Consider the following 57070-nt stretch of genomic DNA (forward strand, 5'->3'; position numbering starts at 1 on the left):
AAAACTCGTCATCGAGTTTGGGATTGTGAATTCATTCCCATAAGTTATGATCATCTTCTCGCAGTTCTTGTTTTCTGATTCATGTAGCTTCGCTCAGGGTTGGTTCTTCCAACGAGTAAGATATTGTCCATAGGTGCCTCGACGAGTAGAGGTTGAACGTTTGTCTAGGATTTCCAATGAATTAGTATATGCATGAGGGACATTAGTAGTTTCGGGACTTTGTGGCTGTGGGAACTAACTCAGGTTCGCCATGGAACAAATATAGATCAGAGATGTTGAAAATGGGACTTATTTCCATTCCCTCTGGCAGTTCAATTTTCTTCAACTTGTTGTCTGTGGGGAACCTTTTTTTTTTAAATAAGCCATCACCAAGTCACCTTCTTGGAACTCCACATGATGCCTATGTGCATCAGCAGCTCTTTTGTTGTTGTTGTAGGCCCTCTCAAGTCGGACTTGACTTTTGCATGGATTTCTTTGATATGGTCAGCAAGTTCCTCAGCCTCCATGCTATTCCTACCAAAATGAGGAACAGACACTTGATCCAAGATATGATTGGGGTTTCGACCATAAACCACTATCACCTAATTTTCGATTTGTCCTTGAACTTTTTAATTGGAAAATTAAGGACTTCACTAATTTTTTTGGCCGATTTGCCCCTGCTGTTAATTTTTCATTCATCCCATCCAATTTTTTGTTAAATGGAAGCATGTGCACAACATGTGAGGGTAGTTTGGTCGCTTCACTCTTTAAAATAATTGAAAACCTTAGATTTCTAAAATATAAACCTATGCAAATATTTGTGATTATATAACTTTTGTGTCTAAAAGTCTAGCGAAGTGATGCTTTTGTCCACAAAGGAGAATCACATGGTGTACACGTGATAAAAGTTAACGTTAATTTGGATAAAATCTATGAAAAACTAACGGTAGGGGGAAATTGACCAAAAAAAATAGTTTAAGTCCTTAATTTTCCAATTAAAAAGTTCATGGGGAAATCGAAAGTCAAGTGATAGTTCATGAGACAAATTGGCAATTTAGCCTATTATGATTAACCCAGTGTGAGACTTAACCCACTCACACATGCCTTTAATGTAGATAATATTCTTGTTACAAAAAATGATTATTTGTGTTAGAGAAATTTTATTTGGACCCAACTATCCTATCTCTACCCCCAACTAAAAAATTTTCTCTACTAAACTTTCAAGTTTGCCCTTAAATAAATAAGAATAAGAAAATAAAAGAAAATAAACATTGGTGTTTTTATCTCTACACCCAATAACTCAAAAAAATGGCACACATCTCCACTCCACCATTATTTCCCTCGAAACACACCCAAATGACAACAAAATATGCTCCTAAGTTCATCAACAAGTAAGCTTGCTAAAAACCCGTGTTGCATGAAACCCTAAGCAGCCCTCATTTATAATTTCAGCAGAGAAAACTTCTTACCAATTCGTTGGGCATGAAACAAATTCCTGCAATATGAGAAAAAAGCTTCCATGTCAGTGTCTATTTAAAAGAGATAGCAACAAGAGTTTCTAGCAAGCTGACTTGTTAGTTTTAATAATTTATGCAAGTAGTCAACTCCTAGATAATGGTTCAAACAAGCAAACATATCAGCCGAAAACTTATGTTGAAATTATAAATGAGGGCTGATAAGGGTTTCTAGCAAGCTGACTCGTTGATGAACTCGAGAGAATATTTTGCTGTTATTTGGGTGGGTTTTGCCGGAAATAATGGAGGAGTGCACCGGTGTGCCAATTTTGGAGTTATGGTGTGCACCGGTGTGCTAATTTTGGAGTTATGTGGTGTACAGATAAAAACACCAATGTTTATTTTATTTTATTTTCTTATTCTTATTTATTTAAGGGTAAATTTGGAAGTTTGGTAGATAAAACTTGGTAGTTGGATGTAGATATAAGATAACTGGGTTCAAATAAAATTTCCCTTTGTTTTACGCGATATGGCCTAATTATCTCCTCGTAACAGTTAGAATTTAAAATGAAAAATTTATAATATTTTATGGATACGGATACCGGCCCGGCCCGCTTGGCCCATGAAACAAACTCCAAAGCTGAAGCCTCGCTCATTCTTTCTCTGCGGTTATAAAAATTCAAAATTCAACCTCTTACTTTGTTTGTTTTAATTTTTATGATTTTTAATTTTCTAAATTTTTGCTTTCTGTTTGCTTTGGATCTCAATATCTCATTGCTTACATGTTGGTTAGGGAATTTAACATGTAATTCACAAATAGACAGAGGCAGGGGATTTAAACATGGGAGTTTTAACGAAAAGTCTACGGTACTATTCACTTTAACGAAAAATCATATTTTTACACTAAAAAAGTCAATCATAATACTATTCACTTTATCCTTTATTTTGTCCTTATCGTTAAAACTTAAAGTTTTCAAACCATTTTTATTAGTTTTTCTTTTAAACATATATTCCCAGAATCCTAATTTGGGTTTTTTTTTACTTTATTTTTTATTACTGTTCGTATGTTTTATACTTTATGGGATAACAAGATTTATTATTGGGTGTGGACAATTTAAATTCAGCCTCAGTAAGATCGATCTTTTGTGTTCACTTTGGATTATGCAGCTTATTGTGTCTTATGCGCGCTTAAAGTTAGCTTTCGTTCATCAGTTTGGACTCCATAGTAATCCAAATGAGCTCCGGGCTATGGTTTTCTTGTCATAAACGTTTTGGGATATATCTGGAATCCTACCCCAGTAGTTTGATGATCACGCCCCCAAATTGTTTTTAACTAAAATTGTTAGCATGCGAGTTTGATGTCTATTGTAATTGCCTCAGTTTTGAGATTTAAGGGTTAGCATCTAATTCTGTCATGTCTTTGTGGTGGGATTGAATCGCTTGGAACAGTTTTTTGTTTCCATTTATATTCTCGTTTTGTTTCTGTAAGCCAGCCTTTGTCTTATCTCGCAGGAACTAAACTTTAATTTGTAAACTTTTAGTTGGGACGGCTTGTGGAATTCTTGAACCAGAATTATGGCTTGTTTTAGTTATTATATTTCCCGTTATCAGCACGCTCTTGATGTTGCGCTAACAAGAGAATTTATTCTTCAATCAGGAGAGTATTATGTTTTAATCATTGTTTTTATGATTAATTTAGTATTTTATTAAATTGATCTACATGTTATTGATTCAATTTAATTTTTCTATGTTGAACGTGATACAACACATTGGAGATGCAATTTCGGCTTTTCGAGAAGGATCTTCTACAAATTCAAAGGTTTTTGTTGTTTCTGCCAATCGGGTACGCTTAAAATAAAGTAAGATATTTGAAACAACCATGAAGCATGAAAAAATATATATACATTACGCAATTTTTGCTATGTGGAATTTGTGAGTCAAAGAATCGAAAGAAATTAGAAGCAATTAGGGTTTTTCAAACCCTAAGATTGTCGGAAAAAAAAAACAATAAAAACTTTTGGGAAAATTTTTGCGGCTAAGCCCAGCCTCGAAACACACCAAGCCTGAAGCTTGGGTATGCGACTAGACTGTTTTTTTTTAGGCTTAAATTGGACCAAGCCTGCTGCTTGGGTCCACTGATGCATGGGCTACGAGCCCTCTGTCCGTTCCAGAAGCCAGCAAACTTGCTAGACTTCTCGTGCCTTGGCCCATCGCCAGTAGCCTTTGCGTTACTAGGCCTTCCTCTAGCTCGGCCCGCTTTCAACTGCAAGCTTGCAGCTTGCTTTGTAAACTAGGCTGCACAACAGCCTTTCCCAAGCCCAATAGCCTTTCCCAAGCACATCATTCTGCACAACAGCCTTTCCCAAGCACAACAGCCTTTCCCGTTTTCTGGTTTCCTCCAGATTATAAGACTGACTCAAGAATTTGAGGGTTAAAACAAGTCTATCAAATTAAGAGTTCGTTCGACCTTGATGATATGGGATACTTTTGCCTTTTGAAGAAGTAATAGATGAATCGGCACATGTCCTGTTGCGCTTGTCTCCATATGCTTCATAGTATCCTTTTCACTTACCCTATCTGTTCCTTAGGCATTTATGGTATCTTCTCTAGAAGCACAAGATGTTGAAGATGAGTACTCGAGAGCAATGCTAGGTAAATAATCAGACAAGGGGTTCCAGGTAGTCAGTTCCTGATTGGAAAATTGATTCCAAGTGCTGACTGATTGCTCTATTTCTCATTGTCTTGCAGGTAAGAGCAATGGTAAATGAAAAGCCAGGGAAAAAGCATGATATGAGATACTCTTGCTTTCAACCCTGATGATATGAGATACTCTTGCTTTGGCGTGACTTGTTTGTAGATGTATTATCGGGGGGAAGGAAGCTGAGTATTTCGAAAGACTTCGTTGGGAGTGCCCTCTCGAATGTGAGGAAGAGTTGAGCATTTTTTGCAGGTCTGCCTGGCTGTGGAGGATGGAGGTTGACATATATAGGAATTTCCCTAACAACAAGTAGTAATGCTATTCATTTACCTTTCTCGGTCATAACAATGTAGTGGGAGTTGCAAGCTTTACATGTTTTAACTTTGTCAGAGCACTTTGAAAAAGTGGATTGTGGTATCCGGAAAGTTGATGTTGCGTGTGAAGATTGCAAACAAGTTTTATCCAAGGAAATCTAGCTCTTGAAGCTCGGAGAGTGGTGCCTCTTCGATTTTCGAGCAAGAAGATATGTTAAAGATCTGGCTCTCGAAATTCAGAGAGCGTTGCCTCTTCGATTTTTGAACAAGCAATCCTGTTGAGAGTCTAACTTCCGAGATTCGGAGAGCGGTGCCTCTTCGATTTTTGAGCAAGTAATCATGTTGGGGGATCTGGCTATCAAGATTCGAATAGTGGTACCTCTTCAATTTTTGAGCAAGCAATCGTGTTGGGGGATCTGGCTCTCGAGATTCGGAAAGCGGTGCCTCTTCGATTTTTGAGCAAGCAATCCTGTTGGGAATGTTTTCTCGGATGTGAGTAAAGGTTGGGCATTTTTGCCAGTCTGCTTTGCCACGGAGCATGGAGGTAGGGACTTTACAGTTATCAAGTAGTGGTGTTGTTCCTTTACCCTTGTGGGTAATAGTAAGGTAGCTAGACCTTCAAATTTTATGTGTTTAAACTTTGTCAGAGATCTTTGGCAAAGTTATCTGTGGTACCTGAGGAGCTAATGTTGCGTGTGGAGATTGTCGACAAATCTTACCCAAGAAAATCTGCTTCTCAAAATCCGAAGAGTGGTGCCTCTTCGATTTTTGAACAAATGGCCTTGTTGCCCTTTCTTTTATAGGGGCACCAATTGTGTTCAAGAAGTACGTTCAGAGAGTTACTGCTTGTAGGAATTCCTCCCTTATTTTTGTATTTCTGAGATTTACTGTTCCTCATTTTTTCTTCATTATTTTTGAAAATGTCTGGCCCATCCGACTGTCATTTAGACTTGAATGTGGTGGAAGAGGTAGCCATGTCTCCTCAAGACAACATATGGCGCTTATCCTTCTTATCCCTTACTGGTCTCCTTACCATTGGAGACTCTATGATGAAGAATGATATGACTGCTGCGGTGGTGGCCATGAACCTTTTCACTCCCAGAGATAACAAACTACTTTCCAAACGGTCCGATGAGTTGGCTGTTAAGGATTCTCTAGCTCTCAATGTTCAGTGTGCGGGTTCTATGTCTAATATGGCCCAACGCCTATTTGCTCGAACCTGCCAAATTGAATCATTGGCGGCTGAAGTGGTAAGTCTCAAACAGGAGATCAGAGGGCTCAAGCACGAGAATAAACAGTTGCACAGGCTCGCACATAGCTATGCTAGAAACATGAAGAGAAAGCTTGACCAGTTGCAGGAATCCGAGAGTCAGATTTTAAGTGATCATCAAAGGTTTGTGAGTTTGTGAGAAAGACATTTATTGCATTCGTCTTCTGGGGCTGTACCACGTACTGAAGCTCCAAATGATCAACCTCTGATGTCTCTTCTTTCTGGGGCTCTGCTCAGTACTGAGGCACTAAATGATCACCCTTCGATACCTCCTATTTCTGGGGCTTTGCCAAGTGCTGAGACTTCTCATGAGCAACCTTTGTGAAAGCCCCTTCTTGTTTGTTTGTTTTGATTCATGTGTATGCACGTATCTGTAATTTATTGGAGATATCAATAAATAAGTTTTACTTCATTCAGCGTATTGTGTTAAATACACTAAGGCATCCTTCACTAAGTTCTTTGAATTTTTTCTTTTGTAGAAACTTGTATGTTGAAGCTTTATGAGTGAAGCATGTAGGTTGAGGTAGTGCTCCCTTAATTTCTCGAGTGAGAAAAACTTCTCGGTTGGAGACTTGAAAGATCAAAGTCACTGAGTAGTCGTGAAACTTCCAAGTACCGAGGTGTAGTAGCATATGGTAGGAGTCCGCTAAGTCTCCGGTCGAGGGAGTTGACGAAGGAGGTGTCTTGCTAGTAGCTAAGTTTCCAAAGTAACAAACTTCACTATTTTCCTTTCTAAGTGGTAGCCCAAACTTCTCATTCATGTATATTTGTAATGAAAGTTGTTAGGCCCAAAGAAGGGGAGGCCTAGGCTTTTTTTTTTCGAATTTTTTTTTTTAATTTTCAAATTTTCAAAAGTATTTCTCTCTCTTTTTTTTTTTTTTTTTGGTATCATGAATTGATTTTGCTTCACACTATCTTGATCAAGATTGTGTGAAGCTTTTGGCATTTGTAGTTGCCCTCCATTTGTTGAAGCTTTGTTGGTGAAGCTTTGTAGTGAAGCTTGGTGGGTGAAGCTTTGTAGGTAAAGCTTGGTAGGTGAAGCTTTGTAGGTGAAGCTTTTTAGGTGAAGCTTTATAAGTGAAGCTTTTGTGTTGAAACTTTTTAGGTGAAGCTTTGAGGTTGAAGTTTTGTGTTAAAGTTTTTTAGGTGAAGCTTTGAGGTTGAAGCTTTTGTTGGTGAAGCTTTAAGGTTGAAGCTTTATTGGGTACCATGAATTGATTTTGCTTCACACTATCTTGATCAAGAGTGTGAAGCTTTTGGCATTTGTAGTTGCCCTCCATTTGTTGAAACTTTTGTTGGTGAAGCTTTGTGGTGAAGCTTTGTAGGTGAAGCTTTTGTGTTGAAACTTTTTAGGTGAAGCTTTGAAGTTGAAGTTTTGTTGGGTACCATAAATTGATTTTGCTTCACACTATCTTGATCAAGAGTGTGAAGTTTTTGGAATTTGTAGTTGCCCTCCATTTGTTGGAGTTTTTGTTGGTGAAGCTTTGTAATGAAGCTTGGTAGGTGAAGCTTTTGTGTTGAAGCTTTTTAGGTGAAGCTTTGAGGTTGAAGCTTTGTAGGTGAAGCTTTAAGGTTGAAGTTTTGTTGATAAAACTTTTGTGTTGAAGCTTTTTAGGTGAAACTTTGAGGTTGAAGTTTTGTAGGTGAAGCTTTTGTTCATGAAGCTTTGAGGTTGAAGCTTTGTTGGGTATCATGAATTGATTTTGCTTCACACTATCTTGATCAAGAGTGTGTGAAACTTTTAGCATTTGTAGTTGCCCTCCATTTGTTGAAGCTTTTGTTGGTGAAGCTTTGATATTGAAGCTTTGTAGTGAAGCTTGGTAGGTGAAGCTTTGTAGTGAAGCTTGGTAGGTGAACCTTTTGTGTTGAAGCTTTGTAGGTGAAGCTTTGAGGTTGAAGCTTTATTGGGTACCGTAAATTGATTTTGCTTCACATTATCTTGATAAAGAATGTGTGAAGCTTTTGGCACTTGTAGTTGCCCTCCATTTGTTGAAGCTTTTGTTGGTGAAGCTTTGTAGGTGAAGCTTTGTTTTGTTGGGTACCATGAATTGATTTTGCTTCACACTATCTTGATCAAGAGTGTGTGAAGCTTTTGACATTTGTAGTTGCCTTCCATTTGTTGAAGCTTTTGTTGGTGAAGCTTTGAGATTGAAGCTTTGTAGTGAAGCTTGGTAGGTGAAGCTCTTGTGTTAAAGTTTTTTAGGTGAAGCTTTGAGGTTGAAGCTTTGTAGGTGAAGCTTTTGTGTTAAAGCTTTATAGGTGAAGCTTTTTTGTTGAAGCTTTTTAGGTGAAGCTTTGAGTTTGAAGCTTTGTAAGTGAAGTTTTGAGGTTGAAGCTTTGTTGGGTTCCATAAATTGATTTTGCTTTACACTATCTTGATCAAGAGTGTGTGAAGCTTTTGGCATATGTAGTTGTCCTCCATTTGTTGAAGCTTTTGTTGGCACTATAAATTGATTTTGCTTCACACTATCTTGATCAAGAGTGTGTGAAGCTTTTGAGAATTGTGGTTGAACTCCTTTGATAAAGCTTTGTTGGCACCATAAATTGATTTTGCTTCACACTATCTTGATCAAGAGTGTGTGAAGCTTTTGAGAATTGTAGTTGCCCTCCATTTGTTGAAGTTGTTGAATTTCCTAATTTCCTTTTTTTTTTGGGAAAACTGGAAATTTGAAAATGTGAGAGAGACAACATATACAAATTTTGTTTCCACACTGTTGAGCACGAGATTGTGATGCAAGCCACACCTTGTAGTATTCGAAGGTTTGGATGTACCATATAAATTGAATTTGCTTCGAACTGTCTTAATTAAGAGTGTGTGAAGCTTTCTACGAGTTGTAGTGTTTGCATTGTTACAGAGAAGAAATGTCTAGAGCAGATGCAAGAGGGTTGAAGAGCTTGATCTTCGTATACCATGCACTGAACTTGCAATAAGACTTTGTTGGTGACTATAACTCTTGTTAGGCATAAGTGCTCCCCTAGTTGAATTGTAAAGATTGAGGGTTTTTTATTATTTGTGAATGCTAGGAGTTCACATGTACAAGTTGTACCACTCGTCTTCTAGTTGGTGGAATGAATAGTGAGTTGCTTTTATCACTTGGTTAGTGGTACGAAGGTAAGTTCCTTCATCACCGTTCATCACATTTCATAACCTGGTTGGTGGCACGAAGATGAGTTCTTTCTTCACCCGGTTAGTGATAAGAGTGGCAAGTTGCCAAATAATATTAGAGTACGGGTTGTACATTTCATCACCTGGTTGGTGGCATGAAGGAGAGTACAGGTTGTACATTTCATCACCTGGTTGGTGGCATAAAGATGAGTTCCTTATTCAACTAGTTGGTGATAAGAGTGGCAAGTTGCCAAATAATATTAAAGTACGAGATGTACATTTCATCACCTGGTTGGTGGCATGAAGATGAGTTTCTTCTTCACCTGGTTGGTGATAAGAGTGGCAAGTTGCCAAATAATATTAGAGTACGAGTTGTACATTTCATCACCTGGTCGGTGGCATGAAGGAGAGTACATGTTGTACATTTCATCACCTGGTTGGTGGCATGAAGGAGAGTACGGGTTGTACATTTCATCACCTGGGTTGTGACACGAAGGTGAGTTCCTTCATCACCTAGTTGGTGAGAATAAGGGCAAGGTGCCGAGACACATTGTAATAAGTGTCGAATGACACAAAGTATGTTAAACCCTTTCGAAACACAGTTGGCTTATGTATGAATGTGTTGGAATGTATGATATTTATGTATGAATGTATTGGAATGTATGATGTTTATGTATGAATGTATTGGAATGTATGATGTTTATGTTGATTGATATGAGTGATGCTTATGAATGTTTTACTATGCATGAAGGAATCCATGCTTTCGATATGTGAACCATGTTGGTTGTAACACTTAGTATCACTTACTTTGTATCAAAGTACGCATGTTGGAGCTCTGAGTTGGAGTATAGAGGTAGGTCAGCGTAGATCAAGTGTTCCAATGCTAGGAATGCAAAAGACTCAGAAGAAGTTGTCTGAATTCTCTCTTCTTTAAATATTTGCCGAATGGCTTGTGTGACAAAAGATTTCAAGCGGTTGAGGGTTAAAACATTTGTAATGTGTATGCCTTCTTATAATAGCATTTCCTTCAGTACCTAGTCTTCCACTTTGAAAGGGTGAGGCTTGGCCCCATAGTCATAATAGTCGACGGTACGTTCACCCCTGGTTGTCTTGATACAAACTTTTATCCCTCTTGTTGTAATGAGCTTGCTGAGAGTAAAATCCTTCCTCTTACCAAGAGACGAATACGTTTGGTGACTTAACGAGTAGCTAAATGAGGCAGGAGAGGATGCAATAGGTGTTTGAATGGCCAAGATCTCCTCACTTGGTAGAAATGAGTAACTAAATGAGGCAGGAGATGATGTAATGGGTGTCTGAATGGCCAAGATCTCCTCACTTGGTAGAACTTGACTTCCATTTCCCACTTGTTGATAGGGGTTAACCATATGGGGATTCCCTTGGTATGTCCTTACCTCGGCAAATGCATGATTGTAAGCTTGCATCATTACCTCAAAGTAAGTCTTCCAAGTGTTAGCATTCATCATGTACTTGAAGAAGCATTCATGCATGCCTACCGTGAAGGCCTTGAGTGCTGTTTTATCATCTACCTCAGCACAAAGAGAGTACTCATAGCAGAAGTGACCGGCATATTCACGTAATGACTCATTTGATTTCTGACGAATAGTGTATATCTCATCAGCGGAGTGTACACGATCAACTTGGAAGATGTGTTGAGCCACGAAAAGTCTCCTTAGCTCAGCGAAGGAATCCACAGTATTAGGTCGAATACGACAATACCAATTAAGAGCTCCACTAGAGAGAGTTGGGGGGAATATGAGAAATCATTCCTCATCATTGTGTCTTCGGTATGCCATGTCTATTCAAAGAGGTATATATGCTCAATCAGATTTTCCCTCCCAGTATAAGATTGCAAGCCTATCTTTTGTTTCGTTTCTCCTTGTAGAGGGGTGCTAAGGATTATCTTTGTAAGAGAGCCGGGCCTTGGTTGATCTTATCCAGGGATTTGGGCATGACGCTCAGCCTTTAGCATGTTCATCTCTTCGAGGAGATGCAGGATAAAAGGGTCATGAGTGAAGTCAGGCATCATTAGAACTCTCATTCGCAAGTTTTCCTCATCCCTTGGAAATATGGAAGTTTAGTCAAAGGCATGTGGCTTTTTCTTAGATTCACCGTACTGGCTTTCGAGATGTGTCGTTTGGAAGTCCCCCGAGTCTCCTTCACCTTCTTGTCCCTCCAAAGCATGTGGTTCCTTTCTTGGATTAGGCGTTGGCCTACGTTGTGGTAGAGGACCGAGCTCTTCAATGACTCTTGGGTCTTTGACCCTTGAGCCTATGTGGATAAAATTTTCTCGACGCTGTCTTAGGAAGTCTCGACGGTCACGATAAACGGCTCTTGATCTTTCCATTCCTTCTGCAAGAACGTGCCTTCCTCCAGTTCTCATACTTCGGGTCGAAGCAGCTGGGTTGAGAGAAGTCTCATGTTAATCGACATTTCAATGAGTAGCTTGCTCCTCGTTAGGAATACCCATGTCGAAGGCAAGTGCCCCTCGGTGTTGAGGGGCACCCAGTTGATAGTTGACTTCCACGGGGGTGATGAACTCGTGTGTTTGAGTATGCCTAGCCTCATGGAGCTTCTCATACTGCTCCTGGATGACCTTGTTCTTCATTGCTATTTTGTTGTTCTGAGCCTCAAACTCTTCGACTTTAGCTTGAATAATGAATTTCTTTCGCTGCCTTACACTAGGCGCGATGAGGGTGTCGTTTTGTGTGTTATGACTTTCTTTGCATGGTCAAAAGAGAGTGTACGAATGGTGGAAACCAGCTTGACAAAGCTGAAGAGAGTATAAATAAGTGTGTTTCCCACATACAGCGCCAAATGTTGATGCACAAAATCAGCGAGGACTTTGGTACAACAGAAAGTATTAAGTTTGTGACTTTCGCTAGATTGTTCTGGTCACTAGTGTGGATAAGTATGTAAATGGATAGAGACAGGGAAGCAAACACAAGATGTACGTGGTTCACCTAGATTGGCTACATCCATGGAGTAGAGGAGTTCTCATTAATTGTGAAGGGTTTACACAAGTACATAGGTTCAAGCTCTCCTTTAGTAAGTACTAGTGAATGATTTAGTACAAATGACATTAGGAAATATTGTGAGAGAATGATCTCCTTTTATAGAAGAGAGTTTCTAGCTTTGTTCTGACTTTGACACGTGTCGTGCTGTGATTGGCCTCTGATGTTGACACGTGTCGCGCTATGATTGACCTCTGATGTCAACACGTGTCACACTGTGATTGGCCTTCTGGTTGGAGGAAACTCTTGTGGATCCTTGACGGTATAACGTTGACCGGTGCTCATTAGTTTCGGGATTGATCAAGTATGGTACAAACACACCTTATTGTGCCTTTATTTATAGTAGTAGGGAAGGTTAGTTCCTTATCCTTTTAGGATTAGAACTCTTAATACGTAATCAACTCCTAATAGGGATATAAGAGATATTCCAAGATCTACTAGGATTTACACAATCACATCCCTAATCTAATAGGACTGTAACCCTCATCTTTGAGTGTGTAAATACTCAAGTAAATGGCGCATCAGGTCTTCAACGATGAAGTAAGTACAGTTGATGAAGTCGTCGACACAATGAGCAAATGCGAGTCTCAAATCAACGGAAGAATGCATAAAATAAAATAAAAAAACTCACAAAACCTCGCTATGGTAAAACCCAAGATAAGAGAAAAACTCATAGACAAAGGAGAAAAGTGAAAAGTTGCATTAAGTCAAAACTATACGTCTTTTGGACGCAAGTAGAAGAGCTCACAATGGTATGATCAGCCCAGGATGGGCGCCTCATTAAAACCTAGTTAGCTAGCAAAAACCCAGAGGGAAAAATGCTCCTAATCGTAGAGAAAAAGAGTACATTAAGATCAAGTGAGTATACTTCTGGATACTCCTCTGAGTTTGACATAACTTCCAAATGAGAACAACAAGCATTGCATATGATAGTTAGGCATATCAATTCCTCGGACAATCTTCTGGAAGGCTGACTTCGGCAGTGACGTTGTGTAGAGGATGACAAGGTTGTCTGGGAAACCACATAAAAGCTTAAACTTCGGGTCATTAGGCTCGCCAAAAAGGCTTAGCTGCCATGAAAAGAAAGAGATAGATGCAACACTTGTCAATATTTATGTAGAGACAGATGATCTAGCATCTGTTTTCCATTCCAAAGATTGACAAGACCAACACAAGAAGTAGAACAAGATAGCACATAGACTTTTTTTTTTTTTTCAATCGAGCAACGGAAAGTACCTCAACAACCGCCCGAAGCAACCACTGGCATTGGTCATCAGAAATGCCATGACCCATTACACTTGCATGAAAATTTGAATGATAAAAAACCATAGAACCTTCGTTTGGATATCTCACGGCAACCTTGTCACACTCACTAGGACATAACTCATAGAAATATTACATGTTATTAGCTAGTTACAATAATTATGTATTAGATAGCGAGAAAATTATTATTATTCTAGGCATTGAAGCCCCAACAACAAGCACAAGCAGCGTACAAAACTAAATTACAAGGGCGCCGTTTATATTTACTCCTTGTGCCAGATAAAGCAGAGTAAGTGGACTGGGGGTACTGCAAATTAAGAAGAAAAAACATAAATGACTATAAAAAAAGATTGAAAGACTGTTTCAAATCTGATCAAACAAATCATCTCATAGATTGACATATTATTTAAACAATTGAATTCCTAGCGTAATTACTCACCAGTGGAAATGGAACTCGAACGTGAACGGGAACTAGAAGAACTAAAACGAGCCATAATTCTGGTTCGAGAATTCCACAAGCATTTTAAATTTAAAATTGATCACTGGAGATGCTAACCCTTAAATCTCAAAACTGATCACTGGAGATCATTGTACAATGTACAGTGATCAACCGGTTCATTGTACAATGTACTATTTATGTAACAAATCATAATGTAACGAAGGCAGCCATTATGGACGCTATTCATGTAACAAAACTGAGATCGGACATCTTCGACACTAGCAAAAAACATAAATCATAATGTAATAAAGGCAGCCATTATAGACGTTATTCAGGCATGCGTTGATACTCATAACCGTGTTCACTTATCCATATTATATTTGAATATGAATGAGGATAAATGGTTGATACTCATAACTGTGTTCACTTATCCATTAAATTTTAAAAGGATGAAACTTTTAAGGCTAAACTGCCAATTTGCCCCCAAAACTATCACTTGACTTTCGATTTCCTCCCTGAACTTTTTAATTGGAAAATTAAGGACTTAAACTTTTTTTTTTGCCTATTTCCCCCCTACCGTTAATTTTTCATAGATTTCATCCAAAATAATGTTAACTCTTATCACGTGTATACCACGTGACTCTCTTTTGTGGACAAATAACGTTACTTCGCTAGACTTTCAGACACAAAAGCTATAGAATCACACATATTTGCATATGTTTATATTTTAAAAATCTAAAGTTTTCAATTATTTTAAAGAATGAAACGACCGAACTATTCTCACATGTTGTGCACATGCTTCTATCGAAAGCCAAGTGATAGTTCAGGAGGCAAATTAGCAGTTTAGCCTATTATGATTAACCGAGTGGGAGACTTAACCCACTCACACATGCCTTTAATGTAGATAATATCCTTGTTACAAAAAACGATTATTTGTGCTATGCGATATTGCCTAATTATCTCCTCGTAACTGTTAGAATTTAAAATGAAAAATTTATAATATTTTATGGATACCGATACCGGCCCGGCCCGCTTGGCCCATGAAACAGAGTACTATCTTTAAAATCCGAGGAACCTTTTCCCCTTTCACCTTAGAGCAGCTCCAGCGGGAGCTCCTGCTCGAGGGACAGGCTCTGGAACAGGGCTTGATTGCCCGAGGGAGGAAGTCCAGCGTTGGCTGGCGAGGGAGCCCGAGCACCCCCGAGCGCCAGGCCCGTCGATTCTCGCCGGCCCGAGAGCCTGAGGTGGGTCTGACGTTAGCTGACGTCAGAAGCCTGTTTTAATGTTTTTTTTTTCTGTCGAGCCTCGAACTCCTCCAACATCTCGCCGATCTCGTCCACTATCCCATCCTCTCCAGCTCCAGCGGTGGTCACGGTGGAGGAGGAGAAGGAGCTGACGGAAGATTCGGAGCATGCGATTTCGGCACCAAAATTGTGATCTGATGATGCATGCAAGAGAATGAGAGAGATTAAAGAGAGAGAGAGGTTTCAGAAATGAGGGGGGTTGCGTCGTAGAGAGAGAGAGAGAGAGAGAGAGAGAGAGAGAGAGAGAGAGAGAGAGAAAGGAGAGACAGAGGGCTAGGAAACATGAAGAGTGTTCTGGAAAAAAATGAGAGAATGGTTGTCGGTTGAGTTTGGAAAAATGAAATGGAAAAGGAATAGGAAAAAAGAAAAAGGAAAACAATTAAAAATGATTTTGTATTATTTTATAAATAAAAAAAATACTAATATTTTATTGCCAATTGCCCCGGCTATTCAGTGCAGGGGTGGAGATGCAAAAGACAATTGCCAGGAGAATGCACTATTTATTAAGGGCGATTACTGTTCATTGGGTGGATTAAATAGTGAATAGCCTGGGGGGAGGGCTCCTACACTGGAGTTGCTCTTAGGGTTTGTGTTCAATGTCCGCGGAAAACTCCAAAGCCGAAGCCTCGCTCATTCTTTCTCTGCGGGTATGAAAATTCAAAATTCAACCTCTTACTTTGTTTGTTTTAATTGTTATGATTTTTTTTTTCTAAATTTTTTCTTTCTGTTTGCTTTGGATCTCAATATCTCAATGCTTACCCGTTGGTTAGGGAGTTTAACATGTAATTCACAAATACACAGAGGCAGGGGATTTTAAAAATATATTCCCAGAACCCTAATTTGGGGTTGTTTTTATTTTTATTTTTTACCGTTCGTATGTTTCATACTTTATGGGATAACAAGATTTATTATTGGGCGTGGACAATTTAAATTCAGCCTCAGTAAGATCGATCTTTTGTATTCACTTTGGATTATGCAGCTTGTTGTGTCTTATGCTCGCTTAAAGTTAGCTTTCGTTCATCGGTTTGGACTCCATAGTAATCCAATTGAGCCGCGGGCTATGGTTTTCTTGCCATACACGTTTTGGGATATATCTGGAATCCTACACCAGTAGTTTGATGATCACGCCGAGTACCCCAAATTGTTTTTAACTAAAATTGTTAGCATGCGATGCGAGTTTGATATCTATTGTAATTGCCGGTCCTTGCGATCAGTTTTGAGATTTAAGGGTTAGCATCTAATTCTGTAAGGGTTAGCATCTAATTATGTCATGTCTTTGTCGCGTGATTGAATCGTTTGGAACAGTTTTCTTTTTCCATTTATATTCTCGTTTTGTTTCAGTATGTAAGCCTTTGTCTTATCTCGCAGGAACTAAACTTTAATTTGTAAACTTTTAGTTGGGACGGCTTGTCGAATTCTCGAACCAAAATTATGGCTCGTTATTATACTTCCCGTTCACGTTGGGGTCCACGTAGGGGTTCATGTTCGAGTTCCATTTCCACTGGTGAGTAATTACGCTGATATTTCGATTGTTTAAATAATATGTCAATCTGGGAGATGATTTGTTTGATTAGAATGAAACAGCCTTTCAATCTTTTTTTTATAGTCATTTATGCTTTTTCTTCTTAATTTGCAGTACCCCAATCCACTTACTCTGCTTTATCTGGCAAAAGGAGTAAGTATAAACGGCGCCATTGTAATTTAGTTTTGTACGCTGCTTGTGCTTTTTGGGGCTTCAATGCCTAGAATAATAATAATTTTCTCGCTATCTAACACGTAATTATTGTAACTAGCTAATAACATGTAATATTTCTATGAGTTAGGTCCTAGTGCCTGTGACGAGGTTGCGGTGAGATATCCAAACGGAGGTTCTACGGTCTTTTATCATTCAAATTTTCGTCCAAGTGCAATTGGTCGTGGCATTTCTGATGACCAATGCCAGTGGTTGCTTCGGGCGGTTGTTGAGGTACTTTCAGTTGCTCGATTGAAAAAAAAAAAAAAAAAGTCTATGTGCTATCTTGTTCTGCTTCTTGTGTTGGTCTTGTCAATCTTTGGAATGGAAAACAGATGCTAGATCATCTGTTTCTACATAAATATTAACAAGTGTTGCATCTATCTCTCTCTTTTGATGGCAGCTAAGCCTTTTTGGCGGGCCTGATGACCCGGAGTTTAAGCTTTTCCGAGGTAGCCTATGGAAAGAGTGTGGCATTGAGGTGGATGTTGAGAATGGTTCGTCCAAGAATGATTCGACTTGCGCTAGTTCGGCTCAGGATTGAATAAAGATGAAGAATAAATGTGTGATTTTGGACCTTGGTGCCGACTAGTGCGTGTAGTTAGCTTTGTTTATAAAAGTAGTAAATCCACATGCAAAAAGGACCAATTTGCTTTGGATTAAGGTTATGTTGGGAGCTATCTATGAACTTTACTCATATGATCTGATATCAGCTATTCCTCATTTTTAAGTCTCCTATAATTTAACTTGAAAATATCATTTATTCTTCAAGTCGTATTTCATTTCTTGAGTATTATCATATATATTTATGAAACAATGAGCATTAGGAGAAGAATGCATTACCTGCGCAAAATCAACTTTGGTAAAAATCTCAACTTTTTGCTTTAAGGAAAACAGGCATTTGGCCTTGGTTGTTTATTTATGAGCCATTTTTGGGTGGTCGTACACACATTTGGCTCACTAATGGATAATGGCGTTGAGAAGGAAAAGAGGGGTGTATGATGAGCAATTGAGCCAACTGAATTTGCAGCTGGAATCCACTCCTATTCAAAGTTTGGAGCCTGACTAGACCCGGCATTTTGGATCCGATCTGTTAACCTGATCCAATCCGTTAATATTAGTATTTAAGTGGATGCTTAACAGGTCGGGTCGTTAATAGGTGAACCCGTTAAATAACGGGTCACTTTGGGTCAACATGTTAGCATCCGTTAGTTGATGATGTTTTAGTAATTTCAGTAAAGTCTTAACAACAAAAAATAAACTCTGTGCAAATAATAATAATAATAATAATAATTGTTAACGGGTGAAATGGATGATCTGTTAACTTAACGGGTCGGGTTCAGGTGACCTGTTAACTTAACGGGTCGGATTGAACTCAACCCAAACCTAATAAATCCGACCCGTTTACAGGTCTAAGCCTGACAAATTGTTGCAAGCTTTTAAGGCAAAGTTTTACCAAGTTTTACAAAGTTCTAACTTCAGGAACTTCCTTTTTCTTTCTTGTTTAACTTTTTGTGAAATTATTTCCTTTAAAACAGCCAAGTTACATGTGCATCTATCTCACAACAATTTGGTTTGGAGCAACAAGCGCCTGTAAATCATGTGTCTTGGATTATCTAATAAATCATTAAAGCTTAATTACAGATGCAACAACGGCAAAGTAAACCTTAATTACATCCGAGGCAAAGTAAACCGTAAGTCATCTAAATGTATCAAAACAAATTAACAGTTTATCATGAATATGATATTTGGTACCTACACCGTTGATTTATTCATATATTTGGATGACTACATGATTCCTCATTCGAATAAATTTTTTGCATGGATGATCTTCAAATAAAGGTTGCAAGATTAAACAGTTCCAATTATGAAATTTACTGGTTGAAGATATTATTACATTTGCAAGTTGGGATTCACTGTATCCCTGTTCAAAGCAAACATTCCATTTTTGAGATATATTTTGAATTTCTACTACTCTGATTTATATGATTATGTTCTTATCACTTCCAAGTTTGTACTAGTTGTTTGACATGATAAGCAGTGCAGTTATTTCGGCATTAGATCCACTTATATAGGTTGGCATTCGGTCATTTATCTGAACATCGACCACAAGATGCTTGGCAAAGTTGAGTTGCAAACACTAACCTTCCTAGAAATAAAAGTTAGTGCATGTGCATAGCTCGCATCCAGCTTGCCAGTTGTCTCAGACTCATCTCGCAGCATTGAATAGATATCACCGACAGGATCCCCCGGCCAGATTCTGGCGATCATCTGAGTACAAAGAGAACTTCGACATATGCATCAGCCTTAATGCCTCATCCACATCAGATTGAGCCACAGTTTCAGAATGTCGGAGTCTTGCCTGTAAGCAAAAGAAGTTAGTTTGTCTGTTGAGCAACCCATCCAACAAACCCAGAAAATCTCTTTTATCTATAATACCCAAAAATAGTATATGGCATTTGTTAAAACTAGATTTCCATGCAAGATATTTCTTCCTCTACTTATGGATGGCATTTCTTGAGCAAACCATCAAATGGGTAAAATGTGGCACGAACAACATACTCATACATAATTTACCCCTTTACAATTCCAACCTACACTACTACAAAAGGACCTTATAGTGTCAGTGGATGGTGTCGGTTTAATCTAATATAGTAGCGAATAAGATAGTTGCGACACTAACTAAACATGACGTCGGATTTACTGTCGCTTATAACCGTCATAAAATACTGGTGTCGCTTTTAAACCGACATACACATACATTGTAATATTTTAAATACTGGTGTCGCTTTTAAGCGACATAAAGTATGAGTGTAGGGACAAACGATTGGAAGAGCTTTTTCAGTCAGTGTTGGTGTCGGTTTTAACCGACGCAAAAGTTTCCTTATTCTGACGCCACATCCAAGTGCACTGACATGTCAGGCTCACGTCGGTTTGAACCGACGCAAACTTGTCCTATTTCGAGGCCACCTGCTACGACTGTCAAGTCTGTCAGGGACACGTCGGTTTTAACCGATGCAAACTTGTCCTTATTTCGACACCACACAAACTTGTCCTTATTGTTTTTAAATATTTTAAAGCGTGCGTCGGTTCTGAGCGACATAGATTTTAGTTTTTTTTTAAATATTCTAAAACCCGGTGTCGGTTGTAAGCAACATAATGATGATCTTTATATACTCACCCCCGTGTTTTTTTCTTCCTCTCTTGCATTTTTCTTATTTGTTCTTCCAATTTCAAACCCTCCCCTTGTTTTCTCTCTTGCACCTTTCTTATTTGTTCTTCCTACTTCATTTGTTCCGTCTTCACAACAATAAGTGTTTCTTTCTTCTAATATTTTTATTTTCTCCACTTATGTTTAATTTTTATGTACAATTTATTTTTGTAGGGAATTTATTTGAGCTGGTTGAGTACATAAAGATTTGATCGACGACGGAATTCTTCCATAATTCAGGTTTCTATCACTAAATTCTTTAATTTTTAAATTGTATAATACACAAGTTTATTTATTTAAAAGTTCTAATTTAAGTAGTTAGATAAATTTCTACTATTTTTGTTAAATTAATAAATATTTAGTCAAATTAATTAATTTTGTCACTTGAATTGTTATGAGAAAATGGAAATGAATAATAGTTATAAGCGTTTATGTGAAATTGACATATTAAATATAACATAAACTTATAATATTTAGTAATATAAGAATATATTATGCTAAATTAATTTGTTTTGCACTCTAATTGTTATTTTAATTTGTTGTTATTTTAATTTGTTTTTGTTGTTATTTTGATAACTTTGATAACTTTTGGTTGTTATTTACTAAAATGGATTAGATGAGCATAATTTTGATAACTTTTTGTTGTTATTTTAATTTTTTTTACTATAATAGGTGTTGAAAATTAAAAGATTGCAATTGTGATATAGTTCGAGGGTTGAAAGATAGAAATTGAAAATTCTAATAGTTATGCCTACATGATAGAGATTGAAAGATTGTAGGCATCTTAGTGTCAACGTAATATTTTGTCCTCGTAAAGTGGTAAAACATGGACAGGAGTTGGTTGACGATAACTCGAAATTTGGAAGCTTATACAGCTGGAATTAATTTGTTTTTGGACCAAGCAGTTGCAAATGGTGTTGGCCCTGATAAGTTTAGATGTCCTTGCAAAAGATGTTGTAATCGATATACTTTTGTTAGGAACACCGTTGTTGAACATCTCATATTGTATGATATGGATAAAGATTATAAAAACGCTTGGTGGCGACATCATGGTGAGAAAAACATTGGAAAGCAAAATATTGGTGGCGACATCATGGTGAGAAAAACATTGGAAAGCAAAATATGGCAATCAGAGAAGAAGAAACAGGAGATGAGGTGGCTAGTATGCATGATTTTCTTAATGATGTATTTGTCCAACCATTAACAGATGAAGGTGTTGGGCCGTCTACTGAACCCCCTATTGGGGATGGGCATTCATAAGAGGTGGAGACTTTTTTTAGGTTGCTTGAAGAGGCAGATCAAGATTTATGGCCAGGATGTAAAAAGTTTAAGGAATTGGAAGCAGTTGTAAGACTATATTAGATCAAGTGTTTAGCGGGAATGCCAAACGAGATGTTCACCACTTTACTGGAGTTAATTAAAAGAATGTCGCCTAAAGGGGATTGTTTTCCGGAATCCTGTAATAAGGCAAAAAAACTTATAAATGACTTGGGTCTGACGTATGTGAAAATTGATGCATGTCCCAATGATTGCATGATCTATTGGAAAGATACTTCGAAGTTGACCGTGTGCTCAGTTTGTGGTGAATCAAGATATAAAATTACCAACGCAGAGGATAGCTTGAGAAAAAAGATCGCAGCTAAGGTTATGTGGTATTTTCCTTTAAAACCACAATTGCAACGATTTTTTATGTCGAAGCATACGGTTGAACATATGAGGTGGCACGCAATTGAAATGTCCTAAGGATAAGTTTATGAGGCATCCTTCAGATTCTCCAGCATTGAAGCATTTGGATAATTTATATCCGGATTTTGCGTCAGAAATTCGAAATGTCATATTAGGGTTGGCCAGTGATGGATTTAATCCTTTTGCGAAAATGAGGCATGACCATAGCACATGGCCTGTGGTGCTTTCTGTTTACAATTTACCGCCCTTGATGTGCATGAAGCAACCAAATTTGTTGTTGTCTCTATTAATACCAGGACCGCGCAGTCCTGGTAAAGATATTGATGTATACATGCGTCTACTGATTGACGAGTTGAATGAGTTATGGGATGTGGGCACTCCCACTTATGGACTATAAGTGATTTTTCGGCTTATGGAATGTTGTCAGGATGAAGTACACACTATGTGGCCAGCCCTATCGCTGGGTTCCAGACACTTTACTGCTTTGGCATGATCGAATAGGACAACCTGGACGAGATATTATGCGCCATATCCTCAAAGCATCTCATGGACATCACTTGAAATCTTATCCCAGCCATCCGTTTTGCAAAGCATGTTCCCTGGGGAAGTTGAACACTTAACCTTCAATTACCAAGATTATTCACGACCCCCCCTAAATTTCTTCAGAGGATTCAAAGGGATATTTGTGGACATATCCAACCAATGTGCGGACCATTTAGATATTTTATGGTGTTGGTTAATGCATCGACACGATGGTCACATGTCTGCTTACTGTCCACACGCAATGCTGCATTTGTGAAACTCCTAGCATAAATTATTAAGCTTAGGGCTCACCACCCCAATTATCCGATCAAGTCAATTCGACTGGATAATGCTGGAAAGTTTACGTCACAGACCTTTGACGATTATTGCATGTCTGTTAGGATTGAAGTTGAACACCTTGTACCCCATGTTCACACCTAAAACGGTCTGGCATAAACTTTCATAAAGTGCCTTTAAATGATAGCTTGGACTTTGGTTATGAGAACCAACTTGCCGGTATATGCCTGGGGTCATGCAATATTGCATGTAACTATATTGATCCGCTTGAGGCCCACCATTACCCAACCCCATTCACTGTTATAGTTGGTTATTGGATACGAGCCTAACATCTCGCATTTACATGTGTTTGGATGTGCAGTCTATGTGCCAATAGCGCTGCCACTACGTACCAAAATGGGTCCTCAGAGAAAAATGAGAATCTATGTTTGTTATGATTTGCCATCAATTATATGCTACTTAGAGCCATTGACATGAGATCTCTTTACCGCACGTTTTACGGATTGTCACTTTGATGAGACAATCTTCCCGTCGTTAGGGGGAGATAAGATCACTAATGTTTCTATAGAATGCCGCGAATTGTCGTAGAATACTCCCAATCGTACGCCGTAACATCACCATGGAAGGCCGAACCATCCCCAAGGGTGGGGTGGCCGCACCTGCCACACGGTAGGGTACACTGGTGGCTAGCCAATCACTTGCTCCTACCCTAAAGCATGTTAGGCCTCCTAGTTCAAAGGATTCACAACCCGAAAGAGGAAATTGGCACAAACTAGTGAACCTAGTATGAATCCAACCATTGCTTACTCATTCGTTCCAACGTATAAGGTTATTCTAGATTACAGTGATGTTTTATGAAACATGATGACCTCCTATAATCGTGATATTTCGGTCCATTACGCAGTTTTGGATGAGGTTTGGAATCCGAATTAGATGATAGTCGATGATGCATTCGTGTATACCGTTGCTTCCGACATCATGTTTAGCGATGACATTGAACCACGGTCCATTGATAAATGTCGACGTAGAATGGATTGGTCAAACTGGAAACAAGCAATCCAGGTCAAACTTGATTCACTAGCAAAACGTAAGGTGTTGGGGCTACAAATGGGTTTTCTTGAGGAAGCATAATGAGAAGAATGAAATAGTAAGATACGAGGAAAAAAAAAATAGTACGATACAAAGCACGCCTCGTAGGGCAAGGCTTCTCTCAACGCCCTGAGATTGATTGCAAAGAAGACGTTGATGAGTCGATATTATACCATATATTTTACCCTATTCTTAATTATAATTTATTAGTTTATTTTGGTGAATTTTGATACTTTGTTATGTATTTTTAATATAGGACATTTGACTTCCTCTGGAGAAAGGTGATCAAACGGATTAATTTTGGTGTGATTCCAATTGGAGGATGTTCGTGAATCTTTCAAGAGGATTGTATCAAAATTCCAGATTTTTCTACCAAGCCATTTGACCGTGGCGATGAAAAGAAGACCCAGCGCGCAGCTTTCCCGGATTGACGTTTCTGGACGTTTTGGGGATTTTGGAGGTCAAGATAGTATATTTTGAGGAATATTCCTTCTGAGGATTTGTAGATGACGTTTCAAGCTTTCAAAAGAGACCTTTTAGGACCAAATCAAAGTTTATTTGGTCAGTCAAAAGACTAATTTTCTGAGAACTCCGAATTTCAGTTTAAATAGGAAACCTTTTATTTTCTGTTTTATTATTTTATTATGTTTCCTAGTTTTATTCTAAGACCTTTTCTAGGTAGGATTTTATTTGATAGTAGTATAAATAAGACTTTTTAGCCATTAGATCAGGGGGAGACGCATTATTTTGGAGACCTACTTTTTACCTATAAGGTGTTTTCATTATTTTTTCTATTTAATATATTTTCTTTAGTTTTTATTATGATTGTTCATAACTAATTTCTTTTGCTAGGGCGAAGCCACGAGCTTTAGCATGAATATGTGATTTTATTAATATGCTTATGAATGGATGCATGCTTGCTTTGAATTATTAATTACCGCGATTAAACTATCTAATTGTCTAAGTGATTCGCGACCATTAGGATTTTTAGACAAGTAATTTGATATAATTTCTGTTGGAACATCACCCTGAAATTGAGGAGGGCTTCTTGTGATTAGTAATTGTAAGTTCACTTAAGGCGAACATCACGCTTTTAAGGATTGCATGGTTTTTCAAATGGTTTTCACAAAACTTAATGAGTCTTGCATGTTTATATTTGATCTGAACATCACAGATGGGTTGCATGTTAGATATACGTTTTCGCTTGAACATCATGAAGAAAATATGCATTAGGGAAACCTAACCTTAAAAGCATGTATGTGGAAATTCATAAGTAATTGGTAAATTTGCATAGGATTGTTAATGGTGACGGCAGAACCCTAGTGTTTAAATTGTTTTCCAAAACCGTTTTCTTTTGCTTTCTTTACTTTGTTGATCTATTTAATTGTCTTTATATTAAATTCGTTTTTATTATTTTTAAATTCAAAATCAACTTTTTCAATCTTTGTTTTCAAATATTTAGCTAAGAATTAGTTTAAATACATATTATTCATTCAATCCATGCAGAAAACGACCTTATTTGAGCCGTTTATACTACAACTACCTTGTTATCTTGCAAGTATTTTGAAGTGTTTTTATTCATACTTTTGCAGGTGGTAAAAATCTTAAAAATCCTATCTGACATATTCCCACTTAATGGACATCATAACGTTCCGCTACCGTATCAGTTTGGTAGTTTCCAAAAATCTGAATATGCAACTTATGGACGTGGTAACCGCGTATCTTTATGGGGATCTAGATACGGAAATGTACATGAAAGTTCCAGAAGGACTTCCATTGGCTGGTTCAAATAATTCTAGACCATGCAACACTCTCTCGATTAGATTGAGGAGGTCACTTTACGGATTGAAACAATCCGGGGGGATGTGGTATAACCGTCTAAGTGAGTATTTGACAAGTCAGGATTATGTGAACAACGAACTATGCCCGTGCGTGTTCATTAAGAAGTTATATTCTGGATTTGCAATCGTTGTAGTTTATGTCGACGACATGAACCTTATTGGAACTTTTGCATAGCTTAAGGAAATTGCAGTGCACTTGAAATAGGAATTTGAGAAGAAAGATCTTAGGAAAACTCGATATTGTCTCGGCCTGAAGATCGAGCATTGTTCGGATGGAATCCTAGTACATCGATCGAACTACACCTAGAAGGTGTTGCGTCGTTTTAATAAGGATAAAGCGAAGCCCTCAAGTGCTTCTATGGTCGTTCGAACTTTAAATGCTAAACGATATCCCTTCCGTCCGAAGGAGGGTGAGGAAGAGATTTTGGAGCCTGAAGTTCCATGCCTAAGTGCAATTGGTGCTTTATTGTACTTGGCTTAATGCACTAGACTCGACATCTCCTTCACTATTAATCTTTTGGCTAGATATAACAATGCGCCTACAAGCAGATACTGGAATGGTGTTAAAGACGTTTTCCGCTACCTTAAGGGTACAACATATTTGGGCTTGTTTTACACCCACAAATCCATGAGAGAAGACGTTGCTCCTCTCGATCCTCGGGTTGATTCGCGCCTCGTTGGTTACACAAATGTTGGTTATTTGTCTGACCCTCATAGGGCACATTCTCAAACGGTTTTTGTCTTTACCATTGGAGATACTGCTATATCTTGGAGTTCTACCAAGCAAACGCTAGTTGCAACTTCTTCGAACCATGCTGAGATTCTCGTCCTGAATGAAGCCTTGCGAGAGTGTTTTTAGCTGAGAGCAGTTATGGAACATATTCGAAACACTAGTGGTCTTTCTTCAGTCGTTGACCTTTCTACAACGATCTTTGAAGACAATGCAGCATGTATCGAGCAGTTAAAGAAATGATACATCAAGGGAGACAAGACCAAGCACATAGCGCCGAAATTCTTTTATTCTCACCAGCAACAACAACATCAGAACATTGAAGTCAAGCAAATCCGTTCCCAAGACAACGTGGCCGATCTCTTCACAAAGTCACTGCCCAAGTCTACTTTTCAGAAGCTTGTCCAAGGAATCGGTATGCGTAAATTATCTGAATTGAATCGCTTGTAGTCTCATTTGTAAGTTATGTCTAACTTAGGGGAGTATCTTGAAGCATACTCACTTGATCTTAATGTACTATTTTTCCTACGATTAGGAGCATTTTTTCCACTAGATTTTTGCTACCTAACGAGGTTTTAACAAGGCACCCATCCTAGGATGATCATACTCCGTTGAGTTCACTACTTTCATCCCGTTTGACGTTTGTTTTAGACATTATGCATACTTCTCACTTTTCTCCTTAGTCTATGGATTTTCCTCATACCTTGGGTTTTACCATAGAGAGGTTTTGTGAGTTTTACTACCAATGCATACTTACGTTTATTGTATCTGAGACTCACGTTCACTCTGTATGCCAACGACTTCATCAACTGTTCTACCCCATTTGCTGAAGACCTGATGCGACGTTTTGTTTGAGTATTTACATAGGGTTGCAGTCCTATCGGATTAGGATTGTGATTGTGTAAATCCTAGTATATCTAGGAGTATCTTGTAGTTACCTATTAGGAGTTGATTACCTATTAAGATATGTAATCATAAAAATTCTCCCTATCATACTACTATAAATAAAGGCATAAGGCGATGATACAATACACACTTCAAAATTAAATCTCTCATTTTCTCTCTTGTTGCCGTTGGCCTCCTCTTCCTCTTTGTCCTTATACAGTTCAGTCAAATAGGTCTACAACACACTTATTATTTTTCTATTTTTAGTTTATCAGATAAACTTACACGCACATATTACCTAAATAATTTATTTCTTCAAGGTAAAAGGAGGATGTGGATGGTTTCTTTTGGACATCTCGCCTAATATTAGAGTCAGTTTCTCAGCCACCAATGAACCAAGAAAAACGAAAAAAAATGGGAAGTCTCACATCAGTGACAACTGGAACATAAACAATTTTTCTATCCAGTATTACTCTCGATTTGGAAATGTCTTCCAATCTGGATTTACCCCAAAAGAAAACGTTTTCAAATCCGCTTTTAAAGTTAACCACAACTTAGCGCAAACAAAATCTAAATTACCGGTTGTAAAACTAATTTAAGATTTTGACCGGAAAATGTTGCTATCCAACTCTGTCTTTACAGCTAGGGAAGGCAATACGTGCAATGTATCTACCTGCATAGCATGTCTATGAAGCTGAATGCTGTGCAGCAGAACCAAGCCCTGCTTACCTTGAAAAAAGACTGTCAAAGAGCCATCTGCAACCATCTGAAAGAGCAACTGAAGAGAATCATCCTCAAACAAACTTTGTGCTGCCAAAGGATGGTTTGCCAGTGCCTTCATAACATGCTCATCATTCCCTTATACCCGCATAATTATAGGTTAGCAACAAAAAGAAAGTTAAAAACATACCATGAACCGATAACATAACAAACACAAGAGCACAATAACGTACAAGCAAAGACTATGTTCGCGTCAGGAATTTCCGTCGGGGATGGTTCCTGGCCGACGAGCACACAGCTCCCCGAGAGGTTGGCGCCGGTTGAGGGCAGCTGTCGGGCTTCTATTTCACTATCGGGCTTGGTCGGGCAAGTCTCGTCGGGCAAGTCTTTTATCGGGCAAGACTCGTCGGGCAAGGCTGAAAGAGAAGGACAGAGTTAATTTGAAAGGTGCCTTTGTGGGGCCTTAGGTGTAGGCCTTGAGGCTCACAATCAAGATTAACTTTGAGGTGCTCAGGCGTGCCACTGCCATCTTTAGTATGGCAGATGTAGAATGGATGTCGTGTTTTAGTTGTAAATATGTATATACCCGAGCAACCGTGTTAGATATGACAGGTGCCTTTGTGGGGCTTTAGGTATAGGCTTTGAGGCTTCCTGTCAAACTAAACCAGTGCTCGAACACATCATATTCGGTCTCGTGATTGCAGGAGTCTTTTAACTATTATACTTCTGATTACCCGAGTCCGAGAAGTAGAGCGAACCCAAATAGGTGCCTTTGTGGGGCCTTAGGTATAGGCCTTGAGGCTTCCCATTAGAGTTCGTTCTTATACTCGAACAGTCTAGACCGTAGAACGAAATGAATCCAAATAGGTGCCTTCGTGGGGCCTTAGGTGTAGGCCTTGAGGCTTCCTATCAGAATCCATTCCATACTTAAGCGTTCTATGATAATTATGATATAATAGAAACAAAACCAAGAGTTAGGTCGATTACTTGCGCCCCAAGTAACTTCGGACTTCTCGTTTATCAAGGACTGTCGTGGATGGGTTAAGTCCACATAAAGTTCTTTTTTATGCCTTGAGGCCAAGGACTTTTAAACTGATCAGATTTACATGCCCGAGGGCTTAGGACTTGGATCTGATTTGAACACTGAAGATATATTCAAATCGGATCTAAATACTGAGAAAGCATTTTCATCATTATTATGCTAGAAATAACTTGCATATAACTGGAAGTACACAACATATTGCTAGGCTTTAAAGAATGAAAAGACAAAGACAAAGCAAAGAAGGTCGGACAAAATTAAACCTTATCAGTTAAGGCTAATCGTCTTGCAGGTTCATATATTTGTAGTTTTGTCAAAGGTCTGAAAGCTTAGAGGGAGAGAGGGGGAGAGGGAGATACAGAAAGTGAATCGATACTACAACAAGTTCGAACAAGGTAGCAGAGCTATTGCAAAGGTTTGAAGAGAAAATTATCCCGCGGGGGATAAAGGCTTGTCCCGAATGGGATGAAGGCTTGGGCTGACTACAGCTTCGTTTTGAAGTCAAATCTGGCTTTTGAGCAGAGTTTGGGCTTGCATTTGTTTGTTTGATTGAGTGTCCTTATTTCTGTCTTCTCTTCCTCTTTTTATAGACAACTCGGTTTGGCCTTCTGTAGCTGCAGCCTTGCCCGAATGCGGTTTGAGGGTGATGACTCATCATTTTTTTTACATGTAATGCCACCATAAAGTACTTTATGGGATGTGCAGTCTGGTCAGTCTACACCACTTGGTCTTTGGGTAGGTAAGCAAGTGGTCATTTATGAATTGTATCAAGTCAGAAAAGGCCCTTTCCTGCTTTCCTAGGTTTCGGCCGGGCCTTGATCTTCTATTCCTCCAGGCCTCCTTTTGGGCCAGCTTCTTCCTTGAGTCCAAAGTCAAGTTTTAATCCAAACAGTATCTTGGTAAGGCTGGCTAACGTTCTTCACGAAGATTTCCATATTTCCAATAGCTTCGGAAAGATCATTCTGCATCGCCTCTTCAACTTCACGTGCCAAGGCGTCTGCAGTCCTTTTCACCTTCTCTATCATCTCTTGCCGACGAGCTGGAAATTTTGATATTGCTAATAACCTATATCAAAGAAGAAGCAAATAATACACATGAATTATACGTCGCAGAGGAAAGGAGTTCTGCCATGTTTGAGCAAAACCTTGACATTCAAGGCTCAAGCTTCAAGAATTGAAAGATATCTGCAAGTAAATGACGGCAGACACGAATAGTCAAATTCCAGAATACACGTTACCCGCCAGCTGAGGCAAGACCAAGAGCAAGAAGATCTTCTAATGTGGTCGGCAGCACAGATGTCAGAAGTGAAGCAGATAAACCAGCCGCTCCAAGTCCACCAAAAGTTACCAGAGACTGCAGTTGAAGCAAAAAATGTCCAAAACAGATTGACTTAATCATAACTAGTTCTTCATCAAGAACATCAACTTTTAGTTCATATTCTATACTGAGCTTACCACTTCACGTATTTCTTGCTCAAACAATTTGGAAGCAGCACTGGTACTGAAGCCCTCTTTCACTTTCAAGCTGAGTTCGTTTACTTTCTTCAGCGAATTCTCCGAATGCACCCCACTGTACGGATAGACAAATGAAGGCCAACGTTTTTCAAACATTTCTGCATACATCCTTCCTTCACGAGCACTATCTGATTGCAACCATGTCACATATTCTCCAAGTTGTTTCTTTATGACAAGATGTTGAAATTAAACAAAAAAAAGAAGAAGAATTAAAACCCACAAAACCAATAGATAAAGGAAGAAAAACAATTAGAGAATATAATTCTTTTAATTCCTATGCTGAACAGGAGATGAAATTCTGTCTTATGAACTCATACAGGCATAATCCTTGCATAATTCAAATTAGACTGCAGGGCTAGACAAAGGAATAGGGGAAAAAGCTATTAACTTACTTGTGCATCTGAAAATGCAGTACCCATTATGTCATTTTGAACCCTCAAGGTGGTAGCAATCGTGGAGGATTTTTCCCCTTTGAAAACATAGTTAGCAACAGATCAAGATTTGATAATTGCTAATATCAATCTGCAATTTCATGTGCATGCACAATGCGTTAACTCATGTTTGAAAATATACAACCAATTTGCCACTGGATCAAATTGTGCAAAACATACCACAGATAAAATTCTTCTTCTCCAAGCTATGCTTTCATTTTCCATCTTAACTGCATAGTTCTTAACACTGCCAACTATATCATTTATTGAGGCCAAGTCCTGCTTGGCATATCGGCAGTCCTGTGTGACAAGAGTTTCACAAGCAGAAAGTAGCTTTTCTGCAATTGCTACCGGTGTTTCCAGTTTAATTTTCATTCTTTCCATTCCTATGCTTGTTGACCCGTCTAAGAAACTATACAAGAAATTCTCAAGTTCAGAGAAATTACTACTTTTCCACTGAGCATCAGATGTTGATAGTTCTGCATAATTTTTCCCAAACATAGAAGCTGAAAGTTTTGCTTCAAGAGCAGAGCGCACAGACACAGGAAATAAAGTCACATGTTCAGTATTCAAAAGTTTTTGTGCATTCTTCTCGATGAATGACATAGCTTCCTCAAGCTGCAGAAATAATGAAATTAGATAAAGCAACATGAAGACAATTGAGAAGCTCAAACTGATATAGAAGCATCATATTAACAGGTTTTTTTTCTGCAATAGGATTACTAAAGGTAATATCAACATTCAATATGCATGAAATGCTAGAACCTCATGGGCATTGCGGTAGATATCAGATTTATTCAAGACAAACACAACTTTCTTCTTCCATTGCTGAGTATAACGAAGAAACGCAACCTGGAGAAAACACCAGTGACAAAATTGAATTCAGCTTTAGTGAAAATAATGAATAGGTAAAACTATTGCACCAGTCTAACATATATAATTAACCAAAGTCAGAATCAGTTAAAAGACTTTGAGACCCGCAACAATGTTTTTCTAGCCATATAGCTCAGCTACTTGCAGCTTTGGACTATTATCTACCAACGGAGAATCCTTCGATAAACCTTGTTATCAATCACATTCGAATAGAGGGGAATGATCTTTCCGAGATGTATATTTTAACTAGCATCCAGTTATTCTGTATAAATTATTATTATTATTTTTTTTTGTAAGAAAGAAGCCTGGAAAAAAGAATGAGATGCACCATATAAGCCTGTGAAATCTTTGTTTGTCAATTTGTAGTCTATAGATGCATTGAGCAGCATGTCATGCAATTTGACGAACAAAACAAATCATACCTCACTTTCAATTAACGGGCGATCAGCAGAGATGACAAAAAGAAGCAAATCGGCACGGGGCACAAATTCCTCAGTAAGGCGTTGTTGCCTTTGGAGAATAACATTAGTTCCAGGTGTATCAACAACGTTCATCTGCGTCCAATTTAAAATAAAATAAGTACGTACTACAAAATGTATTTTTAATCATAAAGTAGCATTAATCTAATCCTGGGAAGATGATAGACTAGATGTGCGGTAGATTTTGTTCTGCCTGCAACACACAACTTTTTATCTTGTGCATCCAACCATCATGATACGTATGATATTCAAGTAAACGAAGGCAGACTAACCATATAAAAAACCTATTAATAAGGGATTGTACCATTTGAACTGAATATAAGAGTTTGAAATCTACTCACTTCTTTAAGAATTGGAGCAGGAAGGTGGCATATATATTGACCATCTGGATGCCTTTCACAACGCTGTTCCTCACCAGCATCCATCTCAGTGTACCGTGAGATGTTTATTCCCGAGAAGGGCATTGATAACAGTTGACTTGCCTGAGTTAAATTCACCCTGTTGACATAAAGAGAGAAAGTGTCATAGGAGAACCACCATAAACATTCTGACAGAGTTCATGAATAAAGCCAACTGTAGAAAATGACACGATACTCCCCTCATGATTCTTCTAGCTCAAACATGACAAATAACTAAATTAAGGTGTACTTCTAAAACAGTCAGTTTGGAAGCATTAATCCAAACAAAGACCAAACAAGAACTAGTGCCCTTTGGCAAATTGAAGGCAAGATGACCACTCATGCGACTAAACGTATTGTCCTAGGCGTATACAATAGCAGACGAGACGTAGTGTAGTTAATTCCTAAAGGTTAGCTAAGGGTATATAGATGATAGAACCAAACTGTTTGTCGGGTCTACATTTGAAACCAATAATGGCTTACAAATTTAAATATCACTGAACTTTTTTATTAGCAATTCTCACGAACTACTGCATAACTGTTATCAAAGGCCACCTCAATTCTAAATTCTATATACTATGAAGAAAAGAAGGATTTACATGAAATATAGAGCTAATGCCAATGTATATTCCTGGAACCACAATTTGTTGAAGTTCAGCACACAATTACCACTATAACCAGCAAAAATGGCTCATCAATTTGAGAAACCGCATCAACGAGAAGTGAAACCTCCTCCATCTGTCATTCAAAATCAATATTCCACTTTTAATCATAAAGTATACGAATAAAAATGAATGAAATTATGATTATCTCAATATTAACTTTAACTACCAAATTCTTTAATTAAATGATCACCAGTGGAGCAGCTTTCTGGATGACATTTATTGCTTTAAGCAACACTGATATTTCTGCTTCTATGAACTTTTTTTCTCTATTCTCCAATTTAAGAAAACCAGCAACACTTGTACTGTCGATGGGACCATCATGAGCATCCACATTTTCCTTCTTATATAAGGCGTTATAAGAAGTGAACGTGACAAATATTGGTAACTTTACAGTTTTAAACAGACTGTTGAGTGCCAGAAGAACATTTTCCTGTCCGGCAATATCGTACATAAGAAAGTCAGCTCCTTCAGAGTTGGATGCATTTATGGCACCATCTATATCTTGCACATATCTTGCCACCAAAGGAAGGACAACCGAATCGGATTTAGAAGCCAGCATTGTGCTTCTTGCTACAATGGCAGGAAGACCTATGTAAGAAGAAACAAACACATCATTCACGACGTTACCAAAAAACACATCACTGACCGAGTCCACGGATTTTCGATACCAAATGCACCGAACTTCTATAAAGAAATGAAAAAGCATTACTCCCTTGGGATGAAGACGCGCCCGCCGAGGTGGATTGTACCAACGCCCTAGCCACCCGATAGCCACTACTCACAGTATAAGCACCCCGAAGGTTGTAGTGCCATACTAACCGATCCGGCGGTAAGCGGAAGACAACTCCTGTAACACATCCAATTTCCACGAGCAAGACTCTGTATCAATAAGTGCAGTCGTGTGTCCTGACAATTGAGCATGTTAGTGAAAATAATAATCGGGTGTGAAACACCACTTTCTCCCTTTTGGTCATGTGGTTGAGGGTGTGCGGTCGATGCCAGGACATAACATTGCAGATGATTTTACGGTTTAACCATATTGGTCAAGCTAATGGTGATGCACACCGTCTTGCTCGATTTGCTTTACATATAGGTGTAGCTTGCACTTGTTTTCTATACGTATGAATTGGGGAACTTAAAGGAAGGTAAGGAATACTTGGAGTTAACGGAAGACTTGACGCAAAACTAAGCACAGTAACCTTCTAGGATTCACATTTAGTGGGATAATGCTTGGTTGTTGTACTTTTTTTTCTTGGTTAAGTTGAAAGCCTCGACAAAATTTTATAACGCTATGTTCTGCACTCTATCCTCTTGTACAATAACTGTTATCAATGAATATCGTACTATTCTCCGGGCACACTTAATGGCATGGATTAGTACTTAGAATTTTAATAAAGAGTTGAGTAATATTAACCACCAATTAGAGAGGAAATGTTCACTCTCCCTCATTAGCACCAACTTGACAAAAGTCAGCACGAATCAGTTTTGGGCGGTTATAAATTTACTGTAAAACGTGAGAGCACAGATTTTTCAGTTCTTCCTTTAGCTCACTATTTACCCGATGTTACCGGAGCTTGAAATTTGCTAAGCATGTCAAGAGCATAATAACGTACAAGCAAATATTAAGTTCAGTATGAAAACAACTACTAGTAGCTGGCTGTAATTCAAATATGCGAAATATACACCTCAAACAGGGAGGAAGATATGATGTTAGAATAACAACAAATCCTGGCATGCTTAAATAATGTCACGATCCAAAATGCTACAAGGTTCTACTTTGCATACATCCATGTGTAACAAACATGTATGGTTTTGTGTACCATTAAGTTAAAGCCACCTCAAGCCGACGGACTTGACCTGCATCACCGTCATAATCTTCCTCACTTTTAAATAGTTCATCACGATCAGTAGCCTTTTTCTTTTGATTGGCTTCATCAGGATCCAGAAGGGCATTGAGAATATGAATGAGACAGCACGAATCAAGGGAGAGATTGTTTATCAATAGGCTGCAAACAGAAAAAGGAAACAAGTATGAAAAGCATACGGTATGAACAGCATACGGTACGGATGAAGGACCAAAAAATCAAAGTTAAAACCAAATAGAGGTCTCCAACTCAGACATGAATGACATTGACAACCGATTTTGGTAACTGGATCCAACAAAAATCAAATGAGGAAAAACAAGTTTTCAGTGACACAAGGTCGATAAAGTGGAGTAAACGTAGCTCTCAATATTCATACGAACGATATATTCAATCAGTGATGGTACTTTTGTTTTGTCATCCATGAACTTAAGTAACAGGTAATTCTTCATCATGGCAACATTTCATGACCCACAATCACGTCCTCTGAAAACGTAAATTTCAAGGAAAAATAAGACCTCTATTTTCTATTTTATTTTGGAGGAAGAAGTAACATTCAATCGAAATAAGGGTTCACACAGACATAAAGTAAAAGAATTGTACCTGATGAAAGGATGAAACCATCAGAGCTAACTACTTAACAAAGAAAAACTCTTACATATATGTTCTGAAAGGTAACAAGCGTTCAATAGAAGCTGGTAAAAGAGAGGAGTATACAGTAGAACCAGTTCTTTTACCAGCTAAGCACATCTCCTAATGAATGGAAAGTAACGAAAAAGGAAACAGAACACATCCTAATGAATTCTCTCCCATTAGGATCAAATAAATGGATTCTCTCCCATTTTCCATTTCCCTGCCCCCTTCATTCTTTTCTATGAAGTCGGATGCTACAAATGAGAAAGTAACGTTTGGTACCTTTCAGAAACATATATGAAAGAGCTTTTCTTTGTTCGGCATTACGTATATCCTCCCTAAGCCAGACACCACCAGCTTCTACCGGCTAAAAATGTTATCATATCAGAACCAAGACATACTAAGGCTGCAGAAAATCACATTAAAATAACACAGCACAAGGAATAGATGTTTAGTTCAACGAAAAGAAGGAAGGCCGATGAACCAATTACCAGGTCTATATGATACTTCCACACATACAAGCGGCAAATCCATGATGCCCATGGTATATGTAGAATCACCGCAATCAGGATTGAAATCTTTGACAGCCATTAAAAGAGCTTTGATCTGCACAGAGGAAACATAAAATCATAATGTGAGAATAATTTTAAAACAATAACAAGAAAAGCATGGATAACGCCATGATTTGAAAATCCACATACTAAAACAGTCAGCATAGCCTGTGTAGTCATCATTGGCTAGCTTATGTTGCTGATAGATAATAAAACTATATGCTTATCCAACATTAGAGTGTATATGTGCGGTATGCAGGTCAGTTGAGCAGTCATAATTAGTATATTTAGGATTTAACCATTGTCAATGAAGTGCACGCATATAATATATTACCATACCAGATGATGTTTGCAAATATATTTTGCTGTGCTCCTGTTGTCATTGACCAAGAGAAGAACAAGAATCTGGAAAGATAACCACAACTTAGCACAAACAAAATCCGAATTACGGGTTCTAAAACCTAATTTAAGATTATGACTCTGGAAAATGTTGCTATCCAACTATGTCTTTACAAATAGGGAAGGCTGTGCAGCAGAACCGGGCTCTCCTTATGTCGAGAGAAGACTGTCAAAGAGCCATTCGCAACCATCTGAACGAGCAACTGAAGAGAATCATCCTCAATCAAACTTTGTGCTGCCAAAGTATGGTTTGCCAGTGCTTTCATAATATGCACAGCAATCCCATGTACCCGCATAATTATAGGTTAGAAACAAAAAGAAGGTTAAAAACATACCATGAACCGATAACCTAACAAATACAAGAGCACAGTAACGTACAAGCAAAGATTAAGTTCAGTATGAAAAAAATGCCACGCGCTACTACTGGCTGTAGTTCAAATATGTTAAATATACACCTCAAACAGGGAAAAAGACAGATGTTAGAATAACAACAAATCCTGGCATGTTCAAAAAATGTCGCGCTTCAAAATGCTACAAGGTTCTACTTATACCAAACACAACGTAACAGCTATTAAGCCTACTGTGTTTTCAAAATCAGACTTTGCATATGTCAATGTGTAACAAACATGTGTAGTTTTATGTACCATTAAGTAAAAGCTACCTCAAGCCGATGGACCTGACCTGCATCACCGTCATAATCTTTCTCAGTTGGAAATGGTTCATCACGATCAGTAGCCTTTTGCTTTTGATTGGCTTCATCAGGATCCAGATGAGCATTGAGAATATGAATGAGACAGCACAATATCCCCGAATCAAGGAGAGAGTGTTTATCAATATGCTGCAAACAGAAAAAGGAAACAAGCATGGACAGCGTAGGGTACGAATGAAGGACAAAAAAATCACTCAAGTCCGTCACAACCAAAGAGGTATCCTAATCTGGTGAAATTAAGAAATTCTACCCCAGAAGCTAGAACTTGTAGAGCAGTTAACAAACTTGACATGACAACAGATTTTGGTAATTGGAAGGAAAAACAAGTTTTCACTTTTCAGTGACGCAGGGACACTCAAGTGGAGTGAACGTAGCTCAGGATTCATACGCACGATATATTCAATAAGTGATGGTACTTTTGTTTTGTCATCCATGAACTTACATAGAAGTAACGGGTAATTCTTCATGATGGCAAGAGTTATATCTCGTCTGTTGTGTTCAAATACTTCCTGGAAAATTCAGAATCGCGTCCTCTTTTGTATATTTTCGTCCAAACCAACATAAATCAACACGCAGAGTTGTGGCAGGCAAAAAGACACTATAAACAGGACAGTAAACTTGAAGGAAAGCATGCTTTGACTAACATGGACAAATACCAAGCAAGACAAAGATAACACAACATTTTTGCTATGATTTACAAAGTATGGCTTTCGATTATCAGTGGCGGGAACAATCCTCTCCCCTACAGGCTACAGCCTTTTTAACAGATGCACAAGGAATTGGTATCGTACCAAGTTTGTTGCATCCTCCTCATCATCATCAGTAAGCTCAATCAATGGATTCTCATCATCGAAAAGCAAAAGCATAGTGCAAAATACTAAACACCAGCTTAAGAGAAAATAAACTAAATAGAAAGCTGATACTAACACTTGCATTTTGCAAACACAGTATCCCCGAAGCACTCTTAGAAGCAGAACAAGAGGAAAATAAATGAGGTTTGTCAGTCTAGCACTCAAGCATAAAGGAAATTACAAACCAACCAACTCAACTATTTAATAACTAGTGGATAATTTCTAATGGCGTTTCCAATATGGTTATTCGATCGTAATTAGTTCGGGAATTGAAGTACCAATCAAGGTGAGATACCGGCGAGTTTCTGCGGCGGAAGGTCCAGCGCAGGTCGACCTCGTTTCTTCGAAGTCACCGATCGGCAGGTCGACCTCGTTTCTCATGGTCCTCAGTGCTCTGAGTCTGAGTGTGAGCCTTAGTCCTCTTCTGCTACTCAACAACGAACGAACGAACGAACCAAATCAGGTCAAATTGTACAGACAACTTCACAGAATTGAGAGAGGTAGAGAGAGAGGGGAGAAAATAATGAAACGTACTCGACGGTGGTTCCGTGGCGGTGGCTGACGGTGGCTCCTCCATGGCCGACGAGCACAAGTCATAGCTCCAAGGACGACATGTCATTTTTCAGAGTTCACACTGATTTGAAAAAAATAAATAAAATAAAACAAATTAAGCACAAGTCATAGCCCCAAGGACGACATGTCATTTTTCAAGTTCACACTGATTTTTTTTTTTTTTTTAAATAATAATGAAAAAGAAGGAAGAAGGAGAAGGAGGTACCCATGCAAGTCATTGGCTTGGCTTGGCTTATGTGGGGGTCCCACTGTCAAAGTTTGGCTGTGCAATTAAAAGAAGGAGGAGGATTGTCCAAGTTCCCGTGCCCTCCCATGCTTTCCTGATTGTGTGGTCACGGTTAAACCACGTTAATATTTTATATTATTATTTATTTTTGTCTTATTATCTCTATAAAAAAATAATATAAAATATTAACGTGACTTAACTGTGACCACACAAAACAGAAGGGCATGGAAGGGCACCGAAACTTGGAGGGCAGACAATCCTCCTCCTTAAAAGAAAAGGGAGAAAGGGCTAGCATTGCGCTGCACCGTTTGTAAGGGTATTTTGAACCATGTTGGACTTGCATGTACCATTTTTTTACTTTTCTTTTATTTTTTTTTATAAAAACTTGTACGTGTACATGTTATCACAAAAGCGATTAGTGTATTTTTTTTTTCTTTTTTTTCCTCAATTTTTCTAAATCGGCATTTTTTATTTTTATCAATTCTACACCTATTCGTGGTTGCACATGACTCATGTTTTATTTATTTGCAATCCAGGGTGAATACCGAGTTCAGTTAAAATTATGATGATTTATTTATGTTAACTAGTAAACATACATACAGAAATTAAACACGAGTGAAGCCCGCACAATGTTAGTAATTAAAATCTTGATTTAAGAGGGAATGGTTTTAGGATTAACGACCGAGAAACAATTCATCATGTGTCCAAATTTTGTACCTATCATTTAATGTGTCAAGCAACAGTTAAATTTTATTGTGATAATTGAGCTAGATTTATGTAAATTTTTTGAGCAATTATATAATATATCTCTCACACATTTTCTTCGATCCAATGATCGAATATTAAAAGGTGTAAGTGAAAGGTAAAAAGAGTGTGTTGGTAAATAATCTTGACCGGGCTAATTTCTCCAACTCTTGAACGTTTAAAGATGCTAAGAATATCACAAGCTCCCTTTTCCTTGCTTCCAAGGCCTTCGGGGTACCAATCACATGGATGCTGGAACACACTAAGATTACATGCCCATCAACCTTATCCCCACGATTCTCTTCTCTCTCTCTTTCTGGAGGCCCACGTGTTCACTTTTTGGGAACGCACACTCCACTGATAACAAATTGAAGGTTTTCTGTTTCACTTTTCTGTATCGACCAACTTTTTTATTTTTTTATTAAATAAAAAACATTAATTAAATTTTATGGTGAATCCCTTTCTTGTAAGGGATTGGCACATTGAAGAAAGGTTGCCTTATACCTGTACGGACGGGTTTGCGGTCCCAGTATAAAACTAATAACCACCAGAGAAGTCCACAAGCTTTCAGTGGGGATTACAGGTGGGTCCCATCCTAAGGCCTTCATGTTTCAGTGCGCCGCATAGCATTAGCATAGGGGGCTGTAATGATCGCTCTGTCTCTGACCCTCTGTGCCAACCCACAAAATCAAACAATCATTTTTTTTATTTTTTTTTAAAGATATTGCTGACGTTTCATTTTCCATGGTGACCAACTCTCTTTGCCATTTCTATGAATGAATGTATACTTGTGCCTTGTCATTCAGGATTACGATCTGGTGATATTTTTTTAATTTGTGAGTGGGATGTCTTATGTTCAAATCTTGTGGATGACGAATTCGATACCAAATTAGGTTGCCTATTGTGTGGCTTCCAAACTCCTCCTCCCCTTAATGTAAAATATATCGTTGTACTAAAAAAAAAAAAAAAAAAAAAAGACTTGTGCCTTGTATTTGGTTAAAGGTGTTGCTACGGAGACTAATTATTTAGGCCAAAGTTTGTAACATAATTTTTATGCATTTTTTCCTGTGTTTGCACGCGTTTAGTTATTTTCTCCATCACCGTAACCTAGGAATGTTTTTGGCTAGCCAACAAATGTGTTCAAGAGTTAAATGTAGAGTTGATATAACTCGACGATCTGATTGATGTTTGGCAATACACTTGTATACACATATGTGACTTGACGAACAAGAAACGCAAACAAGGCGATTAATTTGGATATTGATGGTTAAAATGTTCATAAGAGAAAAGAAAAAGGGCCAATATTAGTGATTACATCCATTTCTCTTTGTTTGGGCCCAAAAATATTGTTTTGGGGCGAGTTTAGAATTGTTCTCGGCCCAGTGTTGGTTGGGCCGAGTTTAGAATCCTTCTCGGCCCAAAGGCCGTGTACAGGTGTCGTTGGGGGTTATTCAGCTCACGGGCCGCGCAGTCGAAGTTGGCCATATCCCATCGGGAATTGGGGATGTGGATGAGTCCTGTTATGAGAAGGAATTTCGATAGGATCAGGATGCTGGAATTGAATACGGCCTGGTAACGAGTTATGTTCAAAGTCCTAGTAGGAATAGGATTGGCCGAGATAAAGTTGGATCAGGGAAAAGAGTTCTAATCCGGGAGTGAGTGGGATTCAATACAGGTTGGCTGCTATAAATAGAGAGGGAAGACATCGAAACAAGCTCTCTCTAATTCAACACACAAATTGCCCTGCGCATACCCTCGCTTTACGCGAAACTTCTAAACAACCTTGAGATTTTTGTTTTCCCTTTTCCGCCAACACATCTTCAGTTTGGATAAACAGCACCGTGGAGGCAAAATCAGCCGATCGTGGAGCACCTTCAGTTTGGATAAACAGCACTGCGACAGGGCCGACTGGTTATCTATCTAAGTCTTGATCGAGAAGGATTTTCGAATCCTTATCGGCAGAGGTCATCTCGGCGAAGCGAGATGTTACAAGTTACTATACTCGGTGATTTGAACGCCGAGTCGTTTATGATTGGTTATTCGCAAGTAGGTTTTAAAGTTCGGCATTCTGACGGGCGAACCACTTTCATAATCAAGACATATATTTGTTTTGAATACTTGTGTCCCTATACTCTGATGTCGATTCGGCGTGCTTATACTCTTACGAATATAATCACGGTGACCGAATCCGGCGTCGACGATTTGTGAACTTCGCAGAACTAGTAGCTTTGTCTTCAAGCTCTAGAACCTGAAGGCCGAGACGTGCTTATACTCTTACAAAATTGATGAAAATGACTATAGCTACACATTTTGATAAGTTGAGGGACCAATAGTAATGAATTTTTAGTTGATGGACCATTGCTCCAATTTGATTAAAGTTGAGGGACCATTGCTACAATTTTCTCTTAACTTTATGCACCACCATTATTGAACGACTTGGCTTGGATAAACTCCGTTAGGCTCGGCTTGGAGCCAAATATTTCCCTCCCAAGACCACCACCACTCACCAAGACGCAAACCACACGAGCTCAGCAAGCTCTCTAGCACCTCGTTTAAACGTTTTCCTCATTCTCCCACACACACTCTTTCTCTAGTTAACCACTCCTCCCTCACTCTCTTAGAACCCCAAATCCTCTGAGAAATCTAACACGACCGCCGTCACATTCCTTGCTCCACCGACGTCGGAATGCCTCCGGCGGGTCAAAACCCAAACCTTTTTTTACATTGTTTTGGATTATTAAACTGTTGAATTATTTTACGTGATATATAAGAATTTCGCTGTAATTTGTGAGAAACCCTAGTTCATAAAATTTATGAATATGTTTCTTATATTAATGCATTGCTTTGGACAATAACACCATGCGCATTTGTCAAATTATTAATTTGTTAGAGAAAATAAAAATGGTAGTACATGCTTCAAGAAAAAGACTAACTGAGCTACTTATGAAGACAATAACACCATATGTCATTTCTCATGCATAGAAATGAGAGGGAAAAATAAAATTGAGGATAAGAATTAGCGAGAAAAAATAGAGTGAAAGTTTTGCTTATTTATTTATTTTTAGTTTTTTAATCATTTTTAAGAGTGAAATAACTTGACTATCTTCACATGTTGTGCACGGTCTCACTTAACGGAAATATGGATGAAATATATGAAAAACTAACGGTAGGGGGCAAATCGGCTAAAAAAATTAGTTCGAGTCCTTAATTTTCCAATAGCAAAGTTAAGAGGGAAATCAAAGGTTAGGTGAAAGTTCAGAGAATAAATCGACATTAAGTTCAGAGAGTAAATCGACAGTTTACTCAAAATTTAATAATGTTCTCCCTTTGAAAAGTAATTGTTGCCGGTCCTTTTGTAATTGCACTGGAACATACTAGCAGCTAGCCACCCGCCATATCCCAATCCATCCCAACATCACTTTTCACTACTAGTCAACTTTCCAAAAGACCAACTCTACGCAACATTTTTGTACGGTTCAACGGTTATCAAATGCCAAAAGACGAGAAAAATTAATATCGCCTTGCATAACTCGATGACATATAAGAATAATTAAAATCTAGATGCTGGAGAAACAATAGCGAATATGAGCAAAACCAAATTAAAAGACCCGTTTGGTAACTATTTGATTTTTAATTTTTAATTTTTTTTTCATGCTTGAGATAGATAGATAGCGGAAACGCATACAAATTTCTTTTGTTTTATATTTATTGAAGCCAACAAGTAACCACTGCTCTTCTAGTTAAAACTCAACAAGGTCAAAAAGTTACAACTTATCTCAACCAACTGGGGATATTATAAGGGGTTTGCTATTCGCATAGTCTTTTTACTTTTTACTCACTCATGTTAATTTTTGTTCATTGATCTTCTTCAATTCATTCCCAAAAATTAAGATGAGTGTATGAGAGAAAAAATGTGAAATCCCGTCTCCGAATTCCATTATTTATTTACGTATTTAGTATTTACGCAATTTTTATCTTTTTATCTATGTTTGCTGATTATTGATTAGAGTTTAGTATATATAACAGGATTTTGGACACGTCTTGTCCAACATGTATAGTTTTGTGCGTTTGTGCCGTCGAATTAAGATGTAGGATAATAGATACGTGTCTAAAATCCTACGTATCGAATGTGAAGATGTTTTTCTCATTGGGTGTGAACTAGAGGTAAGGCGAACAACGCATGCGTCTTAGCTCTCACTTAAATTAGACCTCATACCTTTCATCATTTATCGTATTGTTGATAAAAAAGAAGAGGACACAAAAATATCTCATTCTCATAAATTTAAAGAAAACTAATGAAAAAGGCTTGAAAACTTTGAGTTTTAACGATAAGGACAAAATAAAGGGTAAAGTGAATAGTACTAGGTTTGACTTTTTAGTATAAAAATGTGATTTTTTGTTAAAGTGAACAGTATTGCGGGTTTTTCGTTAAAACTCCCTAAATTCAATGTGACGTGCCTTATATTCATATCGTTGTGGGAAAAAAAAATTCATATTAAGGTACTAAAGTATATGCAGGCCTCATTTTATTACCGCGTTAGACCTCAATTTACATTGGAATGATTTTGATGTGGAGAAATAATTCAACCTCGATAAAATATCTTTTATGTATTCATTTTTTATTATGGACCCTACCCGCCCCGCCCCATTTTGTATATAAAATAATATGGACCCGTCTCGAACCACTATTAGACTAGACATTGTAATGCTTAGAATTTCTCAAGAAACATGTATGTTTAGTAATCCACGGAAATCACAATGAAAATAAGGAGTAATGTGGCACGGTAACAACGAAGTTGAAAAGGGAATGGGGCCCACACAAAAATGGAAATTGATATGCTGATACGGGGTTTGAAGGAGCTAGCGGGTATTTTTTTATGGCCGTAGGATCTCAAATAACAACTAATCTGTCTGTCATGCTTTAATGGGGTGGATAGATTTTTAATTTTCACGTACTCTTCCTTAATTTCAGCCGTCTGATCAAAATAATTTGAAAAAGAAATGAGCAAAGAGTAGGGGAAGGGCACCATCAACTGTAAAATATATTTTTCGGTCAATTCAAAGGTCACATCATTTCCTCCTCTCTCACAGCTACCCAACGCAGAAAAAGAACATGAGTGCATTTCGACAGTTCTTCAAGCGGCTGACTGGAGCCAAAGCAGGAGGTACCTCCGCTGCCGCCGTTGAACCAAAGGTGAAGGTGGAATACGATGTTTCTTCGTCCCACCCCAGACATGTGATCAAAATTTTCATCCATCCAGAGGACGAAGAGAGTATCAACCTCCTAGCCGGCAGTGCAGATCTTTTCTGGAAGTCCGGCAGAACACTGTTAAAGGCGAAGGAGAGTAGCCTGAAGGAAGCGTTGAAGGGTGAAGGCTGTTGCTTCAGCCAGCAGAGTGAGGAGCGCATCGTTTCCCTGCTTCACCAGTCGTGTGAGAACACAACCCGTCTTGAGTACCTGGAGCAGGTTGCAGAACATTACGCAAAATATGGACTCACAAAGGGGTCTCCTCCTCCTCCTGTCCGTCCTCTACCACCGTCGAAGCAGGAGGCAAATGGCAACAACAACGGGAAAGGCAACGGCGACGGGAAAGGGCAAGGGCAAGGGAAAGGCGAGGGCGACGGAACCATTCGAGTTGACATTTTAAAAGGTAAACTCGGGACTCTCAAATGTCAATGAGTAAAAAAATTAATTATGGCATTCTTCTTTCTTCTGTTTGCAGATTAGGGTTTGTTTAGAGGTCGTTTTGGGATTTATTTTTTTCTGAAAGTCTTTTTAGAGGAGGAAGGTTGCATATATTCACTGTTTTAACCCTCTTGATTTTTCGTTTGGATTTGATTCAATTCGTGAATTTGCCAATTATGTTTGTTTTTGTGTGATTAGAAAATGGAAAGACATTGTTGTTGGGAAATAAAAATTCATGAAAGCAGTTTTTATAATTTTGGTGTGGTAGTAAATTGGTAATGAAGGCACTGCATTGACTTTTTATTGTTCAATCGTATGCAGGATCATTTGGTGGAAGAGCAGAATGATGTGAATAAAATTTTGAACATTCAGGCTAAGAAAGGAACAAAAGAGTTTTTTGATAGTTTCTTTTAGTGAACGAGGCAGATTTTGTCAGTAGGTTTTGTTGCTCGATGAATTTGGATTGTAAAAATTGGAATGCTTTTTAGCTGGTTAACCAACATATGAAACCTCCATCTTCGTTTGTGGGTATTTTGAACAAAGACTCTCTTCCATGTCCTCTTTAGGTGGGGGGATTTTTTTGTATAGGGATTTGGGATGACGCTGGTGACCTTTGTGGTGGTGTCTGTTTGTATCCTGCTTCTCTTTAGTTATGTTTCTGGGTGTGCTGGGCACCCCTCTGTTTGTTTCTTGGCCTTGGGCCTTGTTGGTTCTATGAACATATGAAACCTATCCTATCCTAGGCTCCTTAATCCTTGCTAAGCTAAAGCTAAAAAGAAGCCCACTATATAGAATGTGAATAAAACCCGAGTTCCTTCAACTCATCGTCAAATCCTCCTCGTTTGCTTTTGAGTCCTTAATATTTACTCATCACCATGGGCAATTCCATCTCCCACAGGCAATCCCATGCCCACCGGACAAGCTCTGTGCATTAGTTCAATAAGCCCCGCTAGAGAACCCGCAGCAAGTCATCGTGGAATTCGGGTCTGCTGTCTCCCAACAAAGGGCAACCCCGGCCCATTGCCTGCAGACGACACGGAAAAGGTTTACTTAATGCTGCCAATTGAGCGAGGGAAACCAGTGTTGTACATCGTCATCCTAAGAAATCCGTGGTGTTCATTTTACGTGCAAATTTGGTTTTACAATCGATTTCGCCAAGGTTTTCACCTTTGTTTGCTAGAATATGCCTGGCAAGTGATCCCGGGCAAGCTTTCGTGTTGCCGAACAAGGACAAGGAATATTTTCATTACATTAGATTGGCGACTGGAGATTTAAGGAATTAATATGGAGAGAGTTTCACAACTATATCATTTATTGAGGCCAAGTCCTGCTTGGCATATCGGCAGTCCTGTGTGACAAGAGTTTCACAAGCAGAAAGTAGCTTTTCTGCAATTGCTACCGTGTTTCCAGTTTAATTTTCATTCTTTCCATTCCTATGCTTGTTGACCCGTCTAAGAAACTATACAAGAAATTCTCAAGTTCAGAGAAATTACTACTTTTCCACTGAGCATCAGATGTTGATAGTTCTGCATAATTTTTCCCAAACATAGAAGCTGAAAGTTTTGCTTCAAGAGCAGAGCGCACAGACACAGGAAATAAAGTCACATGTTCAGTATTCAAAAGTTTTTGTGCATTCTTCTCGATGAATGACATAGCTTCCTCAAGCTGCAGAAATAATGAAATTAGATAAAGCAACATGAAGACAATTGAGAAGCTCAAACTGATATAGAAGCATCATATTAACAGGTTTTTTTTCTGCAATAGGATTACTAAAGGTAATATCAACATTCAATATGCATGAAATGCTAGAACCTCATGGGCATTGCGGTAGATATCAGATTTATTCAAGACAAACACAACTTTCTTCTTCCATTGCTGAGTATAACGAAGAAACGCAACCTGGAGAAAACACCAGTGACAAAATTGAATTCAGCTTTAGTGAAAATAATGAATAGGTAAAACTATTGCACCAGTCTAACATATATAATTAACCAAAGTCAGAATCAGTTAAAAGACTTTGAGACCCGCAACAATGTTTTTCTAGCCATATAGCTCAGCTACTGCAGCTTTGGACTATTATCTACCAACGGAGAATCCTTCGATAAACCTTGTTATCAATCACATTCGAATAGAGGGGAATGATCTTTCCGAGATGTATATTTTGTACGGAGAATCCCAACATCACTTTTCACTACTAGTCAACTTTCCAAAAGACCAACTCTACGCAACATTTTTGTACGGTTCAACGGTTATCAAATGCCAAAAGACGAGAAAAATTAATATCGCCTTGCATAACTCGATGACATATAAGAATAATTAAAATCTAGATGCTGGAGAAACAATAGCGAATATGAGCAAAACCAAATTAAAAGACCCGTTTGGTAACTATTTGATTTTTAATTTGTAATTTTATTTTTGTGCTTGAGATAGATAGATAGCGGAAACACATAAAAATTTCTTTTGTTTTATATTTATTGAAGCCAACAAGTAACCATTGCTCTTCTAGTTAAAACTCAACAAGGTCAAAAAGTTACAACCTATCTCAACCAACTGGGGATATCATAAGGGGTTTGCTATTCGCACAGTCTTTTTACTTTTTACTCACTCCTGTTAATTTTTTGTATAGTAAGTAGAATAAACGCTCAGAATGAAATACTAAGGGGGTAGGGGAGTCAAGTGCCTCATAACCAAATTTCGGTTTCGCTCAAATTTCATTGGCCTAAACCACAAGGCACACAAGGAGGAGTTCAAACACCTCATAACCAAATTTCAGTTTCGCTCAATTCGAATTAGCTTATATATGAAAAATTCTTTTTTTTTTTTTTTTTTTTTGAACAAACGATATGACCTGCACTAAGAGGGTAGGGGAGTGGATTAAACCTCATAATGAGCTAGTAATAATGTGGTTCGACAAATTCTCATCTTAACAAGTGTGATAAATTTGATACGTTTCTAAAACCTTACATTTAGGCAATAAACTAAACAAACAGATACAGCGGAGCACAAGATGGAAAAAAGAGAGTTTATTTTCCTAATAAATATATTAAGCGTTGAGCTAGATGTTGGTTCGTTGAAGAATGTTGATTCGACTTCCACTAGATCATCACATGATTAATGAAGATCCACAACCATGTATTATTTAGATAATTGTTTGATTGTACGCAAACTGGTTGTAATCGATGATACTCTTAGTTCAAAGACCTCATAACCAAATTTCAGTTTCACACAATCCGCGTTAGCTTATATGTGAAAAATTCTCTCTCTCTCTTTTTTTTGGTTGAACAAACAATATGATCTGCACTAAAGGGGGTAGGGAAGTGGGCTAAGCTAGCAATAATGTGGTTCGACAAATTCTCTTCTTAACAAATATGATATATTTGATACGTTTTAAAAATCTTACATTTTGGCAACAAACTAAACAAACAGATACAGCAGAGCACAATATAGAGAAAAAGAGTTTATCTCCCTGATAAACATCTTAAGCGTTACATGAGAACAAACTAAACCCCGATACTGCACTAGAAATGTCCTTACCTACCACATGACAGAAGCGTTGGAAGAAGAATGGGGTCATCCCGTCCGGGCCCGGTGCCGGGGAGGGATCCATTTGATGACGGGGTGCGTTTTTGGGATGTTGCAGGTAGGAATGGGCAAAATACTCATGGGTTTGGGTAACCGCGGTTACCCGTTCATTTAATGTTCACGGTTACGGTTATGAGTAACCGTTTAGACTAATAAACGGTTATGGGTATAACCGTTTATCCGTGAAATTTAAATGGACGGTTATGGATATTATCTGCGGTTATAACGGGTATCCATCGGTTATGGGTATTATCCGCGGTTAGACGGGTATCTATTTACCCATTTAATTTAATATATGTAAAAATTTATAACAATATTATAGCAAGTGTTCGAAATTATTATAAAAAAAGAGAGCTGCTAGACCCACCCCACAAACTTATTTATCCACCCCATCTTATAATCTCACCCCTCATAAAAAGTTAAAAAAAATTAAAACACTCTTTTCTCACCCACCATATTCCTAAAATGTCCATCAATTTAACTATTTTTCAAAAATTAAAAACTAGTATGTTCTGCACTCTATCATCTTGTACAATAACTGTTCTCAATGAATATCGTACTATTCTCGGGGCACACTTAATGGCATGGATTAGTACTTAGAATTTTAATAAAGAGTTGAGTAATATTAACCACCAATTAGAGAGGAAATGTTCACTCTCCTTCATTAGCACCAACTTGACAAAAGTCAGCACAAATCAGTTCTGGGCGGTTATAAATTTACTGTAAAACGTGAGAGCACAGATTTTTCAGTTATTCCTTTAGCTCACTATTTACCCGATGTTACCGGAGCTTGAAATTTGCTAAAAGCATGTCAAGAGCATAATAACGTACAAGCAAATATTAAGTTCAGTATGAAAAAAACTACTAGTAGCTGGCTGTAATTCAAATATGCGAAATATACACCTCAAACAGGGAGGAAGACATGATGATAGAATAACAACAAATCCTGGCATGCTTAAATAATGTCACGATCCAAAATGCTACAAGGTTCTACTTTGCATACATCCATGTGTAACAAACATGTATGGTTTTGTGTACCATTAAGTTAAAGCCACCTCAAGCCGACGGACTTGACCTGCATCACCGTCATAATCTTCCTCACTTTTAAATAGTTCATCACGATCAGTAGCCTTTTTCTTTTGATTGGCTTCATCAGGATCCAGAAGGGCATTGAGAATATGAATGAGACAGCACGAATCAAGGGAGAGATTGTTTATCAATAGGCTGCAAACAGAAAAAGGAAACAAGTATGAAAAGCATACGGTATGAACAGCATACGGTACGGATGAAGGACCAAAAAATCAAAGTTAAAACCAAATAGAGGTCTCCAACTCAGACATGAATGACATTGACAACCGATTTTGGTAACTGGATCCAACAAAAATCAAATGAGGAAAAACAAGTTTTCAGTGACACAAGGTCGATAAAGTGGAGTAAACGTAGCTCTCAATATTCATACGAACGATATATTCAATCAGTGATGGTACTTTTGTTTTGTCATCCATGAACTTAAGTAACAGGTAATTCTTCATCATGGCAACATTTCATGACCCACAATCACGTCCTCTGAAAACGTAAATTTCAAGGAAAAATAAGACCTCTATTTTCTATTTTATTTTGGAGGAAGAAGTAACATTCAATCGAAATAAGGGTTCACAGGCATAAAGTAAAAGAAATGTACCTGATGAAAGGATGAAACCATGAGAGCTAACTACTTAACAAAGAAAAACTCTTACATATATGTTCTGAAAGGTACCAAGCGTTCAATAGAAGCTGGTAAAAGAGAGGAGCATACAGTAGAACCAGTTCTTTTACCAGCCAAGCACATCTCCTAATGAATGGAAAGTAACGAAAAAGGAAACAGAACATATCCTAATGAATTCTCTCCCACTGGGATCAAATAAATGGATTCTCTCCCATTTTCCATTTCCCTGCCCCCTTCATTCTTTTCTATGATGTTGGATGCTACAAATGAGAAACTAACGTTTGGTACCTTTCAGAAACATGTATGAAAGAGCTTTTCTTTGTTCGGCATTACGTATATCCTCCCTAAGCCAGACACCACCAGCTTCTACCGGCTAAAAATGTTATCATATCAGAACCAAGACATACTAAGGCTGCAGAAAATCACATTAAAATAACACAGCACAAGGAATAGATGTTTAGTTCAACGAAAAGAAGGAAGGCCGATGAACCAATTACCAGGTCTATATGATACTTCCACGCATACAAGCAGCAAATCCATGATGCCCATGGTATATGTAGAATCACCGCAATCAGGATTGAAATCTTTGACAGCCATTAAAAGAGCTTTGATCTGCACAGAGGAAACATAAAATCATAATGTGAGAATAATTTTAAAACAATAACAAGAAAAGCATGGATAACGCCATGATTTGAAAATACACATACTAAAACAGTCAGCATAGCCTGTGTAGTCATCATTGGCTAGCTTATGTTGCTGATAGATAATAAAACTATATGCTTATCCAACATTAGAGTGTATATGTGCGGTATGCAGGTCAGTTGAGCAGTCATAATTAGTATATTTAGGATTTAACCATTGTCAATGAAGTGCACGCAAATAATATATTACCGTACCAGATGATGTTTGCAAATATATTTTGCTGTGCTCCTGTTGTCATTGACCAAGAGAAGAACAAGAATCTGGAAAGATAACCACAACTTAGCACAAACAAAATCCGAATTACGGGTTCTAAAACCTAATTTAAGATTATGACTCTGGAAAATGTTGCTATCCAACTATGTCTTTACAAATAGGGAAGGCTGTGCAGCAGAACCGGGCTCTCCTTATGTCGAGAGAAGACTGTCAAAGAGCCATTCGCAACCATCTGAACGAGCAACTGAAGAGAATCATCCTCAATCAAACTTTGTGCTGCCAAAGGATGGTTTGCCAGTGCTTTCATAATATGCACAGCAATCCCATGTACCCGCATAATTATAGGTTAGAAACAAAAAGAAGGTTAAAAACATACCATGAACCGATAACCTAACAAATACAAGAGCACAGTAACGTACAAGCAAAGATTAAGTTCAGTATGAAAAAAATGCCACGTGCTACTACTGGCTGTAGTTCAAATATGTTAAATATACACCTCAAACAGGGAAAAAGACAGATGTTAGAATAACAACAAATCCTGGCATGTTCAAAAAATGTCACGCTTCAAAATGCTACAAGGTTCTACTTATACCAAACACAACGTAACAGCTATTAAGCCTACTGTGTTTTCAAAATCAGACTTTGCATATGTCAATGTGTAACAAACATGTGTAGTTTTATGTACCATTAAGTAAAAGCTACCTCAAGCCGACGGACTTGACCTGCATCACCGTCATAATCTTTCTCAGTTGGAAATGGTTCATCACGATCAGTAGCCTTTTGCTTTTGATTGGCTTCATCAGGATCCAGATGAGCATTGAGAATATGAATGAGACAGCACAATATCCCCGAATCAAGGAGAGAGTGTTTATCAATATGCTGCAAACAGAAAAAGGAAACAAGCATGGACAGCGTAGGGTACGAATGAAGGACAAAAAAATCACTCAAGTCCGTCACAACCAAAGAGGTATCCTAATCTGGTGAAATTAAGAAATTCTACCCCAGAAGCTAGAACTTGTAGAGCAGTTAACAAACTTGACATGACAACAGATTTTGGTAATTGGAAGGAAAAACAAGTTTTCACTTTTCAGTGACGCAGGGACACTCAAGTGGAGTGAACGTAGCTCAGGATTCATACGCACGATATATTCAATAAGTGATGGTACTTTTGTTTTGTCATCCATGAACTTACATAGAAGTAACGGGTAATTCTTCATGATGGCAAGAGTTATATCTCGTCTGTTGTGTTCAAATACTTCCTGGAAAATTCAGAATCGCGTCCTCTTTTGTATATTTTCGTCCAAACCAACATAAATCAACACGCAGAGTTGTGGCAGGCAAAAAGACACTATAAACAGGACAGTAAACTTGAAGGAAAGCATGCTTTGACTAACATGGACAAATACCAAGCAAGACAAAGATAACACAACATTTTTGCTATGATTTACAAAGTATGGCTTTCGATTATCAGTGGCGGGAACAATCCTCTCCCCTACAGGCTACAGCCTTTTTAACAGATGCACAAGGAATTGGTATCGTACCAAGTTTGTTGCATCCTCCTCATCATCATCAGTAAGCTCAATCAATGGATTCTCATCATCGAAAAGCAAAAGCATAGTGCAAAATACTAAACACCAGCTTAAGAGAAAATAAACTAAATAGAAAGCTGATACTAACACTTGCATTTTGCAAACACAGTATCCCCGAAGCACTCTTAGAAGCAGAACAAGAGGAAAATAAATGAGGTTTGTCAGTCTAGCACTCAAGCATAAAGGAAATTACAAACCAACCAACTCAACTATTTAATAACTAGTGGATAATTTCTAATGGCGTTTCCAATATGGTTATTCGATCGTAATTAGTTCGGGAATTGAAGTACCAATCAAGGTGAGATACCGGCGAGTTTCTGCGGCGGAAGGTCCAGCGCAGGTCGACCTCGTTTCTTCGAAGTCACCGATCGGCAGGTCGACCTCGTTTCTCATGGTCCTCAGTGCTCTGAGTCTGAGTGTGAGCCTTAGTCCTCTTCTGCTACTCAACAACGAACGAACGAACGAACCAAATCAGGTCAAATTGTACAGACAACTTCACAGAATTGAGAGAGGTAGAGAGAGAGGGGAGAAAATAATGAAACGTACTCGACGGTGGTTCCGTGGCGGTGGCTGACGGTGGCTCCTCCATGGCCGACGAGCACAAGTCATAGCTCCAAGGACGACATGTCATTTTTCAGAGTTCACACTGATTTGAAAAAAATAAATAAAATAAAACAAATTAAGCACAAGTCATAGCCCCAAGGACGACATGTCATTTTTCAAGTTCACACTGATTTTTTTTTTTTTTTTTTTAAATAATAATGAAAAAGAAGGAAGAAGGAGAAGGAGGTACCCATGCAAGTCATTGGCTTGGCTTGGCTTATGTGGGGGTCCCACTGTCAAAGTTTGGCTGTGCAATTAAAAGAAGGAGGAGGATTGTCCAAGTTCCCGTGCCCTCCCATGCCCTCCTGATTGTGTGGTCACGGTTAAACCACGTTAATATTTTATATTATTATTTATTTTTGTCTTATTATCTCTATAAAAAAATAATATAAAATATTAACGTGACTTAACTGTGACCACACAAAACAGAAGGGCATGGAAGGGCACCGAAACTTGGAGAGCAGACAATCCTCCTCCTTAAAAGAAAAGGGAGAAAGGGCTAGCATTGCGCTGCACCGTTTGTAAGGGTATTTTGAACCATGTTGGACTTGCATGTACCATTTTTTTACTTTTCTTTTATTTTTTTTTATAAAAACTTGTACGTGTACATGTTATCACAAAAGGGATTAGTGTATTTTTTTTTTCTTTTTTTTCCTCAATTTTTCTAAATCGGCATTTTTTATTTTTATCAATTCTACACCTATTCGTGGTTGCACATGACTCATGTTTTATTTATTTGCAATCCAGGGTGAATACCGAGTTCAGTTAAAATTATGATGATTTATTTATGTTAACTAGTAAACATACATACAGAAATTAAACACGAGTGAAGCCCGCACAATGTTAGTAATTAAAATCTTGATTTAAGAGGGAATGGTTTTAGGATTAACGACCGAGAAACAATTCATCATGTGTCCAAATTTTGTACCTATCATTTAATGTGTCAAGCAAGAGTTAAATTTTATTGTGATAATTGAGCTAGATTTATGTAAATTTTTTGAGCAATTATATAATATATCTCTCACACATTTTCTTCGATCCAATGATCGAATATTAAAAGGTGTAAGTGAAAGGTAAAAAGAGTGTGTTGGTAAATAATCTTGACCGGGCTAATTTCTCCAACTCTTGAACGTTTAAAGATGCTAAGAATATCACAAGCTCCCTTTTCCTTGCTTCCAAGGCCTTCGGGGTACCAATCACATGGATGCTGGAACACACTAAGATTACATGCCCATCAACCTTATCCCCACGATTCTCTTCTCTCTCTCTTTCTGGAGGCCCACGTGTTCACTTTTTGGGAACGCACACTCCACTGATAACAAATTGAAGGTTTTCTGTTTCACTTTTCTGTATCGACCAACTTTTTTATTTTTTTATTAAATAAAAAACATTAATTAAATTTTATGGTGAATCCCTTTCTTGTAAGGGATTGGCACATTGAAGAAAGGTTGCCTTATACCTGTACGGACGGGTTTGCGGTCCCAGTATAAAACTAATAACCACCAGAGAAGTCCACAAGCTTTCAGTGGGGATTACAGGTGGGTCCCATCCTAAGGCCTTCATGTTTCAGTGCGCCGCATAGCATTAGCATAGGGGGCTGTAATGATCGCTCTGTCTCTGACCCTCTGTGCCAACCCACAAAATCAAACAATCATTTTTTTTATTTTTTTTTAAAGATATTGCTGACGTTTCATTTTCCATGGTGACCAACTCTCTTTGCCATTTCTATGAATGAATGTATACTTGTGCCTTGTCATTCAGGATTACGATCTGGTGATATTTTTTTAATTTGTGAGTGGGATGTCTTATGTTCAAATCTTGTGGATGACGAATTCGATACCAAATTAGGTTGCCTATTGTGTGGCTTCCAAACTCCTCCTCCCCTTAATGTAAAATATATCGTTGTACTAAAAAAAAAAAAAAAAAAAAAAGACTTGTGCCTTGTATTTGGTTAAAGGTGTTGCTACGGAGACTAATTATTTAGGCCAAAGTTTGTAACATAATTTTTATGCATTTTTTCCTGTGTTTGCACGCGTTTAGTTATTTTCTCCATCACCGTAACCTAGGAATGTTTTTGGCTAGCCAACAAATGTGTTCAAGAGTTAAATGTAGAGTTGATATAACTCGACGATCTGATTGATGTTTGGCAATACACTTGTATACACATATGTGACTTGACGAACAAGAAACGCAAACAAGGCGATTAATTTGGATATTGATGGTTAAAATGTTCATAAGAGAAAAGAAAAAGGGCCAATATTAGTGATTACATCCATTTCTCTTTGTTTGGGCCCAAAAATATTGTTTTGGGGCGAGTTTAGAATTGTTCTCGGCCCAGTGTTGGTTGGGCCGAGTTTAGAATCCTTCTCGGCCCAAAGGCCGTGTACAGGTGTCGTTGGGGGTTATTCAGCTCACGGGCCGCGCAGTCGAAGTTGGCCATATCCCATCGGGAATTGGGGATGTGGATGAGTCCTGTTATGAGAAGGAATTTCGATAGGATCAGGATGCTGGAATTGAATACGGCCTGGTAACGAGTTATGTTCAAAGTCCTAGTAGGAATAGGATTGGCCGAGATAAAGTTGGATCAGGGAAAAGAGTTCTAATCCGGGAGTGAGTGGGATTCAATACAGGTTGGCTGCTATAAATAGAGAGGGAAGACATCGAAACAAGCTCTCTCTAATTCAACACACAAATTGCCCTGCGCATACCCTCGCTTTACGCGAAACTTCTAAACAACCTTGAGATTTTTGTTTTCCCTTTTCCGCCAACACATCTTCAGTTTGGATAAACAGCACCGTGGAGGCAAAATCAGCCGATCGTGGAGCACCTTCAGTTTGGATAAACAGCACTGCGACAGGGCCGACTGGTTATCTATCTAAGTCTTGATCGAGAAGGATTTTCGAATCCTTATCGGCAGAGGTCATCTCGGCGAAGCGAGATGTTACAAGTTACTATACTCGGTGATTTGAACGCCGAGTCGTTTATGATTGGTTATTCGCAAGTAGGTTTTAAAGTTCGGCATTCTGACGGGCGAACCACTTTCATAATCAAGACATATATTTGTTTTGAATACTTGTGTCCCTATACTCTGATGTCGATTCGGCGTGCTTATACTCTTACGAATATAATCACGGTGACCGAATCCGGCGTCGACGATTTGTGAACTTCGCAGAACTAGTAGCTTTGTCTTCAAGCTCTAGAACCTGAAGGCCGAGACGTGCTTATACTCTTACAAAATTGATGAAAATGACTATAGCTACACATTTTGATAAGTTGAGGGACCAATAGTAATGAATTTTTAGTTGATGGACCATTGCTCCAATTTGATTAAAGTTGAGGGACCATTGCTACAATTTTCTCTTAACTTTATGCACCACCATTATTGAACGACTTGGCTTGGATAAACTCCGTTAGGCTCGGCTTGGAGCCAAATATTTCCCTCCCAAGACCACCACCACTCACCAAGACGCA

General features: G+C 38.3%; 4 protein-coding genes, 3 long non-coding RNA genes and 1 pseudogene across 14 annotated transcripts; 3 read left to right on the forward strand and 5 right to left on the reverse strand.

Annotated features, from left to right (window-relative positions):
* Positions 1-15413: 15413 nt before the first annotated feature.
* On the forward strand, positions 15414-17314 carry LOC103449192 (uncharacterized). Its single transcript, XM_070808127.1, has 5 exons — positions 15414-15506; positions 16257-16363; positions 16496-16534; positions 16683-16825; positions 16995-17314. Exons 2-5 carry the CDS (start codon positions 16291-16293, stop codon positions 17133-17135), a joined length of 396 nt encoding a protein of 131 aa, XP_070664228.1. The 5' UTR covers positions 15414-15506; positions 16257-16290; the 3' UTR covers positions 17136-17314.
* Positions 17315-25595: 8281 nt separating this feature from the next.
* On the forward strand, positions 25596-26096 carry LOC139189570 (secreted RxLR effector protein 161-like). The gene is made up of 2 exons (XM_070808551.1): positions 25596-25705; positions 25787-26096. The coding sequence occupies exons 1-2, from the start codon at positions 25596-25598 to the stop codon at positions 26094-26096; spliced, it is 420 nt and encodes a 139-aa protein (XP_070664652.1).
* A 3257-nt stretch (positions 26097-29353) lies between these two features.
* LOC114819817 (probable transmembrane GTPase FZO-like, chloroplastic) lies at positions 29354-33677 on the reverse strand (annotated as a pseudogene).
* A 1004-nt stretch (positions 33678-34681) lies between these two features.
* LOC139189328 (uncharacterized) lies at positions 34682-36932 on the reverse strand. Of its 2 annotated transcripts, XR_011573160.1 has the most exons (6): positions 36795-36932; positions 36531-36675; positions 36357-36422; positions 35958-36072; positions 35749-35833; positions 34682-34977 (listed from the first exon to the last, which is right to left on the reverse strand). It is a non-coding gene; the product is annotated as an uncharacterized lncRNA (long non-coding RNA). The 2 variants fall into 2 exon arrangements; XR_011573159.1 differs by lacking the exon at positions 36795-36932 and having other exon boundaries at positions 36531-36715.
* Positions 36933-37742: 810 nt separating this feature from the next.
* LOC139189330 (uncharacterized) lies at positions 37743-38610 on the reverse strand. The gene is made up of 2 exons (XR_011573163.1): positions 38511-38610; positions 37743-38400 (listed from the first exon to the last, which is right to left on the reverse strand). It is a non-coding gene; the product is annotated as an uncharacterized lncRNA (long non-coding RNA).
* Positions 38611-44569: 5959 nt separating this feature from the next.
* LOC108171995 (uncharacterized) lies at positions 44570-45747 on the forward strand. Its single transcript, XM_017328904.3, has 2 exons — positions 44570-45170; positions 45527-45747. The coding sequence occupies exons 1-2, from the start codon at positions 44633-44635 to the stop codon at positions 45550-45552; spliced, it is 564 nt and encodes a 187-aa protein (XP_017184393.3). The 5' UTR covers positions 44570-44632; the 3' UTR covers positions 45553-45747.
* A 3880-nt stretch (positions 45748-49627) lies between these two features.
* LOC103434677 (BEACH domain-containing protein A2-like) lies at positions 49628-52546 on the reverse strand. Of its 6 annotated transcripts, XR_011573157.1 has the most exons (6): positions 52110-52248; positions 51563-51651; positions 51389-51454; positions 50990-51104; positions 50781-50865; positions 49628-50011 (listed from the first exon to the last, which is right to left on the reverse strand). XR_011573157.1 is itself a non-coding variant. In XM_017332044.3 (4 exons), exons 1-4 carry the CDS (start codon positions 52311-52313, stop codon positions 50004-50006), a joined length of 393 nt encoding a protein of 130 aa, XP_017187533.3. In that variant the 5' UTR covers positions 52314-52546; the 3' UTR covers positions 49766-50003. The 6 variants fall into 6 exon arrangements, 1 of the variants encoding a protein (XP_017187533.3); XR_003767050.2 differs by lacking the exon at positions 51563-51651 and having other exon boundaries at positions 52110-52546; XR_011573156.1 differs by lacking the exon at positions 52110-52248 and having other exon boundaries at positions 51563-51700.
* Positions 52547-52774: 228 nt separating this feature from the next.
* Positions 52775-53677, reverse strand: LOC139189329 (uncharacterized). 2 transcript variants are annotated; one of them, XR_011573162.1, is made up of 2 exons: positions 53543-53641; positions 52775-53432 (listed from the first exon to the last, which is right to left on the reverse strand). It is a non-coding gene; the product is annotated as an uncharacterized lncRNA (long non-coding RNA). The 2 variants fall into 2 exon arrangements; XR_011573161.1 differs by having other exon boundaries at positions 52990-53435; positions 53543-53677.
* Between the last annotated feature and the right edge of the window lie 3393 nt (positions 53678-57070).

Source organism: Malus domestica, chromosome 11 (assembly GCF_042453785.1).
Source record: "Malus domestica chromosome 11, GDT2T_hap1".
In the NCBI taxonomy this organism is placed as follows: domain Eukaryota; kingdom Viridiplantae; phylum Streptophyta; class Magnoliopsida; order Rosales; family Rosaceae; genus Malus; species Malus domestica.

What these genes read in the sequence shown, in the direction of transcription:
- LOC103449192 (XM_070808127.1), top strand. Translation starts at nt 16,291, where the DNA reads ATGGCTCGTTATTATACTTCCCGTTCACGTTGGGGTCCACGTAGGGGT. An exon ending in TGCTTTATCTGGCAAAAGGA is followed by an intron (nt 16,535 to 16,682) that starts GTAAGTATAAAC and finishes TCTATGAGTTAG; the next exon opens with GTCCTAGTGCCTGTGACGAG. An exon ending in TGCTTCGGGCGGTTGTTGAG is followed by an intron (nt 16,826 to 16,994) that starts GTACTTTCAGTT and finishes TTTTGATGGCAG; the next exon opens with CTAAGCCTTTTTGGCGGGCC.
- LOC103434677 (XM_017332044.3), bottom strand. Translation starts at nt 52,313, where the DNA reads ATGCTTGTTTCCTTTTTCTGTTTGCAGCATATTGATAAACACTCTCTC. An exon ending in GTCAAGTCCGTCGGCTTGAG is followed by an intron (nt 51,455 to 52,109) that starts GTAGCTTTTACT and finishes TTATCTTTCCAG; the next exon opens with ATTCTTGTTCTTCTCTTGGT. An exon ending in ATATTTGCAAACATCATCTG is followed by an intron (nt 51,105 to 51,388) that starts GTACGGTAATAT and finishes TCCTCTGTGCAG; the next exon opens with ATCAAAGCTCTTTTAATGGC.
- LOC139189570 (XM_070808551.1), top strand. Translation starts at nt 25,596, where the DNA reads ATGGTCGTTCGAACTTTAAATGCTAAACGATATCCCTTCCGTCCGAAG. An exon ending in AGTGCAATTGGTGCTTTATT is followed by an intron (nt 25,706 to 25,786) that starts GTACTTGGCTTA and finishes GCCTACAAGCAG; the next exon opens with ATACTGGAATGGTGTTAAAG.
- LOC108171995 (XM_017328904.3), top strand. Translation starts at nt 44,633, where the DNA reads ATGAGTGCATTTCGACAGTTCTTCAAGCGGCTGACTGGAGCCAAAGCA. An exon ending in TCGAGTTGACATTTTAAAAG is followed by an intron (nt 45,171 to 45,526) that starts GTAAACTCGGGA and finishes AATCGTATGCAG; the next exon opens with GATCATTTGGTGGAAGAGCA.